Source organism: Saccostrea echinata, unplaced genomic scaffold (assembly GCF_033153115.1).
Source record: "Saccostrea echinata isolate AGI-Se365-2 ecotype Australia unplaced genomic scaffold, CSIRO_AGI_Sech_v1 ptg000054l, whole genome shotgun sequence".
NCBI lineage: Eukaryota > Metazoa > Mollusca > Bivalvia > Ostreida > Ostreidae > Saccostrea > Saccostrea echinata.
The window spans coordinates 56,324,892-56,395,589 of NW_026889803.1; the positions used below are offsets into that span (position 1 = coordinate 56,324,892).

The 70,698-nt window shown below is 34.6% G+C and overlaps 5 protein-coding genes across 10 annotated transcripts; 3 read left to right on the forward strand and 2 right to left on the reverse strand.

The window, feature by feature from the left end:
• The first annotated feature begins 8,199 nt into the window (after nt 1-8,199).
• On the forward strand, nt 8,200-22,760 carry LOC133172122 (uncharacterized). Of its 5 annotated transcripts, XM_061306939.1 has the most exons (7): nt 8,200-8,545; nt 12,916-13,009; nt 13,267-13,292; nt 13,899-13,979; nt 18,678-18,710; nt 19,461-19,630; nt 21,205-22,760. In XM_061306939.1, exons 1-7 carry the CDS (start codon nt 8,306-8,308, stop codon nt 22,535-22,537), a joined length of 1,977 nt encoding a protein of 658 aa, XP_061162923.1. In that variant the 5' UTR covers nt 8,200-8,305; the 3' UTR covers nt 22,538-22,760. The 5 variants fall into 5 exon arrangements, with proteins under 5 accessions (XP_061162923.1, XP_061162924.1, XP_061162925.1 ...); XM_061306940.1 differs by lacking the exon at nt 18,678-18,710 and having other exon boundaries at nt 8,202-8,545; XM_061306941.1 differs by lacking the exons at nt 8,200-8,545; nt 12,916-13,009; nt 13,267-13,292; nt 18,678-18,710 and having other exon boundaries at nt 13,697-13,979.
• Nucleotides 16,368-18,411, reverse strand: LOC133172126 (fatty acid-binding protein, liver-like). The gene is made up of 4 exons (XM_061306948.1): nt 18,307-18,411; nt 17,281-17,453; nt 16,816-16,929; nt 16,368-16,619 (listed from the first exon to the last, which is right to left on the reverse strand). Exons 1-4 carry the CDS (start codon nt 18,377-18,379, stop codon nt 16,557-16,559), a joined length of 423 nt encoding a protein of 140 aa, XP_061162932.1. The 5' UTR covers nt 18,380-18,411; the 3' UTR covers nt 16,368-16,556.
• A 10,339-nt stretch (nt 22,761-33,099) lies between the features above and the next one.
• On the forward strand, nt 33,100-37,145 carry LOC133172125 (inactive pancreatic lipase-related protein 1-like). Its single transcript, XM_061306947.1, has 6 exons — nt 33,100-33,178; nt 33,333-33,640; nt 35,840-36,071; nt 36,308-36,424; nt 36,510-36,632; nt 36,809-37,145. Exons 1-6 carry the CDS (start codon nt 33,133-33,135, stop codon nt 37,045-37,047), a joined length of 1,065 nt encoding a protein of 354 aa, XP_061162931.1. The 5' UTR covers nt 33,100-33,132; the 3' UTR covers nt 37,048-37,145.
• Nucleotides 37,146-54,720: 17,575 nt separating this feature from the next.
• On the forward strand, nt 54,721-61,481 carry LOC133172124 (inactive pancreatic lipase-related protein 1-like). 2 transcript variants are annotated; one of them, XM_061306944.1, is made up of 7 exons: nt 54,721-54,738; nt 59,232-59,313; nt 59,467-59,774; nt 59,961-60,192; nt 60,451-60,567; nt 60,643-60,765; nt 61,041-61,481. In XM_061306944.1, exons 2-7 carry the CDS (start codon nt 59,268-59,270, stop codon nt 61,277-61,279), a joined length of 1,065 nt encoding a protein of 354 aa, XP_061162928.1. In that variant the 5' UTR covers nt 54,721-54,738; nt 59,232-59,267; the 3' UTR covers nt 61,280-61,481. The 2 variants fall into 2 exon arrangements, with proteins under 2 accessions (XP_061162928.1, XP_061162929.1); XM_061306945.1 differs by lacking the exon at nt 54,721-54,738 and adding an exon at nt 57,670-57,685.
• A 1,875-nt stretch (nt 61,482-63,356) lies between these two features.
• LOC133172134 (toll-like receptor 5) lies at nt 63,357-64,212 on the reverse strand. The gene has a single exon (XM_061306954.1). It carries the CDS (start codon nt 64,045-64,047, stop codon nt 63,418-63,420), a length of 630 nt encoding a protein of 209 aa, XP_061162938.1. The 5' UTR covers nt 64,048-64,212; the 3' UTR covers nt 63,357-63,417.
• Between the last annotated feature and the right edge of the window lie 6,486 nt (nt 64,213-70,698).

Here is a 70,698-nt window from a genome sequence, read left to right on the forward strand (position 1 = left end):
TGATATAAAAATCAAACTTAGATTAAGAGTAATTCGATAAAGATAAAATTAGAATACAGCTTTGTAAAAGTATAACTCTAACAGTAACATTGACACATGCCCCAGCGGTATGTAGTCTGATCGAGATGGTGTTTGTTTACCATTGATTGGAGCAGTTTTTTTGGGTAAGTCCCATATATGCTTTATTCCTTGAACTCACTCTTCTTTTTTAAGAATTAGAAAGGATTCTTCATGGAAATAATAGAATGAAATACATGTATATAGAAAAAAAAGGATAAACCAGCTTGTACGTCTTTTTTTCCTAAAATTTAATTTGATTTTAATAAGATTTTAAAAGTAAGCAGAAGCCGTGTAGCTGTTGGATTTTTGGAATAACTCAGTATATACCGGTATGTAGCAAAGTCAAATTTGATACAAGGATACATACAAGAAGATAAAAAAAACATTGAAGAGTTAAAGTTATAGTCTGTTTCTTCAAGATGTGTTACATTTTGGAGAGTTTCGCGGACTATGCTCAACGTGCTTATTCTGGCCCTAGTCTGCATCCCCGGGTGACCTCTCTCAGTGTGTACTTTGTAATAAATGATTTTACACAACAGGAAAACACCAGCATAGATAAATTTAATGACAGAGATAGGAAGAAGAATCAATGAACAGTTCTTAGACCTAATAACACGGGAGGAATTAAAAACTCCCTCTCGTCGGTGAAACCATGCAAGGTGTGACGTCATTCCCTCTGAATGTGCCTTCCCGATGTCTTATTGGGTGATTAATTGGATAAATCTTCTTTCCAGTTTTCGCTATCTGAAACCAATAAATCACTCGCGTTAATTATAAGACAGCAATTTGTCAGAAGCATATGTTTAAAAACATATCCCCGTTGCTTGTCACATAGACCATGGCAATTATGTCAATACTCAAACCGTAAACTAGTTAAAATAGGGAATGTAATGCATATACTTGTATATACTTCAATTCAAATAACTTCCAATCAGCCTTTAATCCTGTTTTTAAAGAATTTTTTAAACTGTATAGAATTCAAACTATACAATTTATAAAGCACTCTTTGCATCTGATATGAATATGCAGTTTTTGAATCTGTCCTGTTCTTAATCCGAGAGCAAATCGTGAATGGCTTTTGAAAGACTACTTTTGTTATGGCGCTTCCTGTGGTATAATACAGCGGGTATTGTTCAGGGTTAATACTACTGGGCACTTTAAACCCTTTTGTTTTTATTTCTTTGTGTATTGGGAATTTGTGCACGAGGGGAAATGCACCTTCAAAATGGTAAGTAATGATTCTCAAAAGAATTCGAGATTTTTGAGAAGAATGTTTTCTTTAGCGTATTAGCCAAATATTTATGTCAATTTGAAAGATTAAATTAAGGTCATCATATTGTCGATGTTTTAGAAGAAAGTGAGATAGAACTATATATTTTCCTTGTTTGGAAGTATATAAAAATTGTAGGAAAAGCGAGAAAAATTTCTTATTATAACTCGGAAAATTTTGACACAGTATCTTTGGGATCTTTCGGTGATGTGGAAACTGATATGATGGAAGAAATATTTGATTATTGAAAGATTCTGTTTTGATCAAATAAGCGAATGTATTTTTTTTTTTACGATGCATTTTCTTTCAACAATTTTGCTTCTAATTCAAATGTTAAGATCGATGACGTTGATTAGTTGAAGTTGAAACGTGTCGTCAACTGATACAACTACATTGTACATACAAGTTATAGGTTGACTGATGCCTAAAGATATAAATCAGTTTTATTTTTAACCAGTTGCATATGTCTGTAAAACAACGGAATATTTTTGGCAGCGTGTACATGTAAATATAACATAATTCATTTGGATAACCTCAGTGTGTTTAAATGTTTAACAATGATTCGAAAATTATTTATAAAATGATAAAATTGTTTTAAATCTGTTTAAGTATCCAAGTCATTCTTCGTTTACAAAAATACTTCAATTTATATTATAGGCCATATAAAGTGTGCGGAATAACCCACATTATATTAAGAAATAATGAATAGATATGAAACTTGAAGCCACTGTGTAACACATCAAAGGAAATTTAAAACAATTCATTGAATGGCAAGTACAGCGTATTAATATAATAGAAAATGCACTTATATACCTGCCAGAAAAGTTCAAAATACAAAGTGCAAGCGAAGTATATATTTACCTCGATTAGATATCCTTATGATTAGAAATTATTTAAAAGACGAAAGAATTTTCTACAAGACATTGGAATATTGTATACATGTAGGAACAGCACATAATTAGAAAAGAACAAATTATCATGTGAAGAATGTGTTTGGGGTTTAACAAATGACTTTTTTTCGGGGGACTTGACGTGTTCCTTTTCTTGAAGTAGAAAAACTAAATAGACACACCAGATCTGAAGTCTTTTTGGGGATCTATCTTGATCTACATATATCATGCTTACTTATATCAGGATGCACTCAAGCCATCGTTAAAATAAAATAATCATAATAAAAACATGCACAAAATGAGGACAGCTATGTCGATGTAGGTATAGAAGGTATAGTTCAATTGGTCCATTCCATTCTGCACATGACGTTTTTGAATTCGAACGAAGAGCACCCCCTTCCCTCCCCCTTCAACTATTTTAGTTCTGAGTGTCGATTCTTAATTGTCATAATAGGATTTTTTTTCTTATCTAAGACTCTTTTTTCATAATTCTTAACTTTAACAAAACCTCTCATTATAAATGCCAGTAAATCGATGAAAAACCATATTTAGACTGACTTGTTTTCTTGTTTGATATAGGTTCTAACATTTTGACGACTTTTTTGTTGTTTGAAGAGTATTTCATTTAACCTGATAATTGCACTTTTTAAAAGTTGCCTTGGACATCAAAGAACTCAGTTTTGGCAATCTTTGTCGCAACCATCGCTTAAGTTTAAGTTATCCTGCGATTCTAACGGGATTTTCTAAATTTAATGTTGACATTACTCTAAAACTTGGAACCCATTTAGCAGAAATCATTTTGATGTTTTAAGTGTAAACAGATTTAAGGTATTAAGGAAATGGTTTAGTTCTAACCCAAGACACGGGTATGCCGGGTGTAAATAGATAAATCTACCTCTTAAAAAAAGAATGTGAGACCGTTTATGACTAGTAAAATGCATTATTTTCATTACGTACTTGAGGGAAAAATAAAATGAGGGCAAATTTATCGACGGACCATTAAAAAGCAGGTAATTGCGTTAAGCAGTGCAACAAAATCCGATCTAATTAAGGAAAGCCTGAAGTCAGTGGTTTTTTAGTGAATGGGAACATATTTAATCGGATCAAATCCCAAGAATGTTATTTAAAACTATTTCGTTTCTTGATAATTCTTTTTAGTAATTATGGAGCACGTTCATTCACCCAAGACAAGTGATAAATTTAGGAATCCCTATCCATTTTTATCCGACTACTCGAGACACAACATGGATACTGGAAATAACAGCCTCTGTGGATCCTTATTAGGGACTGCGTATTTTCTTTAACTGTTTTATTGGGCGTTTTATGGTGATTAATTCTTGAGCTCTATCTTTCAAGTGATCTGTTAAAATTCAGGAAAGATATAGTTACCAAGACAACGCAATCTTGGAGTACATGTCTTAGGTTGAAAATTTATGTCAAAGTATCTCCATAAAATGTCCTAACCTTAACCAAAGTATTAGTGTCTGCCATAGAGGATTTGTTGTCTCAAAAACGGAAGTATTGATTGGAGATAACAAATCAAAGATAGCCAATGGAAAGTTTCCCTACTTACCAGTAATTCCAACGAATGGATGGTGCATTGGTCAAAATGCACGATTAAAAGAAGTAGAGGGGTACAACTTAATGTTGTGATATGAGTCTCCTGAATTATGATATATGTGTAATTTCGTTTTGAGGCGCTTCTATCATGGATACTGTTTTCTCAGCAAATTAGGCCTTGGACTAATACGAGTATAACCATCAAAGAAGAATCAAGTAAATGGAATTGACTGCGGTCTTTATATAAATATAGTTTTGAGAGACTTGATTTAAATATTGTCCGTCTCGTGAAATGTTCATCAATGAAAATTTGAGTTGAGAAGTATAATATTATTTCTAAATCTTCAAAAATGACTAATACCCCTTGATCCGCGGAGATTAAATTTTAAAGAAGAATCAGACTGACAAACATGGAAGTACTTGAATTACGTTTTTAATTGTTGTTATGATAAAAGAACTAATGACTTTTTAAGGAGTTATGTGCATTAAACTTTTTTTTTGAAATGGACTTATTTCTATGATGATTTGAGACTGGCTCCAGCTTGTTGAACTTTTTTTGTAAATTCTTGATGACCCTTTCCCCACTCTTTGTTAAGAAATGATTTTGGCTGGATAATTATGGGGTCTATGTACATGTGCAGTGAGTTACTGGCAGACACTCTAACGACGACTGCCTACCGGAACTTCTGGACATTTGACGACCAGAAACTCGACAGAAAGGACAAATTATCGCGGTAGGTACATTTGTACATCTATCTTAAATCATCATCATTCCTTTTTAAATGTTCCTCGTTCAGTATGCACCACTGAGTATTGTAGGTTTGTTACTTTGAACGAGGCATATGAACACCAGGAAAAAGTCGATGGCTTATTAAGTTCTGGTGTCTTTAAAATATTGACAATCAGATAATATTTCCTAAATTGGTCGTAATCTTGATTCACCTGTTCTCATTTTAGAAGAATCTTGTATAAAGTTGTCCTCTACAAGAATTTAGAATTTTTCAAATTACAATTGTCATAAACAAATTTAAATTGAAAAAATCTAAATTTTGTAGAGTACAACGTTATTAAAAAAGGTGCATTGAAACCAACATCCCCAATTTTTTCTCATTATACTTCATGCATAAGTATTCTTCTATCTCTCTAAATGCGAATTCTTTTTTTTTTATCATCGACGTTTCGAACATCATCAAATGGGCATATCTTCTTGGAAACCCCAATCACTGCCCTGACCTCGAGACCTGCGAAAGATAATCGACAAGCTATTCTTCAGAGTTTCATTTTTAGCTCTACTGGTCAGAGAGCAGAAGAGCTTATGCGAAAGTAAGGTGTCCGTCGTCCGTCCGTCTGTCTGTCTGTCTGTCTGTCTGTCTGTCCGTCTGTCTGTAAACAATTTTTCAAAACGCTACTCCTCCTACAGTTTTGGTCCGATTTCAATATAACTTGGCACACAAGTAGACTACACTAAGATACATAATTTAGTGCATCGGTTTTTGATTTCGATGGACGGTGTTGCCATGGTTACTAAAAATAGAAATTTCTGTGAAATTCCTTTAAAACGCTACTCCTCCTACAGTTTTGGTCCGATTTCAATATAACTTGGCACACAAGTAGACTACACTAAGATACATAATTTAGTGCATCGGTTTTTGATTTCGATGGACGGTGTTGCCATGGTTACTAAAAATAGAAATTTCTGTGAAATTCCTTTAAAACGCTACTCCTCCTACATTTTTGGTCCGATTTCAATATAACTTGGCACACAAGTAGACTACACTAAGATACATAATTTAGTGCATCGGTTTTTGATTTCGATGGACGGTGTTGCCATGGTTACTAAAAATAGAATTTTCTGTGAAATTCCTTTAAAACGCTACTCCTACAGTTTTGGTCCGATTTCAATATAACTTGGCACACAAGTAGACTACACTAAGATACATAATTTAGTGCATTGGTTTTTGATTTCGATGGACGGTGTTGTCATGGTTACTAAAAATAGAAATTTCTGTGAAATTCCTTTAAAACGCTACTCCTCCTACAGTTTTGGTCCAATTTCAGTATAACTTGGCACACAAGTAGACTACACTAAGATACATAATTTAGTGCATCGGTTTTTGATTTCGATGGACGGTGTTGCCATGGTTACTAAAAATAGAAATTTCTGTGAAATTCCTTTAAAACACTACTCCTGCTACAGTTTTAGTCTGCTTCTAATATAATTAGGCATACAAGAAGACTATACTAAGATACATAATTTATTGCATTGGATTTTGAATTCGATGAACAGTGTTGCCATGGTTACTTAAAATAGAAATTTCTGTGAAATTCCTTTAAAACGTTACTCCTCCTACAATTTTGGTCTGATTTCAATCTAATTTGGCACACAGTTAGAATACACTACGATACATAATATGTATTTCTGTTTTTTTTTATTTGGGTGAGTGGTGTTGTCATGGTTACCGGTACTAAAAATAGAAATTTCCGTGAAATACTTTCAAAATGCTACTACTCCTAGTTTTCATTTGATTTCAATATAACTTGTCACAAAAGTAGACTACATTAAGATACATAATTCTATTTATTGTTGCATGTTGCAATGTTTCAAATCCAAGTGCTACTTTTCTTTTGTTATAAAAACAGACCAGTAGAGCTACAGTCTCATCAGAGACTTCTGGTTTTAAAAGGAATACTAAAGAAGGATTATTCAATTTCTCAAAGTAGAGATTGATTATTTGATACTGATATCTAAGAGAGAAATCTTAATGGCATTCTTCCTGGAGCGTATCGATCTCTGGTCCGATTTTCCAATATCGTGAGGTGTCTCCTTTACAATGTATGGTTGGTTCGGTTTAAGCATCTTCGGTTATGTTTTGATGTCATTTCCGGCGACAGAACAAATGTGCGTCTGCCGGAGAGATAAATGTTCGGAACCATGAGCAGCGTTGCTATATTGCTAACGTCATTTGAAACAATTTATCGTTCAGAATGCTAGGCTTTACCTATGACAGAAGGCTTTACCTATGACAGAAGGCTTTACCTATGACAGAGTGCTAGGCTTTACCTATGACAGAATGCCGGGCTTTACCTATGACAGAAGGCTTTACCTATGACAGAATGCTATAGGCTTTACCTATGACAGAATGCTATAGGCTTTGCTTTACCTATGACAGAATGCTATAGGCTTTGCTTTACCTATGACAGAAGGCTTTACCTATGACAGAATGCTAGGCTTTACCTATGACAGAAGGCTTTACCTATGACAGAATGCTCTGCTTTACCTATGACAGAATGCTAGGTTTTACCTATGACATTGCTTTAAAACTGACTTTAAACGTTCTAATTAGAAAATGTATGATTAACAGTGCCACACAAGTAGAACTTTGTCAAATATCATCTTAACCATACAATTAATCTACAGTAATTGATATATTTCGTTTTCTGGGTCGTCTTTGAAGTATTGATACTAATGTCTTGAGTTCCAAAGTTTAATTTTCTACTCGGTTTTCATCTGACAAATTCACGTATCTGCACTGAGCATGTACGCATTTAAGAAATGTATTTGGTGAGAACGTGTTTAAAGTTTTAATTTACCTTTTCATCGGGTTTGGCTACATTTCTTTGTCTACCAAAACCATTAGTTTGATCAGGGAGTTCTGTTTTTGCACAGCGTTTACTCAACTATAATAACATCGATATGGGATTTTATTGTTTACCTTGCTTGCTCATTGTTAACCATCTCTATTCAAGAATTTCAGCTCTGTCTTTTAAAAAAATCCAAATATTCATTTAAAAAAAAGAAAATCTTTAAGAGTTACTTTGACCAAAATATTGCAATAATTCTAGAATAAGTTCCTGTTCGACCCCTTATTCCCGTAACCTAATTCTGATCGTTATTACAGTATATACTGCTCCTAAATGAGAAAAGCAAACGTGGAGCGTTATAATCTTACCTATTCATAATCTTCGATCTGTGTTCTAAGTGTTTGTCTTTTTTCACCTTCGGGGAAATAACAAAGCTCTTAAAATTCTAACGATTGTTTTCACTTTGGTTCTAAGTTGTATAACAGAAATATTGGCTTCTTCATAGATACACTCAAAGTCGTTATCGAACTTTAATGATTAAAAAAAATCGCCTTATATTTCGAAAAAAAAATTGATACGAGAGATTGATTAGATAAATTTATTCATCTTTGAAATGGACTTTATAATGAAGAACATATTGATTTACTTGAAGTTGTGAAACTTTTCTGTTTCTTGCTGAGGATTGTAGATGTTGTTTCTTGCTGACGAGTGTACATGTAGATGTTTTGGAAGAGAGGCCTGAGGACTATCCTCAGAGGGGATTTCTGCATGCCGCAACATCACTTTTCTTTCATATGAAAACACAAAGAAAGAGGATTTTTACATTCATATTTTTGTTTGTTACAATGGGATAAAAACTATGGCTCACAATTTAAGAAAGATTTATCTTGGCGTGGGTAGATCTGTAATCATTTAGTTGTCTGATCCTCCTATTCACTGAGGGATGATGATCAGAAAGGAGGGCTATAATCATCGAAATCCCAGACTGATACTTTACCGCCTTTCTAAATGCAGGGAAAGCAGAGATGGTGTGACGTCACTACGCAGAGAAAAGGTGCTGCAGGATAGTGTCATCGTCTGCTGCTCTACGGAAAACTCTGGACCGGAAGCAGGCTACTACACGGAGACTCCGGACTCTGATGACAGCATGGTCGGTCGGACAGCTTTCTCACGCCTCGATCCGGTAGGAATCTCAGAATCATTTTGCAATTTGCGAAATTATTATTATTATTATTTTGTAAATTCACTTTTTGTATCTTTTTTGTTAAAAAAGGCATATTCTTTAAAAAGTGTGTCCGATGACATCCATTTTCTTTAAAGTTACGTTTCAAATTTAAAAATGCATGTAGATTCTGTTAAAGTGCTGACTAACTTTAAATTTAGAATGTAGTGATCGTCAAAAAAAAAGAGAAAAAAAAAGAATTGTGGTCCCCCGCTTTCGGTGTCTTAGTGGATGGGATGCCATTATATATGGCGTATTGTAACTGTCTTGTTTGTGTGTCCTGTCTTGTCTGTGCATTATACAAAAATGACATAAATTATTGAATTAATAACAGTTATGACAAAAAAATATAGCTTTTCAAAACTACATCAAAGGTCTTAAAACAGGTAATGAACATTTCAAATGTAAATACCATACCTTCTCTCAATCAAAAATTATCAGCAATGTAAACATTTTTTGAAAATTAAGTCAAACTTCAAGGTCATGGGTTTAAAAATGTCACAGGTAATGCACGTGTCAAATATGAAAGCTCTATTTCTTCTCAATCAAAAGTTAAAAGCAAAGATAAAATATCTGAAAAGTAGGTCAAACTTCAAGGTCACGAGGTCAAAAATCGTAGTATGTATTCGGAAAAGTCTTGTCACAGGTAATATGCATATTTAATATGAAAACCCTTAGCCTATCTTTTCTCATTCAAAAGTTATGACCAATTCAAAGTAATGTTAAAATTTTTGAAAAGTAGGTCAAACTTCACGGTCAAGGTCACGGGGTCAAAAATCATAGTATATTTGGAAAGGTCCTGTCACAGATAATGTGCATGTGAAATATGAAAGCCCTATATCTCTTCTCTTTCAAAGGTTTGAGTAAAAGATTTTGTGACAGACGGACAGACTGACAGACGAATGAGATTTAATGTCCCCTCGCTTTCGTGAAAGCGGGGGACAAAAAAAAAAAAAAAAAAAAAAAAAAAAGAAATAATCATTAGGTGAATTTCAAACTTTTAATGCAAATTGAAATGCTGATTGAAGTTATCATAAATTGTCCTCATGTAAACTACTTTAGAACAACTATTCGATCCCGCTCAAAATGAGTAATTATTTTTGCAATAAAAACTGTTTGATATTGTTATATTCTCAGTTACATGTATGCACAATTTTCGGGGTTTGTATTTAGCTTTTGAACAAGTATATAATTATTTGAGTTTATCTTGTTTTGATATTTTATCCAGATCAACTAAAAATATAACATTAAAGGCTATGTTGAATGCTTCGCTGAAAAAGGGCTTTATTTTACCTAAGTTTTAAAGCTTAAAATAGTTCATTTTATATTCCTGCATTTTGCTAGCAATGTCTGTAGATTTTTTTCTTTATGGACAGAGTAAAATTTAAAGGAATATTTTTGATTCGGTTTGGGTTTTTTTATTAACCATTTTTTAAAATGCTTAAATTGTTTCCTCTTTAAAAACCTACCAAATTACTATTTTCAAATAAAGTATGTAGTTCTATTTCAATTTTTTAAAGTCAACTAAACGATATTGTAAAATTAGATTTTTTACATGAAAACCTTCTTAACCCCGACCACACGTAATGTCGGGAGATTGCCTTGCCGCGAAAATAAAGAACCGGTGAATGCGACTGAATAACTGTTATTCCATATCAATTAACTCAAAAAAAAAAATGTCTGGAATATGTAATATTATTGATGAGCAAAATACTTGCATAAATAGGTAACCTAGTTTTTGTTCAAAATAAATTACTTAGCGTTTACTTCAATATACAGATTTTTTTTATGTTTTACTGAATCTGTATTGATTTGACTGATACCGGTAATACTAGTAAGCAACACATAACAGTGTCTCAGTTAAAAATGAGAACAGGCTCTTGTAATAAAAAAAAAATAGTGTAAAAATAAAAATTATTAGTCTCCGAAGGCACAACATCTGTGTAGGTACTTTCTCCGACGATATCCTATACATGTATTCTTTGTTTGAATTTTTACAACATCTGATATTTTAAAGTACACAATGAATTAAAGCTTGAATAACGTGATCCGGATTAAGCTTAAATTATCGATATTTTCATGCAGTTTCTTTCAGTAAAGCATTTCAATCCCATTAACTTTCATGTCTCGGGATTTGTAATGGATTGTTCAATAACACCAACTTGTATTCAAAAAACGTGTTGTAAAATTGACTAAAAGATATAACGATAAAGACTGAAAACGAAGGTGCGATTTGTCACTTTCTGACTAACATAAACGGCTACACAAACAAAAGATCATAGATACGAATAATTCAATATGTTTATAGAAAGAATAATGTGACATTAGAATAATAATAGACCAACTTATATCCGTTCTCATCCGAAAATGAAAGTTTTAATAAATTGGAAAATTAATCTCGAGATCGCCTTTGTTAAGTTGACATTACAATGTAGTTACTTGTTTCATTCTGTCGCTTGGAGTCGTTTGAGGTTGCCAAGAAATTACCTACATCAAACATGTAACATACGATATACATGTATATCAAATCTGACATATTGAATTGGTGGTGGTGGAGGGGGTGGGTTCTGAATTCAGGAAAACATATTTTGAAAAAAAAAATGACCCAAAGTATCAATATTTTGTAATTGTTGTAAATTGCTTGCCTAGCTATCTAACAGTGGTGATTTGTTGATATAAGTGTGTGTTCCTGTCATAGTTTAAATCTCAACCCCGAGTTTAACAAGGTATGCTGACTTTGAAGTGACAGATCGCTGATCGTACAGGGATTATTAAAGAAAGTCCAAGACAGGAATTTCGCTTTTAACTTAATCAATAAAACAAAACAGAAAAGGCAGAAAGTTGTGTTTAAACAGAATTTCCTTTTTAGCGGTTTTTTTTTCATTCTATCCTTATCTCAAGTGAAGACTGATACGTGTACTATGTAGACGCCACCAGAAAAAAAAAATACCGTAGTTCTGTTTTTTTTAAATGCCCTAATGATCATCATCTAATCCATTTTATAAAATCTGTTCACTTTATAAAATTGGATCAACATTTTCTGGAAACCACTAAAGAAGGTGTTAGTTTTTTATATGACTGCATGTGATTTTCAATCGATAATATCAGAATATTAAATGATAAATTTATAAAATTACAAATTCCTCCAACCCCATCGTCGGCACGGTGCGGAAACCCGCGTGCCTAGATACAAACATTTTTTTTAAACACTATACTCCTCCTACATTTTTGGTTCATTTCAATAAAAATTGATAAAATACATAATAGTATTTAAAAAAAATAACACCCGTAATTGTACCTGAGTAATTATACTCTTTAGATATTTGAATGTTGGTTTGTCTCCGTCTGCTTAAACATCTTGTGCTTTAGAGTAATTTATTACCCTTTCTGAGACTTAAAGGCAATATGGGCATGGACACAAATCCTTCTTTGATTTTGATAGAAACGTTTGCACTTTCTAGTTTTCATTTGTCGGAAAACGACAAAATCATGAAAAGTATCATATTGGTATTTTACTGTATACATCACATATCTATCATACACATGTAGACTGTGTTACGTTTATAATATGTAAAATTTTCTCTTTAGAAGTGGCTAGTGTAAAGAAATAATGATCCTGTAGAATTATGACCGGGATCACTTTTTGACGTAGAAAAAATGACCCCTCAGCCGTAAAAAATGTTTTTGTAGAAGTAAAATTAACAGGGGTCAGTATTATTTGTCTTAACACGGCACTAACCCTGCAATCCACCAGCCAATTTATGATTTAAAGTTGTCAACACTGGGCCAGGCATTTACAAGCTAACACTAAATCATTTATGCTCTTGCCAATTATAAATGATATGTAAATTCACGTGCACTTGGCCAGGGGTTCACGACAGGTGCCCGTTTAAGTTTATTGAACATTAATATTTTAAGGCTGCTGAATCATGCAGTGTATGGGAGCGTCCTATCTCCAACTGTCGTCAAATCATAGAGACTTTGATGTTCCGTCTGATCAATATTCATGTCTGTTGTCATTATGTATTGAATGCCATAGAAAGCCTAATGGGTAACTCCTGTTGTTTCATTGGACCTTGATCAAAATTTTTAAAACATTTCAATCCATGCGTTGTTAGCATTTGAAATAAAAGGCTATAGGTTCTTTGACAAGGTAAGTGACCAGCTAAAAATTATCATCTGATGAAATAAATGAGGACACAAACGATGACACAACTGAGTTGGAAGGAATGAATGTAACTATAAAGTTTATATTTGGAGGGGGAGTGTTTCATATTAGAATTGGAATTTTAATTTGTGAAAAATTAGGATATTATTTACTTTTTTTGCAGGCTACCCTGAAGTATATTGGATGGGCGCCCAGTGATGTAGAATTACGAGAAGAAACGATAGATTTACCAGAATTTATCAAGAGCGACAAAGATAGTAAGTATCCAATATTTTGTCCTGACAAAAGAATTCTTTCTGGTATTCATTGGTAGGAAAGTTTTTTAGTTGTTTATTTGCATATGAAAATCCGATCTGCAGTTTTTAAAATAAAGTACATGTAAGAAATCTCTCTGAGATATGTGAACTTAGTATCGGTTAAATCAAGCATTTATATAAGTTGATGAGAAGAGTACTCAAAGCATATAAATCCGCTGGAAAATAAACATCATCATAAATTCTGCTATGTTTTTCAGATGAAAATTTGTGCCGGTTATCCAAGGTAAATATTTCATATTTCATACATTATAATAGTCACTCAGATATTTAAAGATCCCTTGAAAGACCCTGAATTCGTATTGATTCTGTGAAATAATAAGGGAAGCATTTAAAAATTATACCAATCCAAAGCAACTTAGAAAATTATCTCGGTACGTAAAGAAGAATGAATGTCCTTCAAATCTGTCACAAAGACTCAAAAAGTATTAATGCATTTAAACTTTAATTACATTTCCATAATAATACTGAAGTTAGAGAAACATATCTCCAAGTCTAAGAAGGTGTAAACTTGTGTCGACATTTTCCGCTGGTATTTAAAACGTCCCGACAACTTTGCTCAAGGTAAAAGTGGATGTGAATACCCGCCATTGTTTTATGCGTGGTGACGGGTTTTATTGATATCATGTGGAGGTGGATCTGTTGCATATTACATTTAGAATATCAAAAACTGGAACTGGGACATGTATATTGATTTGATATATGTCCGATTCGCCTCTCTGATCTTTTTATATATCAATAATTGTGCTGATTTGTTAACTGATAGTCTATTGTAATGGATTACGATTTTAAAGAAACTTTGGATTCATTAATTTGGTCAACCAATGATCAGGTGGAGTTTAAGAAGCTCACAGAACAGGTGCGAGATGTCAGCATGAACCTTCGGAATAAATTCAGGACTTCTGCTTATCAGGTAGGAACTTTCACTGATCCTTAGAACAGAGCTATCTTTCTTATTAACGTGTTCAGTGTGTTGGTCAATAAAATCACGCTTTTTGTAATGGATTTGTTGTAAAATACACAATGCTTGTTAAATGTAAAAAGTAAACAATGACACGTGTGATGGGCTGTGCAGTTAATTAATGTCATGCTTTCGTTGCTACGTAAACAAATTTCAACATGGCGTATATTGTCACTTTATGCACGAACAGCACCGATACACCGTATATAAGAACTGTGGCATTTAAATTTTATATCAAGGGTTACTTTTGGTGGATTTTTGTAGCGTGAGTTGTGAGAGATCAATTGCTTAAACAGCGCTTTAACTAATCGATCGTTAGTCACTTTGGAATACATGACAATGATAAAACACTCACATAATCAGGAAGCTATATTAATAAAATTTACACGGTCTTTGCATTAAAATAAAATAGTTTTAAAATGATGCAAATCTGGAAATTTTATAACTACTCCCAACAGGGCAGATTTGTCAATCTTACAATGGACAAATTCCATACTGCATTTTGGTAATTCTTGTGTTTTGCTCTTTCTTTACCGGGTAAGAAATTAAGAAACAATCCTGCAATATATGAAAGAGACACTGCAGAAAGAATAACTCCTACAAGTAAGAGCCTCGGTTAACGTCCCTACGCTCCTTATATACCTCGGCGCCAAGTCGCCGTGAACCTCTAGCATGCTGGAGTACAGAAAGAATCAGAGTATAGCTTGATTGTTTTACCTTGAATGTCCTCTCACTGAGATTTAGAGCCAGAAATTGTTGTACCTGGTATATGCACCTAGAACCCACTCTGTGGATTATAAATATCTTAGTTCATAAAACTGTACTGTTGATGAGATATGGCATATTAAATACTTATAATTCTCCGGACACAACGGAGACATGTGTTGCTGTGTGATTAATGTAGAAGGTTTTCCTCTGAGTTTGAGAGACGATAAAGCACAAATTGACCTAGCGAAAAATCGGCAGGTATGTCATCATAGGATATTTAATCCAAAGCAGAACAAAGGGTAGAGCAATGCCAATCTTCCATCAGATCAGTTAAAAAAACTGTGTCATCTGTCCAGGAAACAATAGAGGGATTATTTACCATGTTAATTATATCAGTGGATGAATTAAACATGGCTACCAAGCGACTAAAAAAGAAAAGGAAGAGACGCCGAAATTACAAGGTAACAGCAGCGTTAAATCCGGAAACGTCAACGTCTTCAGTTTAACTTTTTGCTTCTTTTTTAGTACCTTCTGTTTTGTCATGTAATGAAAGCTACTGCTTAACAACCATTGTGTCATTTGTGTGTGTGTTTGTGCGTGTGTGTTCAAAGCGATTCAACTTCAACATTCAAGTCTACACTGTATACAACTCTACGGATAGGGAAGTCCCTTGATGTGTTTTGGGATGTTGTTCAGCATTTGTCAATCAGAATTGCCGGACTGGTAACATGGATGTTGTGTCACTGACTTCTGTTTTTCATGTCTGATAATTGTAATCATCGATACAATTGCATACCAAGATGAGAGCTTCCTTTTCTCAAAGTATATCTGAAATTCAAAGCAAACTGCAGCCTCCTGCGTCGTTAGAGGTATTTCCTTATTGATTTTGTTTCCTGTCGACAGGGCCATTAAGATAATGACAATATTTATCATAAAAGGGTCTCTGTCGTGTGCATCACTTTGTGCTGGTTATCAGTAGCGTGATCTGTAGTACTGGTTGGTAACAATTTTGGAATTCTTAGTGACGGGGCGTTTCCAGACCTAATTTCATTACCCGAAAACTCCTACTCGTACGCGCTCTTACAGGTATGAGAATTGTCAAGTGGCTACATTTTAGATTTCATGGCTATTTCATGTATGTTGCTGTTTAAGTAGACTGTTTGATATTCATTTGAATTGCAAATGACCAAAGTTGGAGACTTTACCTTTAAATAATATCAAGATGAGAAAGATTTCAGTCCAGCCAAATCAGCTTATTTTGTGATGTGAAGACTTAGACTAACAATGGTTATTTTAATTCATTATGAATATCATCATTTCGTATTCATACTGTAAACTTAAGGACCTTTCAGCTTTTGTCAAGAATTCATGAATTTCACAACCGTCTCTTAGTTCTGGAAAATAAAAATATTCTTAAGGATGTGGAAATGATACACCTCATTAGCTCATTCTCTTTTAGGTTTCTCCTGACAAATCAGTAAAACATCCAGTTTTTAAGAATAAAAGTTCTATCTTCCATGGTTAATTAAAAGCAGTACGCGATTTCGTGCTCCCGTGGGTATGCGAGTCATTTTGCCACGATTTTCTGCTAACATGTTGCTTGCTTATGGCTGAAATATAATGAAAAAAGTATCCCAATTGTAAATCGATTTATTTCTAATCCTGTCATGACTTCAATATCCAGCTTTTATGGATTAAAAGTACAGAGCGTATCGTATTCCCACGAGCATGAAAAACCAGAATATGCAATGACGTCACGTTTAAACACCGCCCAAGGAAAAATATTATGCAAATTATGGGAAATATGGTCATTCCAATGTCCTATGGTGTGTAGCGTTTAAAAGTACGCACAGTAGTAACATTCTTGCCAATAGCTTCAAGAGTCTGTAAAATAACAGAGAAGAAAATCTTTAGTTTGTTCAAATACACTACTAGTAAATCACGCTTAAAATTGTAATTAATTGTGTGAACGGAGAAAGTAAATTATATGTGTCAGCCATCTTAAATGTACATGTATATTAGTTATTGTCCATAATACCCAAGACCACAGAGATATTTGAAGTCAGATAGAATCACTTACAATCGTCATCGTCTCCTCATCCACTCGTGTTCGGACGATTTTAGAGGCTACATCGTCTTCCTTTAAACCTTTCTGATAGTGAACTAAGTCATCACCTTCTATTACGAAGGATGACTGAAATAACAAAGTCCTTCTGAACAAGTTATTTGTACATTAAATTAAATACTATATAACTATAGTAATTTCTTCTTTTGTTCTTGTTGATAATAGTTTGGCGTTTCATTCACTGGCATTTTTAAAAAAATGCATATAAGAATGTTTTATGGTTTATAAATAATTGTGATATATACAATTTGACCATTTGGACTGCTGAATATCAGTAAAGAGGTCAAAGCACCGTCAGAACTCTTAAGCATTAACATGACTGAACTCTGGGTCTATGGATTTGTCTTGGATGGTCTAGACTAAAGCACTATCAAGTTTGAGTTACATTTACCTTAATTGGCGAATGAAACATCACCTTACCTTACATTTTCTGCCATCTAGCGTCGTTTCGTCAAATTCCTCTCCCAGTTTAAATTTGAGATGAGCGTTTTTGAAGGTGGATGTGATAAGCAGTTCCCACGTGTCTCCATCTTGTTTGAGCTCTTCATAGCTCGTGATGGAATTCCCCACTTTACGTAAAACAAACCCGATCCCTAAAGACATATATCAAAGTCTTACAAATAGGATGATTAAATTTAGTTTCTGATATCCTGAAAAAATTTGTTTTGAAATAAAATAACACAACAGAACAAAATTTCAGTTGGAATATTGGTGGACTGTTGTGACGGATTTGGGGGGTACAGTGTAGACTGTTATAATGGTAATTTGGGTAGACTGTTACAAGGATTTTTTTGGCTAGAATTTAAGAATGTTAATGGTGTTTTTGGTTGTCTGTTACGATTGGTATTTTTGGCTAGACTGTTACAATGCTACTTTTAAGTAGACTGTTCAGGTATCATTTTTGAGAAGACGGTTACAATGGTATTTTGGGGTCAGTAGAATGTTTACATGCTATGCATGTACTATAGTATTCGATGAAAGTTATATTGAAAGGAAATACGATTTGATAGTTTCTGTGATGTCATTCTTGTTAACCTAAGGTCGAAGAAAATTTCGTATTCTCAGTAGCATAATAAACTTCACACACTTTGATCAAGAGCTGTCGTTTTTGACCATGAAATTCAACTCGGTTAAGTGGAGTAAAGTCAAAGGAGACCAAGAAGTCCACTTATCACTGATAACCAGTATTAACCTAGAGTTCTGAGCAAGTTCAAGGGCTGAATTAAGAGTCTTTCTTTAGAGTTTTTATCAAATTCTCTAGACACTTTACAAAAGCCGTACGATGTTATGGAAAATCATGTACATGTACTTGAAATATATATTTATAAATTGCAATAGTTTAATTGTCCTTTTTTATAAAGCCTATAAGACTGTACGCATCTTACAGTATACATACTGTATGTGAATCGTGAATATACGAGATAATTTCTATAGTAAGTAACATACCTAATGTTCTCATGTACTCATCCCAACGGTCATCACTACTGAAAAGTTTCCAGTGACCAAGAACCTTTGTCATTCTGCCTAAGAAAGAATGCTACGGAAGTAGAATCAATACAATCCACACTCTAGCGTGTACTTCATCAAATCACAGTTTAATTAAGAATAAAGAAAGCAGCCTAGAAGCTCGGACTTTTCCACATGGAAATCTTTCGTCGATCATACTTGAAATGACTTTTGTTTGGAGACTTGTGTCGAGTTAACATTATCTTTGTAAAACTGATCAGCTACTGGTTAAGTTGACATTTCGTAACTTACACACACACGAAATTAAAATATTTCAGTCTTTTTTTTTTTTTAATTTTTCTCCTGCACAGATATTTGAACTGCCTTACACAGTGACAAAAGTGGTAAGCTAATGGTGGTGGTTTTATTTTAGATCCGTTCCTTCTCCACTTGGCGCGCATGAACTACATGTACTTACCACAAAAAATCTACATTTTTATCATTCCTACTAACAAGTATTTTTTCTTTCAATTAAAGCAGTCCGCCATCTTTTATTAACATAGCTAGAGTAGATTTGACATTACTATACTCTAAATAGAAATCGTGTTATTTTCTCGTGTACACCTGAAGAGACTTGCATGTGCGAGAATGTCTCAAGTTTGTAATGGGTTACAGGGATAAATCGTTAGATGTACAAAAATCAATTTAAATAATTAAATATGCCCCATTTAAAATATTAGTAGCTCTATAAATGCTTATTAGAATCAAATAAAACAGAATATGTCGTGCCTTACCTGTGGCTGGGTGTTAGGGGCAGCTTGCTATCACCAAGTAGACTTTAACTGTTGACTTTTGATACAAACCAACCTGTGTATGTATTTTAAGTATCTATAAATTCATTGAAGATACAAACGGACAGAAAACCTGCTCTCTATAACCGTTATTATACCTCTTAAACAGATCAAATATATCTGGTGTTTGTAACCATGGTAACCATTCTCTCCTAGTTTTTGCATGACTATGGAGACAGATTTATTCAATAGTGGCATTAGGTGATAGAGTGGTCTTCAATGTGAGAGTCTTAACACGTCAGCAGTTTGATTTAATGGCTGGGATATGTAACTCAATGAAATAATCGCTGCCTTTGTTTACAGAAGTTGTATCAGCAGCCTTCTCCCGTGGAGACAGGAGCCCAGATCTATCGGTCTCAGCTGGCTGCTAGTCTGAAGGCGTTCAAACCCAAAGACTGGCCACCCCTGGACTATCACGAGAAGGAAACTTCTTTCCTAAGGTGTCGCCCAATACAACAACCCCAGCCCGACAGGTAACTATAGAAACTTTATCTCGTCTTTGTTTATATCAGGTTTCTCTTAACACTTGTTATATCATTGTCAACTCTCTTTATCAAATACATCTAGACTATACCGTGCTAGATTCATAAATTAGAGAGAGAAAAATAATAAGTACCTATTGTATATTATTTTACGTTATTTTTTTTTCCTGGTTTCAACAGGAGAGCTTTCATTTAAGGTCTGACGACACGTTGCTCGATAATCTGTTTTGTATATACAACAAATTTATCATAATCATCATTATCTTATGATTTTTAAACCGTTTTCAAAATGTCTAAGTAAATAAAGACACCAAAACATTGTGATATTGGGAATGGTAGTGATTTCCAATAGGATTATATGGTAAATAGCATCCTCTGGTATCTTGCACAAATGCCTGGTAAGGTACCTTAATTTTTTGTTAGGAAACTTGTGAAAGTAGCAATACTTCAATGACATATTCTTGGAAAAAAATTATATACTATAAAGGAACGTGTCGTTTGATCTTAATACACTTTAAGTTAATAATACTTGTCGAGAAAATTCATTGTGTAAATAATAAAAACAGCAATGGTTCCTTGATCATCAGATTGAAAACTTTGCTTTATTTCACGTGTTTTCCTGTGTTAGGATAAGAAACAGATCAGGGTTAAGAGTTCCTCGTTCTCGATCCTTCCTTCCTTCGATCAGGTAAAACTCACTCATGCAATATTACAGCACCATCTGGTGTTGGCGGAAGTCCATCGCAATCAGGCAGGCGCTTAAAGACACTTGGGCATAATAGTTGCACAACGCAACAGAAATACATGTACATGTATAGAATTAATAAATTGATATTAAATATTCTAATGCACTTTGCTTGTCACCGGGTACTTGGTGAAGGGTAAATTAATTTATTGTATTTCATCACAAAAAATTAATTGCAAACCAATAATGAAAGACCTACAGCTGTACATGTAGTATATATGTAGGTCTCTACTATTATCTACTGGTTTCAGTCATCAAGAGGTTGAAAAGCAAATCGTTTCTGTCCTTTGGATTTTTTCAAATTGAACAGAAAGGCTCACAGTGATAGCATCTTATTTTCATGCATATTTTTTGAACTATCAGCTGTAAACATTTTTTTCACTTAACGGCAGTAATTAAATTTCTCGAAATCTACCGGTGGATTGTGATGAATACTGTAGACTGCAAAAGGAAAACGAAAATTTCTTAATGTGCTTCAGTTTTACAATAAACAGATTACTAAGTGCGCTTGCATTATTAATATTTTGCCAAGGACAATTATTTTCTAAATATCAACCACCTTAAATGCTGCTAATTCATAATCAAATGAAAGACCGTAATCGACATATTGCAAAATAGTGTGTTAACATGCATACTGGAATTTCGTTTAACAATAATTTGACCATTATGTTACAGAGATTAAAGACCAATTTGCAGAAAAACCTTCTAAATTATTCAGAAGCAACATTGAATTCTTTAATATTGAGATAAATTTATCTCCATTTGATATGGCAGATAACTCCAAGGTCATTTAACAACATGTGCTCTTTTTTTCTTTTAGAGCCCCCACCCCTCCACCTTCAAGATGTTATGCACAGCGCATGCGCAGGCCTCGGTCAGTGCCCGCTAACGCCCGACGCTGTGAGACACCGAGTGATGTTAGACCAGGTCCATTTGATTCCTTAAACCCTCGAGTGTTATCGTCCCTAATTGGTGACTCTTACAAACAGCAGACATTCGGAGATCGAATTCCCGGAAGTGACAACGAAAAAGATGATGAAGATGACAGTGAGAAATTAAAAGCTGAAAAAAGCAAAAGGAGCAAGGAGAAAGATGAAGACAATAGCACAAGCGGAATTGAAAGCAGTCAGACTGACGACGACAGTAGCGGAAGTAGCTCTGATGACGAAGATAGTGATTTTGAACCGGAAATCGATAAAAATCGAGAAGTTCCGGATCTAATACTCAGACCCGAAAAACTGGATTCGTTCGTCGTTCCAGATTCCTCTAAAGGATGGCGGAAGTACGACTTTGATGCAGATCATGTTGACATCCCTCCATATGAATTCGCTGACCCCATTCCCGAACCATTTAGTGACTTGGATTTACGGCAAATGGCAAGGTTAAAATGGAACTGGAGGGATCATACACGAGCTAAAGCGAAAGACAATTTAGACTTAATGCTAGACCGTCTGGTTGAGTTAGAACGTCTTCAAATAGATACAGAGGAGTGGGAATGTAAACGATCTCAGGTAAACCGGAAATCAAAGCGTGTTACGAGTGCCAAGCCTATAATACGTGATCGCAGATGCTGTAACAGGTGTTTACAGCCTGCTTGTACCGGGGACTGTCCCGAGAAAAATGTGCAATTTAATGTATGTGAATATTGTAGACAAGTATTCTGTATTAGTTCTCAATGTAAAGAGACAAAATATGATCAACGCATGCGTCAGCCTCGTATCGACGAGGAAAAGCAAACGCAAAGTAAACCTCTACCACGTGCTTGTAAATCTTGTCAGTTAAAAAATAATGCAAAGATGATAAACGCAAACAACTTACTTTTAGGACGACCGAAGTCGGGGAATACAACATACAGCCGTGGACAAGCGTCTTTCAAACCCAAAGATCTCAGACCTCGGCCGGACACGCCCGTCAGTCCCGATATTGTAAGGGACTTTGAAAAATTAGGACTACAGGCCCACCAACCTCCAAAACCAGCTACACCTACACAAAGGGTGCCCCGACCGCGCAGTCGCAACGCAATAATCCCTGGAAAGACATTTTACTCCCAAAGACGAGATTCTATATCAGAAAATGAAAAAGAGACCTTGACTAACCTAAAGCGAAAGAAAATGAGAAGCATACGAGTTCGGAGACCTAAAACAGCTGTGTAACATTTTTTATAGAGCGGAAATGAAATTTAAACAATTAAAACATATTTATTATATTTTTAAATTTTAAAGACATGATTTAAACAATACGAAGGAATAGTTTATCAATAGCTTTTCTCTTGGGAAATAAATTGTTTATCTTCTTATTAATGTAAGGTTTTAGAATGGAAGATTGAATATTATTATAGATTTTGCTTGATACGCAATATACATGAAAAAGAAACAATTACTGTTTTAGTTGTAATTCAGTCTTTTCACTTGATATTCCTTGAAGTCACGATATTCCCATGAATTGCATCTACATACATTGCATTATTATAATACAAGTATGTTTCTAAGCTAGGCAAAAACTCTCAAGTAATGCGCTGTAGCACACGTCTTAGGGTTTGGGTAGCTACAGAACTGTTACGTTAGCTCTCTGGTTGAGAATTCGGACAGACAAACCAGAGAGCTACATATCCAAGCATTGTAAAAATCCTTCGATTAAGGATATCCGATCCTCGGCCAGGAAGGATAACTCTTTATTATTTAATTCAAAAAGTCTCACAATGAAGCCTAAATATGAAATCTTTTTATGTAACAATTTTCATTTTATGCAACTCGATGTGATTCAAGCAAGGTTCTTCGAAGTTTTAGAAACTGCCTTTTCAAACGTTGATATTTTTACCCTACAAAGGTATGTTAAAATACAAATTTAAAGAAACAGACTTTTGATCACTTTTCCTTTAATTTAGCCTTAGATACCAATGCTAATTAGCATGATATGAAATTAGAAATGATTTATGGTGTTTTGCAATGATAGGAAACACTTTATAATTAAACTATGCATTATAAAATAATTGAAGTATACAGAAGAAACTAAAGTACTGTGTAAGTATAAAAATCATGTAATTTTCTTCAAATGTCTGGATACCTATAGTTTTTTTTTTTATCCTACAATGTATTTGTTGATCAATTTCTAATTAGAAAATGCATAGTAGGTGTCTTTATTCGCATTTCCTGAAAATTTATTTGAGATTTACTAATTTTTCCTATATAATATGATTTACTTTAAAGATGAAGTTTGAACAATTACCGTGGGTAAATTCACATTACTTTGAGAATCCAGAGACATTTTTGTGAGCATTTCCAATTATTCAATGCCTGATTTTCAAAACCTTAGGATCGGACTACCTTAATTAAAGACTCCGCTTTTTGTCGCATCGGGTATTATGTATTATATGCGTGTGCCCGCTCAAAGCATGATATCCATGAATTAACTATGATATATTTTAATTTATTTTAAACGGTTTAAAACAGCCCTATGGGGCCTTGGATGTCTGTTATAGAAAATCCTAAGTATTGTAATAAATCGCGTCCAGAATACAGCGGTGTAACCATTGCATGGAATGTCAGTTATAAAAAATTCTCTGTCCGACATCCAAGTTGGGGTCATGGTAAAATCTAAGTGAAAATTTAGAGGGTGGGGATGGGTTTATGTGTCATCTTTATATATCGTCTATAAAAGAAGACAATATATATATGAAAGGAAATATGTAACACGGGCGCGGAATGCGATTTTATATATATATATATCTGAAGACTTTTTCACCGGGAATGTGTTTACAAAGTATTCAAAGGACGGGTAAGTCAACCAGATATTCTGTGATTGGCTGCTTCTTTATTCACAGAGCCATGGTCAATTTTACATCTCTCTCTCTCTCTCTCTCTCTTTGGAAGTTCTCCAAATGAATCTCAGTTGGGTTTCTAGATGTTTGTTAAAGGATGACAAAGTTCGATGAATACAATAAATTACAATTGAACCACGTGACCTTGAGTATGAATCTTTGGTGCTCAGGTTAAACAGAAACTTCCGTATTGACAATGTTCGACCTGTAGGTAGTCAGTTAATGTACATGTACATCAAGGCTACATATCGCAAGAAGTTTGCTTTGAACACGCCCATTTTGTCGAATGCTTGTTGATTACGAGGTTCGAATTTTTTTAAAAGTGCTATGCCAGTCTGCATAGCTACTGAACATACACCGCAAGTGGCGGCTTTGTCACAAATCTGATCATGTTAAAAGTCTCCAAGTGTTGACTAACCATTCAGTAAACTTGCAAGGATGGTGCGTTTTGGTATGCAAACTACCAGCCAATACACAATCTTCAAATACTGCACCTCACCTTTATATATTTTTTCGAATAAGTGCAATATAAAAACTTCAGGAACAAGTCCATATCTATGTCTGCTACTCCTTAAACCAAACTTACGTGGATGATGCATCTTGAGCAAGCTCAAGAAGCTCACTGTAAGTTACACTACGACTAAATTATTCGTAGGGAAAATAGTCCTGGAGAATCGACATTGTTTGAATTTGGGGACGCTTTAAATGAAATATATGGAGATAACGAACAGCATCCAAGCTCAAAAGTCCATTAAACATTACAAAATAGGTGCAGAGCAAACAAGGACCTCCAAAACATCAGAGGTGGGATCAGGTGCCATGGAGGAGTGAACATCTCCTGCCGACCGGTCACACTCGCCGTGTGCTCCTTGTCATGATCGGGAAATAACGGAAAAATCCGTCGACAATTCAGTGTGTAAATAATGGCCTAACAATTAGTATGAAAAACGTCAGCATTTGACTCAATGATAAATTATATTTGCTGACAAGGTCATTGTATCGACCATAGAACTTTCGAAATGATGACTTTAAACGAGACTGCTGATATTCTTGTTTCATCAACTTGTTTGTCAATAATTTACCTCGTTTTAGAAATTGTACATACGTAGAGCATGCTCTTGCGTATCGAATCAACTGAGAGATATAAACCTGTATGCTGGTGATGAAGGTATATTGCTGCATAAGTAAGGGAAGTTGACGATTGAAAAGTTAAAGCCATCACGTTTATCATAAAGCTTGGTTGTTAGATTACCATTAACGTCTTTTTTAAGTAAAAAATATCCAAATATGAAACAGATGTGTCAGACTCTGTAGATATACATATACATCCTTCGGACCTTGCAACACTGACAACATAAGAAAAATTGGGATTAATTGTTACTTTGCAGTGTATCCATGGAAACAACATACCAGTTGTTTAAAGTGATATTTTTTTGCTGCTTTAGTAATTTACTTACCTTTTAATCAAGAAACATATTATTTGACTCACCTTGAATAGTACTTATCTGGTAGAACTAAAGTTGAATATCATATATTGATAAAGTTTGTAGAAAAATACAACACTGTTGCTATGGTTACCAAGAAGGAAAAATGTTCGATTTTGTTAATTTTATATCAATATTAAGTCCCATGTGCCAGCTTTTTGCATCCAGTTAGAGATTGGGTGGTAGTAAAAATTGAAAGTCAGGTTAGTTGTCCATATTTATCCATCATAAAAGTTTTGGGAATCTACATACAAGGGTACGTATCCAAGGAAACAGAATATTTTTCAGATTTTTATGCAAATTTTTCGGCTTATTTCCATAGCAACGCTCTATTTAAAGAGTTGAATTTGAATTTTTTGAAATGTGAAAATTAGAATCACAACAACGCCTTTAAAAATTGATCCTCAGTTATATAGAAATATGCTTTTTAAAAAGATAGGATAAGATTAAAACACTAAGAGAGTAAATTTAAAATCCCTTTGTGGTATTAAAACCATGGCAAGCCAACCATTGCCAACCTATAAGAAATATCATATTTCGTCCTTGGTATATGTTACAAGGATCTCTTGTCTATTATTTGCTTGCATTTCAACCTATAATTGTTTTTAATCTTAAGTGTATGACTTTATAAAATTAAATGAACAAAATTTTTACTTTTGAATACTTTGTTTTTTTCATAGTAACGTATATAATAGTTGAATTACCAAACATGTTTATCATGCTTTTAAGACATCAGGCCCTCAACTTTTAGAAACAGTCATTGGCACTTGTTTGCTTTGCTGCAAACGTTAACTGTGGGACTCTGAACATGTTGAAAAATGCCATTTTTCAAATTTTAGGACATGTTGCTATGGTAACCATGACACGTAGCAACCAATATTTGCCTGATTTGAGTTTACGGTATCAAAGACTTTTATCATAGAGAGTTTGGAGAAATTCTGAGACTATGCATGGCACAGCTCCTATATAAAAGTTAAAGTCATTACAGAGAATGGCTCTTAAATCTTGGACAAAATCTCGACCATTGATGAAAAAAAAAAACCACACACACAATTTCTAATTTGCGTCATTTTTTCAACTCAGAAAAAGTTGTGTCTTGAATTTTTTATAACTATTGTCATACAGTTATGCTGATACACTCCATTTTGAAGATTTCGTGTTCTCTTTGAGTTCATTCAGTATCTGTGGTTTAGGATTGTAGACCCTGTTCTTAAGGAACACCTACAGAAAAAGGCCCAAAGACTGAGATCTGGCAAATGTAGGGGTTAATCTCTTTCCTTGGGGTTGTATTATAAGGAAATTGTACATTCACTTAATAATTTCACATTATATTTCAAATATATCTCAATATACCCTGGAGATTTTTATATTGTCAGCATCAGTTTCTGAAAACATCTACCTGACACTTTTATGAGGAGTTTGCTAAAGTATCAGGAGTCTCCACCTCAATTAAATCTTCGGTTTTTGAAGTTCTTAGTGTTTCTGGATTATTTTTCAGTTATAGCATACTGCCCCTCCTTGTCCTTTCAAACTTTGTTACTAGTCTTGCGATAAGCATCCTACAAAGCTTATTTTCTTTTGGAATACATTATATATTTTCCTTCATCATCTTGATTATTTGTATTGATGAAACATCTTTACAATTCAGCAATATGTTGATAAGTTAGGTATGTTCAATATTAAAATATGACATCGACATTTATGTCACAATTAAACATTGTGTCATGGTGCGGTACTTTTTCTTTTGATGTTAGCCATACTTTAAATCAGATAGAAAACCTTTGGCTGAATTCCAGCGTACTATAACTTCTAGGGGGCGGAGCTTAGCCGTACAATAACTTCCAATGTACTGTACAATAACTTCCAAAGGAACTCAATACTTTTGAAATTTTTTTTCTTCAATTTCTGTAAGCATATACAACATATCCAGAGGAAAAATGAGAAACCTCACAATATTCACCCCCCCCCCCTTTCGATCTGAAAATGCATACGTGAAAACCATTTTCATGAGGATTACATGTAAACTCATTAGTTAACTAATTTAAACAAATATTTTAAAAATACACAGACTTTCTTGAAATACATGTATTCAAATTAAAACAGATAACTGAAATCTAACAATATTGAAAACGCGCAGTTCGATGATTCCCTTAATGGCAACTGTTTTCTGAGTTCTTTGAGTTACATGCAAACTGATACATGTTCATATATAATTGTATCTGGACTATTTCACACTACATTCCATAATTTTGATACCTGTGGCTACAGTATTTGACTCGGATTTCCTCGGGACATGCAAGCGTATCCCTAGTAACAGTAATGTGGCGGGTCAAAGTGCGGGCGGATCCAGGTTTCCAGTATTGTGCCTGTATTTGTTATGCTTTTTGAAATACTCATACTGCTTAAATTAATCCATCAAATACAATTTCACACTCGTTTAACATTGCTTGATTTTTCAATGCAACCATCTCCTTCGTACTTTCTGCTTTGTTTGAACACCGGGCCTGTTCACTTACGATGGACCTAGGCCTATGACGTAATGTCGCGTGCAGTTTGGTGCTGAAGGAGTGACTATGCAAATGACCATGACACAAGACATTTACAGACACTTTCTTTCGTTTGTAAGGGATTTATTGTACAGAGAGGCGTGACAGTCTCGTCGCTGCGCGACTCGACTGCCACGCCTCTCTGTACAATAAATCCCTTACAAACGAAAGAAAGTACTGTAAATATAACTTATAATACCGTGATTCAATTCCCTGACTTTTTTTCACATGGAATAAAAATGCAGGATTTGATGTTTAAAATGATGTATTGCTTGTATTTGCAGTAAGATATGGATAAGAAAAATATTTAGATTTAAAAATGTAAATTTAAAAAAATGCATATATATTCATGAAATGTTTAAATTGTCAAATTCACGATGATTTCCTCTAGTAGTTGGTACAATACGAGTATCAAGTTAAAACAGAAAAGAGACATTCATCCCCTCCCCCCCCCCAAAAAAAAGTCCAGCTTCAACAGGCCGTATCAAAACATTAGGCCGACTCAACAATACATGTAGCCTGTAAGGGAACAACAAAAGACACGTGATATCGGATATCCCTTTAAAGACTAGGAAAGCATGACACTCGTTCATTTAATTTGCATGTGACAAGGCGAGAAGGAAAAAGACGCGTAAGTCTTGAAAGGTCCTTTTTTCCTTAAAATTTTATAAGCTTCAATTCATGTATGGACTTATCTTACTAAGTTTACGCTTAAATCAACAGGCACTAAGAATTTGTAATTTTGATAATCACCACATACATGTAATGGCGGAATACATGTACCTGTGTGGTCAAAATCAACGGCTACTTGTATATAAAATTCTAATTTCTCATATTGTCTACCTTAATATTAATTGATGGGCATTCTGAAGCGTCTATATATATATCGAAATTCTTGATAAACAGAATGTCAGTTTTGATGTTAAATACTCAAAGTTTTGGAAATGTTCGATTAATGAATCCTGTCGCGCGTTGCTCAGTGGTTAGAGCCTGATAGTTCTAAAGTCGTAAAGTATAGAGTTGACTCATACTTCGAGGGTTTGAGTCCAACTGCAGGATGTGGAGACTTGTCTTTTTGGATGAAACCTACAGACCGTAGGTGCTGGCAAGAAAAAGATACATCACTGCTCAAAAGCCATAAGTGCCGATCCAGTGAAAATCTCTCTCTCATTCTCTCTCTCTCTCTATTTATCTCTCTATAGGTTTTTACTTATAAATTATGTAACTTGATTTAGGTATTTAAACGCATTAATATAAATATGCAGTTTATGAAACGGAAAAAAAACTCTTTTACAGTTAAGTTTATAAAACATTAAACAGTTAAAATCAACATTGCCTTATTTAAATATTTTTCAGCAGACTCAAGTGAGTTTGACCACATTCTGTCTGTCCATCTGTCCGTAAACATTTCACAATTTCAACTTCTTCTCAAGGACCATTCGACCAATTTCAACCAAACTTGCCACAACGTATCCTTGGGTAAATTGGGTAAAGGGGACTCAATTTTTGGAAATGAATTTTGGTCACGCTTTCTTCCAAGCGGAGATAATTACTGCGAAAAATCAATGGCATCTTTTAAACTTCTTCTTCACAAGAACCACTACATCAGAAAAAGTGAAACATTCTCAGGTATTGTTGATTCAAATTTGCTCAAATCTTGACAAAATTTTGTATATATTAAATTTTCCATTGTAAAAGTACACAGATTTGAAGTAAATCTTTTCTCAACATTTCTGTAATTATGAATGTGCATGTATTTTAAACTCGTCATAAATATGTATGTTGCTGGTAAAGTTAGAGTAAAACACATCACTTAAATTGCTCAGTCTGTCGCTCAAAAAAAAAAATGCATCTTTGATTTATTTTTATCAACATGAGAAGCAGAGTTGAGATACGAAGTAACTGGTTTACTTTCTTTGTCTATTATAAATGAAAACAGGCTGCGTATTCCTTAAATTCTTCTTACTTAACAATACACTGGTAAAATACAGGTAATTCCAGCTAAATTCCATATCGAAAGCATACTTTATGTAATTGTTATCAAAACACTTTTCACGCCTATTGTTCTCTACCTAATTATCAATTGGGTGCAAAACGGGAACACGCCTCATTGATCGCGTCCAGTTTATCTTAATTTGATCATTTTGGCCTGTCTCAGTTTGACAGCCCCAGAACCTTAAAAGGAAGATCAAACTACATGATATTGTATATAGCTAGATTCGGTGATTTTTATGGACCCATTTATCCAATGAATTTATATTCATTAAACTGACATAAATTACAGTTTAAAGAGAAGTATAGTTAAATATATGCCTGCGTGAAAAAGTTACTTTACACCAAACACTTATCATTCTTACCTCTATATAAATTGAAATAGGGTATCTACCCAATTTACTGTATACCATAAAATTTTATGTAGATGATATTTGATGTAAAATTTGTTTACAAAATATGACTTATTCCCCTATGTATTGTTTTTCAGGATACTTACACATTTTGTAATTTCTTCATGTGTAATTGCTTGATATATACTGTTACCGAGTTCTATACTCGAGAATATTTTTAATTCTTCTTCAGACAAAACATGGCCACTTTTTATATACTTTCATGTTACAATAATCTTTATTAAATATATATATATATATATATATATATATATATATATATATATATATATATATATATATATATATATATATATATATATATATATATATATATATATATAAATCGGACAATTCTACACTACAACATTTTTTAATGTAGTCAGAATTTGATATTTTCTAGTATTATTTTGGATTGTAAAATCTCCTTTTCAGTGCTTTTCTATGATAATTCTGAACAGATTTTAATTTTTGTTTGTACAGACTAGTCTTCTTTGAAAATGTTAATACCAAATCGTTTAATCATTTTGCTTTTCTAAAATCCTTTCGAGCAAATTTACAGTCTTTTGTGATCCATGGCTTTCTTTTTCTTTGGTGGATTTTTTTTTTTACAAACACCGAAACTTCTTTAGTACTTTCAAATATAACTTTACCAGCTTTTTCATTTTTTTCAACAATATTATTATATATTATTACATACTGAAAGCAGCATGAATTTCAGATGAATTTTTAAAAATTTGGAAAGTTAGTCTTTTCGGGGTTTTAATGCATAGACCTTCATTGAGAGGAATACGAAGAGTGAAAACAATTTTGAAAACGAGTAACTTAATTTAGAAGACTTCTTGAAATTAACTAGCTTGTGAAAATGAGACTTGATCCGGTACCAAGTTCAATTGAGGTCAAATTCACAAATTTTGAAAAAAGTATTTAATTTATATATATAAAAAAAAATTAACCCCTACCTAATGAAATCTTTAGAGTTGCATGTTTTTAAAATTATTTTAGCCATAATACTTGAGCACATGCCCTCAAAGGAATTGGGCAAGGTCAAAGTCACAGATTTCAGACACGGGCACTTGACGTTATATATATTTCTTATCACAAAATATGTAACTCTCTTGTTACTGATGATTTCATTTGGTACGGGTTATATATTTTTTTTTGGTAAGAAGTATATGTAACGTCAAGTCGCTGTGAACTGAAAGCATATTTTCAAAGCCTTTCCTTAGTTATAAAATCTTATAATTTTGGAATAGAATAACTTTAGATCTTACTTGGTCTGAGAATAGAATAAGATGTAGGACAAAACACTGAACCAAGGTTATTTGGACAAGGTCAAGGCCACAAGTTTAAGAATTGTCACCTTACACCTAAAACTTTTACTGGAGTACTGGAGTTGCATCAGTTGGTCCCAAAGTACATGCCACAAAGAATCCCCGTGACAAAGAAGTCATTGTTCTCCTAAGCAATAGGCAATGTCACATAGCTAAGAATTCAAATGTTCTTTGGGCCGTGTATGACCTTTGAAAGCCTTTACTGAAAGACCAATTTTCATACTCGACACAAAGCTTTCTCATGACAAAAGAATACGTTATTATTTGTATCTTACGACTTTCTAAAGTCATATGTAAAGTCGTATTTGACAGTTTTGGAAGTAGAGCATGTTCCTCTTCTGTACAACAAATCATGTACGACTTTTTCGATCCCACCAATGAACAGCCTAGGTTTTTAATTTATTCTTATCTGACTGGTTAACGATAAAGATGTTAGAGCTAGTATCTGCAACAAATATAGAATCATACATGTTTGATGTAACATTTAACAATGTCATATACATGTACGTTGATTTATAATCATATATATATATATATATATATATATATATATATATATATATATATATATATATATATATATATATATATATATATATATATATATATATATATATATATATATAAGTTAAGTATGATTATTGCTTTGGAATTTATTTCAGATTTTATGTTTCTGCATGCTATTTTTATTCGTGATTACAAGGACTTTTATGGATATTACTGGTATATGTTCTCATTAAGTACAGGTCCGTGTAAAAACCATGCAAAGGGGTATAAAAATGGGATAAAAAGGTGTGTCGACCTCAGATTTTAAAAAGAATTGAAAGGGGGTGGGTGGGGGGTCCTGCCCCCCAAGTGCCTGTGTTTATTGCAAGATGGTAACGTTTTTCTTAAAGTACACAATTCTTAAGTTGCCTTACGGGGTCATTACTCCATTAGAACAACTCTTGTTGAATATAAATATAAGATTGATTTTCGGACAGACTGCGGATTCGGAATAAATAAGTTTCTGTAATATATATATATATATATATATATATATATATATATATATATATATATATATATATATATATATATATGCAGCCTTGACATTTTCTCGTAGTATGCTATATGATGTTAAAAACTGCACTTATTTCTTTTTCAGCTGGTCATTGATAAACTTGTTCCAAATTCATCCACGATGTTGAAATGCATAACACTTCTGCTTCTGCTTTCATCCACCCAAGGTAAAAAACAACAACAATAACTGGTATCTAGAAGAATTCAATCTCAAACTATAATATTCTGTGCAAAAATGTGCCGAATTAGAACTAAACAAGCAAAAGATTTCGAGATAGCTACATTCTTGATATTAGTATTTGATAAAAAATATTTTTCTAGGGTGGTGGTTTTTCAAACCAAAGCCAAAGCAAGTTTGTTACACCCACATAGGATGTTTCAGCAACGCACAGCCGTTCAGTAATGCAAGGGGAACCTTGCCCCAGTCTCCGAGTAAGATTGAAACCACATTCAGTCTGTACACCAGACAGAACAAAGATACTGCCCAGACCCTGGATCCATATGATACAAACACCGTCTCCAAAACCAACTTTGATTCCAATCTACCGACTATTTTTATCACCCACGGAAACCAAGACACAGCAAAATCTGGGTGGCCACTGGAGATGAAGGACGCTCTTCTCGAAAATGTTGGTAATTCTCTGCAAAATTTCATATAAATGCCATATATCATTAAACAACTAAGTTTACCAGGAAATACACATGTAACATTTGTTAATAATGTGTTCTCAAATCCAATTGGACAAAATAAAACTTACTGTAGCGTGTATAAGTCATGAATCATTCACGAACTGAAAAAATGAATTCAATCATTTTTAAGCTAGATGATCTCATTGGACACGGGACGGGAAAGTGTAGATATTGATTAAAATCAAGTGTGAACCGAGACACCCAAGACCTTCAATCTTTTTACATGTATATACTGTAATATGATATTTTTAAACGTGCTAATTTCAGCGATTTTGTTACGCCCCCGGATCGAAAGATCCCGGGGATATATTGTTTTTGTCCTATTTGTCTGTTGTCAACTTTAACCTTGCCCATAACTTTTGATTGGTTGGAGCCATGACTTTCATATTTTACATGTGTATTCCTTGTGTCAAGATCTTTCTTTGGGTACCATTATATTTGACCTTTTGACCTTGGAGATTGACCCACTTTTGCAAAATTTTATGAGACTTTAACCTTGGCCATAACTTTTGAACAGTTGGTGCTTGGGGTTTCAAACCTCACATGTGTATTCCTTGTGACAAGACCCTCCTCTGGATATCATCTTTGACCCTTTGACCTAGGCGTTTGACCTACTTTTGAAAAACTTTAACCTTGGCCATAGCTTTTGAACGGTTGGAGCTAAGGCTTTCATACTTCACATATGTAATCCTTGTGACAAGACCTACCTTTGGATACCAACCACTTTGACCTTTTGACCTTGACCTAGGAGTTTGACCTACTTTTGAAAAACTTTAACCTTGGCCATAACTTTTGAATGGTTGGTGCTAGGGCTTTCACACTTCGCATATGCAATCCTTGTGACAAGACCTTCCTTTGGAAACCAACCACTTTGACCCTTTGACCTTGACATAGGAGTTTGACCTACTTTCAAAAAACTTTAACCTTTGCCATGACTTTTGAATGGTTGGTGCTAGGGCTTTCACACTTCACATATGTAATCCTTGTGACAAGACCTTTCTTTGGATACAAACAACTTTGACTTTGACCTTGATGTTTTACTTACAAAAAACTTTAACCTTGGCCATAACTTTTGAATGGTTGGTGCTAGGGCTTTCACTCTTCACATATGTAATCCTTGTGACAAGACCTTTCTTTGGATACCAACAACTTTGACCTTGACCTTGATGTTTTACTTACTTTTAAAAAACTTTAACCTTCGCCATAACTTTTGAACAGTTGCAGTAGGGCTTTCAAATTTCACAGGTATATTCCTCGAGACAAGACCTTTCTTTGGGTACCAACATTTTGTATCTTTTGGCCTGGATTTTGACTTGCATTTGAGAAACTTTAACCCTCGCCATAAGCTGCCATACGGGGGCATCAGTGTTTCACAAACACATCTTGTTTATTTATTTTAATGAGTGTATTCAGACACACATAGATAAACACATAATAAACAAAATACACCATCCTGAAACCAAGCGCCTATGCCATGAATTCGTGCATTATCTATTTTCATCTTCCAATATGTAGTATCAGTTTTGAATTAAAGTATGACTCCCAACTATAATAAGAACATAAAACGTTTGTTGAACATTTATTTCCTATTACATGCATTATTATTTGCTGAATTTCTGTTTTGAAATTGTTCACATAATCATTATCATTATGCAGAAAATATATTGTAGCTTTATATATTCGAGCTTTCCTCAAATTATAGAGATCTATTCAAGAACTGGTACTTTCCATGAAGGAGTCCAAAGCAAATTAATTTTGTGTTCATATCACGATGAGTAGTATTTTTATACTCCCCCCCTACTCCCGCCGCTTGAAAAGTGGGAGGGTATATAGTGATCGGGATGTCCGTCCGTCCGTCTGTCTGTACGTCCGTCTGTTACGCTTTGGGGTACCAAACTCTTATCCGCAACTCCTCTTATACCACTGGATGAAATTTAATGAGACTTTCACATAATCTTTGTTACATTATGCCATTGTGACTTCCTATCTTACTTTTTGATCTGACGTTTATTTCGGGTCTCCCAGAGCAAAACATTGACCTTGTCATTATAATCATATGGGAGGCGGGCGGGGGTATCATTTAGTGAGCTCAGTGCTCACAGTACCTCTAGTTTTAAAATGTATACATTCTCTTTTAGGGAGACATGAATGTGATAGCTGTTGACTGGTCAAAGGGCACCCAGGGCAGAATTTACCGTCAGTCCGCCGCCAATACTCGCGTGGTTGGCGCCACCATTGGGAACATGATAAAGGCTTTACGAGATAGCGCCAGCTTACCTCTGGGACAGGTCCATCTTATTGGTCACAGTCTCGGTGCCCACACTATGGGGTATGCTGGGGACTGGGTGCGGGGTATTGGCAGAATCACGGGTATGTAATAATTCCCCCACTGCTACAGATCAGCCTTTGGTTTCCAACATCAGTTTGCAATGGAAATGTAAATGAAGTTTTTCTTAGAACCACCCTTCGTCATTTCTCTCATATGTAAAATACTAGTATGTCTATAAAAATTATAAAATTAAAATACACATGTATAGTAGTAATGAAATCTCTCTCTCTCTCTCTCTCTCTCTAATCACAATACAATTGTCACTTCTGAATTTCAGGATTGGACCCAGCTGGTTTATATTTTGAAAAATTTGACACCAAAGTGAGACTGGATACTTCTGACGCAAATTTTGTTGACGTCATTCATACCGATGGAGCCTCTCTGACAGAAATGGGTTAGTAAAAATTGTAGTAATAATTCATCCAGAGGGAAAAAAATCTGAAATTGTTGGCTAAAATCATATTTTTTGCATTCCATAGCTTTTGGAATCAGGACACCGAATGGACATGTTGACTTCTATCCAAACGGGGGCACAAGACAACCCGGATGCAAGCGTTATCTGTGGAGCAACATTATGAATTTCTTTCAAGGAAAAATGGGAAGTATGTAGGCCTACAAGTATTTCCTGCTGTTTCTTCATTTTCCTCCTCTATTCTTTATGATATTTTCCACTGTTTCTACTGAGTGTCCCGATTCTCGCAATAAACCCCATATCATACACATCTGATCTCAAATAAAATGTACTTTAATGAAAACTAACATATTCTTCTTTCCACAGAGATTTCAGCAAGTGTAGCATGCAGTCATATGCGGGCTATCTACTTCTTTATTGAGTCCATCAATTCCTCTTGTGAATTTAAGGCGTACCCCTGTACAGCGTATTTGGACTTCTACCGTGGGAGTTGCATGTCGTGTACAAATGGCTGCAACAGAATGGGTTACCATGTCGATCAGAATGTTCACGGCAAATTTTACCTACAAACAAACGCTGCGCCTCCCTATTGCAAAAGGGTCTGAGTCTGGAGTTTGACTCGATCGTCCGTTTTATATTTTTTCTAGTGTTTTATGATTTATGGAAGGCTATACTTGTAAACAGAATAAATGTAAAAACATTTTATTGGGGTTTTTTTTTGGTCGTATATTCTGCAAATGAAAGGAAGACTATTCAAGCATGCGAATTTTTCTAACTGAAGATTTTCCTTTGCCTGCTTAACCTTTTTAAATCGACCACGCATTAAAATTAAAAAAAAATAATCTTAATTTGATCAAAAGCATTCTTCATTGAGGAGAAAAAAGGGTTCAAACTTTTCCATTTGAAGTTGAGATAAGATAGAAAGGGTTTGGTACGGGGGGGGGGGGGGGGGGTGTCTCTCTTGGAACTACTAAGTCCTGCAATCGCTAAAGTGTTGTGAAGGTTTCCTTGAATATACATGAAGTATGCCTGCAACAACATTTCGTATTTGAATTAGGAGAATATTCACGGGCCACTATTAAGAGAGATAACTTGATGTCAATGAATCCTTTATAAAATTATGAAGTTCTGTTTTTTCCCAGCAGTGTATGACAAAATCGTGTGCATTTTAATGTTGTATTAGATTTTTTGAAAAATCATTAGCGTTAAAGGAAAATTAAAAATGAGTGAACAGAGGCACAGTGAACTTTAAGACATTGAAGCAGCCTCTTGTGCGAATTCAGTTATAATCTACAAATACTTGTGGCATATAATGGAGGACACAAACAAGGAAAGGTCGTCAGATAATTACGGCAAAAAATGCACTATGGGCAACTATGTGTCAGTACAAACTCTGTGTATTGAAAACGAAGAGCAATTTTAACTGTCGATCCCTTGGAAACTCAATTTCGATCCATTTTCGATAGTAATGAAATATTGTAAATGATCTATTATCTTTCATTTCTATATTCACATTTACAGAATTTGGCTTATTTGATGGTTGAGGCTATCTGGTACCACCTGCAGGGTGGAAGACAAGAATTATCTCTCCATTAGTGCGCACGAGTTAACTCGCATACATAAATTGGTTCTCGTATTAAAAAGTTCCATCTAAATCGTTCTCTAAAACGCTTAATGTTTATCTAATTTGTAAAACGTAATAATTAAGATAGAGAATTAATGTTCTCTTATTTCTTATCTTGCATATAGTGCAGGCGAACTTGGGGTTAGTGGCCGGGTCGTCATAATAATTTTAACATTAATGATTATATAATATTCAATAGAAAAGGTGTTTTACGGAACTGCCCCCCCCCCCCCCAATAAAATAAAATTTAAAAAAAAAATGTTTGATGAATTTTATTTATTTACTTTTTGATTTATTTATATTTTTAAAATTATATTTCATTCTATTTTATTTTATTTTTGGCTTCTAAAGGAATTTTTGTAAGGTTGTGCCCTAAACTTTTTTATATATTGCCTAGTGAGCACAGTCCTGGATTAATGGAGAACCGCGATTCCCAGACCAATAGATATCTACATGTACCCGCCACCCCCTCCCTTACACACACATAAACACACAGACACCCGCACAATGCAAGATGTCGAATTATAAACGAGATGTGTCTTTATATGTCGACTTGATATAAAAAGCATTGCATATTGATTTAAACTAGACATAATTAAAAATGTAAAAAGAATTACATAGTTTAAAGGTATATAATACTCCTATTAAATTAGAAATGGATTTTTGCTGATGCAACCAAACTTTTTTCAGTGAGTAATTCTTGGGCATTTGAAATCGTTTCATTTCTATTTTATGCCCCTGTAATCGAAGATTCGGGGATAAATAATCTTTGCCCTGCCGTCCGTCTGCCTGTTTGTCCACAAAAGCTTTTACCGTGCCCTTAACTTTTGATTGGTTGGAGCTGTGGTTTTCATATTTCACAAGTGTATTCCTTGTGATAAGACCTTTCTTTGAGTACTAACATATCTGACCTCTTGATCTTGGAGTTCGACCCGCTTTTGCAAAAAAAAATATCAAAATTTAACCTTGGCCATAACTTTTGAACAGTTAGAACTAGGGCCTTTATATTTTACAGGTGTATTCCTTGTAACAAGCACTTCCTTTTGATACCAACAATTTTGACCTTGAGGTTTGACCTTCTTTTGAACATTTTTTTTTACCTTGGCCATAACTTTTGAACAGTTGGTGCTAGGCTTTAATATTTCACATGTATTTTCTTATGACATGACCTTGGTCAAAGTCCAAGGTCAAGATCAAAGGGTGAAAACCATTGATACCCAGGGGAAGGACTTGTCACAAGAAATACACATGTGAAATATAAAGCCCTAGCACCAACTGTTCAAACATTATGGCCAAGGTTAAAAAAGAGGATCAAACTCTATGGTCAAGGTAAAAAATATTTATACCAAAGGACAGGTCTTGTCACATTAAATACACATGTGAAGTACGAAATCACCAACACCAACTGTACAAAAGTTATGACCAAGGTTAAAGTTTGATCATTTTTTGCAAAAGTGGGTCAAACTCCAAGGTCAAGAGGTGAACTAAATTTGTATTTATATAAAGGTATTGTCACAAGAATACACAAGTGAAATATTAAAGCCATAGCTCCAACCAATCAAAAGTTATGGTCAAGGTTAAAGTTAATATGGACAAACATTCAAAATGAAAGACAGACAGGCAGACGGACACACAGTGCAAAAACTGTATACCCCCGAATCTTCGAATACGGGGGGCATAACTAGAGACAAAAATATCGATTTATTTCATATCATCCGATAAGAATGCTTGTGAATGAAGATTTGTTTGTTTGTTTATTGTTTAACGTCCCTCTCGAGAATTTTTCACACTGGAGAGCTGCAAAGAAGATGGGCGAACAAGGCGAGAACAATGCCTATAGTGCAACAAACATGAACGTGAAAAATTAAATCTCAATTATAACAAAATATTCTTTGATATTTCATCTAAAATTAAAGTATGCTTTATGTAAAATATCCACAGTTTGCAAAAATCTCACTAAGATTGAAATTCTTTGCCTATGAAATAGCATACACACACTAGAGAGGGCAAAAAGGATAATTTTCTCATACTAAAAAACAATTTTTCGATATGAGTGGGTCTTCGAGAACTTTACTCTAAATACTAAATTCACAAATTGATTATGATTTTTATATATCTGAAGCTATAGGCATTCTGTGCGCCTTGTTCGCCCATCTCCTTTTGACCTATACTCGGCACTCAAGGCCATTGAGCAGTGAGGGATCTTTTTCGTGCCAGCACCTAATGCGACATGGGACCTCGGTTTATACGGTCTCATCCGAAGGACCGTCTCCACGTCACACAGTGGAATTCGAACCCGCGACGTGAGGATCAACTCCTTACTCCGCGACTCTAGATCGAACGCTCTAACCACTGTCCCACGCAGGCGACTTGTGAATGCAGAGAATGATTCAATGATCAGAGAGCGATAACTATTGATTTCATTCCCTCAGCAAATAAAATTTTTGCGCGCAGTAAGTGGACCTATATTCAAATAATTTAAATACTTCGTTACTATACTATTAAAAAGATTATCTAAATTTGGCACTCTGAAAAAAGTGGCCAACCATGAGAAGATTGTTTTAAGGCACAACTGAGCAATCAACTCCTCTTGCATTCAACTGAAATGAAAAAAGACATCAAGATTAAAAAGAAACAAGATGTGTTTGTGAAACACTGATGTCCCCGTATCGCAGCTTATGGCGAAGGTTAATGTTTCTCAAATATAAGTCAACCTCTAAGGTCAAGGGATCAAAAATGTTGTTACTCAAACAAAGGACTTGTCTCCAAATATACCTGTGAAATATGGAAGCCCTAGCACCAACCATTCAAAAGTTATAACCAACGTTAATGTTTTTCAAAAGTAGGTCAAATTCCAATGTCAAGATAAAAAGGTCAAAATTGTTGGTATCCGACGGAAGGTCTTGTCCCAGAAATACACCATTGAAATGTGAAAGCCCTAGTACTAAATATTCAAAAGTTATGACCTAGGTTGAAGTTTTTTTTAAAGTGGGTCAATCCCTAAGGTCAAGGACAAAAGGTAAAATATGTTGAAATTCAAAGAAAGGTCTTGTCACAAGGAAACACATGTGAAACATGAAAGCCATAGCTCCAACCAATCAAAAGTTATGGCAAATTTTAAAGTTAGGTAAATTTTTGCAAAAGTTGGTCAAACTCCAAGGTCAAGAGGTCTAATATGTTGGTACCCAAAGAAAGGTCTTGTCATAAGGAATACACCTGTGAAATATGAAAGCCATAGTTCCAACCAATTAAAAGTTATGGTCAATGTTAAAGTTTTACGGACAAACAGACAAACATTCAGAAGACGGACGGACGGGCAGGGCAAAATCTTTACCCCCGAATCTTCGATTACGGGGGCATAAAAAAGGTATCAGGAACTGAATTATATTTAGGGATGTGATTCTCAACATGCAGAAAACAAACCCAGTTGTGTCATACAATAAAGAAGCACCCTATAAGTAACAGGTACCAGATAATGACTCTGTCTTCCTCTAGGTTTTAGAACATGACGATACCTACCTCTAGCAGGTACCAAAATGCACTACCTACAGATCTCAGATTCTGATGCTACTTATCTTTAAGCGACATATCGTTAAAAAGGAGCAACGAGGATCTGATTTTAATCACATTGTTATATCGGCGACAAATCATGAAATCATCTGAATCTATAGCTAGTACAGTAAGCAAAAATATGGTTTTGACAGTAATAACCAGTTCCTTTACTTGTAAATGTTAATTAAACCTTAATTAAAGTCTGTAGTAAAACACAATTTTGGAATTGATTTTTATAACAAATCATACGTAACAAAGCAAACTAATTGGATGATTTTTTTTTTTTATTAGAATTTAGTTCCTGTACACCTGAACAATGTGGTTTTGCTGTGCGTGAACCTAAATTGTACATTTAGAGTTTGTGACAACCTGTGAAGTTTCATTAAAATTATCCAAGCCATTTGTTAAAATATTCACGTACAAAAGTTTGGGTCTAGCAATAACAATTTTGCTCAACTTTGTTTGGGTTGTTTGGGTTGGCATAATGACAAAGTTTTATCTCAAATCAGCATGAGACATAACCAACTTTTTCTGATTAAAGAGTGTTCAGCGTCTATATCTGCCTGTCTGTCTGTATGGTTTATGTCATCTGTTATCCATTCACATTTTCAATTTTCTCAAAGTCACCTTGCGGAATTCAAATAAACTTGCCATAAACCATTCTTTGGTGATTGCAATTTTTTTTGGTAAACTGAAAGGCTACACCCTCTTTCAGGGAAAACAATTCAGAAATAGTGAAAACATGGTTAAGTCTTCACAAAAGCCATTGTGTCAGAAAAGTTAAAACTTATGTGTAGATCAGTATTGATTCAAGGTTGTTCAAAGTTGGTCATCAGGGACAGGTTAGGAAACCGATACAGGATCAAATTTATACTAGTACTAGGAATTTTTATGATTTTTTAAAAACAAATCTTGCTTTAAAGAGCAGCAGGGCCATGATTAGTCATATAATATGCAATCATCCTCTGATAGTGCATATTCTACTTCGTTCATAACATTGCTCTCAGGAGTAGGTATGGGGCCGCAATAAGATCCAAAATTTTACAGGAGAACAAAATGGAAATTTTTTTTTTAATAATCTTAAGATCGGCAGTATTGGGTATTTATCATAACCCCTTTGTGTAGGATAGGGGCATCTTATTCATTCATTACTGTTATTTATATCTTATTTATCCATTATTGTGTGGATTCAAGTTTTTATTAGGTCACCTGAGTTATCATTTGTTTTATGTCCGTCATCGTCCGTCGAGCGTCGGTCGAAAGATTTAAACATTTTCATGCTGCTTTGTCTCTTGAATGGCTGAATGAATTTCAATTTAAGTTTAGAGCATCTGTGGGCAAAGGAAAATAATACTTTGATAATTTATGGTTTCTGCTCTCTGGGGACAGAGAGGTGTGGTCAAATAAAAATAATACAATCTTCAAAAATCTGACCTATGAACATCAAGCAGTCCAACTGTTGGTATGATTTTAACATGTATAACAAGCATTAAGATCTCTAGTAAAACTGTGAAAATCACGCCCCGAAGATCAGAGGTTCCGGTGTTTAGAGGAGGTCTCTATTGATCATATAGTGAATGCTTTGATTCTTTAAAAAAATTATCTTCTCTACTCCTGGGTATTTAGCATACAAACTAAGTGCACAGTTATGGTGAGCAAGGGTGCATCTGCCAAAATTGTGAAATACACGGCCTCTGGATCAGGGGTTCCGGTGTTAAGGGAGTCGGGCTCTATTGATTATACATGTAATTATATAGGCTCTAATTATTATATACGTATAGTGAAAATAAACTGTGTTCATTCCTTGAAAATCTCTTTCTCTGTTCCTGTGTATCTAGGGGCCAAACAAAGTACAACGTTGTAATGAGTAAGGATGTTTTTCCAGATTTGTGAAATTCTTAGCCACTGGGTCAAGTGCTCTATTGCTAGATAGGGCTCTATTGATAAGATAGGTAAATCATTTCTCTATTTTGTGAGAAGTTATTCTCCTCTGCTATTCATGTACATTGTATGATAATGAATCACTGTAAATAGTTTATTTGATATGTCAATCAAATAAAAGAATTACGCATGAATTTTAATGTAACATAAAAACAGAGGTTTCAAAAAATGTTTCAAAAGCTAGTACCTGTTGGAGGTATTAGTTTAATAATCTTATACCTGATAGAGGTCGTTACTAATAATGTGGAACCTGGTAGAAAAAGGCTCCCATTAGTCGAACAGATTCATTACACAAAATTTTCGTACTAAAATTAAAAACTGCTATCTTAACGAATATTTTCTTACCCAGGGCAATTGCCTGAAATTTGGATAGAGTTTTCTTTAACCATTTCAATAATACTAGAATTTCATCTTTGAAAGAATTTAGCCAAGTGTCAAAAATTTTAACTCAAAATCTTTATGCCAATAAGTCAAAGAATTATCATCTGTGTAATTAAATAAGGCCCATCTTTATGAAATAAAAAAAAAATGTTTATGGAAAAAAGTAAGTGGTCCTAGAATAGAGCCTTATGACACATTCATTTTTATACCAACCCAACAACTCCTTGATGGTACACTTGCTGAAAACGTGAAGTAAGTACTGAGAAGGTACAACCCTATATGCAGCCCTCCACTGGCAATTAGTGGCGTCTAAATATGATCGAATTAAAAAAAATTCTCGAAGGGAGTCCGACCTGAAACAAACAAACCAACAAACAAATTTCAACTTTTCGTAGAAAGGCGACATTGAAAATGTATCGAACAACAACACTGGCAAAGCCTGTGTCGCGAAAAAAGTCGGCCTAAGTAGATTCAAATGAAAAATTAGTTTGAAGTATGAAGCTTACTCACTTCTTCAGAGATACATTTTATGTATAATCATGATATTAAGAAAAACTGAGACAGTGAATAGAAAGGTCAATTATGAATAATTTATTATTTCAACATAAACTTAAAAATATGAGGCATATATGAAAATAATACAGTCAAACACCGTTATTTCGAACACGATGGGACCTAGAAAAAAACTTCGAGATATCCAAGGAATCGATATGTCTGGGTTGAAATACATAAAGGAAAAGTGGTTGGGACTTCCAAATCACTTCGACATATCCATGGCATTCGAGATACCTAAGTTCAACTGTATTTAGTGTTACACATATTTTTTCATATAAGAAAACATATTGACGCGTTTTCCCATCTACAAGAATTGTCTTTCCATCTACAAGATTTATCTTTCATCGAAATATTTTTAAGAGAAAAAAATATGAATAATGAAAATTCTGCATCCGGTACATGATAAATTTCTGTAGGATTTTAAATATTATTTATTGAGAGATAGAAATATCATTATTTTTATAGTTTTAGTGAATTAAGTGCTAACTTCGGTTAAAGATTCTAAGTAACTATAAAAAATAACCCCCCCCCAAAAAAAAAAAATTAATATTTGTAACGTAAATTAAATTTGATTGAGTTGACTATGTGGTCATCATTATTATTAAACTCTGGAAAGACAATCTACCGGACAGCTTGGAATACTGTGGAATCATTTTAATTGGTGTATTTTACACAGTAATTCTCGTGTATTACACATTAATTCTCATGTTCATTGATCATAGAACGTACAATGAGTAGCATATATATCGTAGTAAACAATGACAATACGTGAGTACACCTCAGAGTCGATTGTTTTGGGTCAGGGAATAGTCACGTGAAATTCATATTCACTGATAGTACAGCACGGGAAAAGCGGCCAGGCAATTGTCAACAAACGGACTTGTACAATGGAGAATAAAAAACCCAAATTTTACTGTTGTAAAACATTTGTTTGTAAATATGAGTATGGAATTCGTAGATAATGATGCACATATTGTATTAAGTATGTAAAATGCTTCCATGGATAAATCAGGGACCTATACCGTAAATCTGGAAATTTTTGCTGCAGATAAATTTTTAGCAAATTTGCGCATGCATTGCATTCGCAAATATATTTTTCTTAAAAATAAATCAACAACAAAAATGTTTTTATCTAAAGATTACTTAAAGATTACATTGTTATATATATTTTAAGTACATGCGTGATTTATGAAAATGTTATGAAAACTTTCAACACTTTGGATGATTTATCTTTTCATATATTTTTATCTGATTATCAAACATTGGCGTAGTTTAATATCGTATTGTATTGTATAAAAATATATGTTTATTCGTAATTTATTGTATGAACATGCGTAACTTACAAATGTTTAAGAAAATTTTAAGAGCTTTTTATATTTTAGTTCAAATGATGATTCGCAAAAATTATAAACGTAAAAATTAATCAACAGACTTTTGACCCAGATTCGCAAAAATAAATCGACGTAAAAATTTCCAGATTTACGGTATACTAAGTATATAGTATATAGGTCCCTGGATAAATGCGTCATGTCTTTCCGAGAGCGATTTGAAAAACTGGACTTTTCGAAACGTACCTGTAGTATTTTTTGTAGTGACCCATAATGCAACTCATTTAGCCGATTGGTCGGTTTGTCAGTCACGTCGGTGTCTCATTTAGCATGTAAATTTATTCTGACGTCACAGAAAATAGTTTCCTCGACCTGTTAAATTACACGAGGCCTCACATGTCAATTTCAATAGTCCCCGCCCACTGACCTCAAACACAAAGACAGCCGCACGAGATTTACATGCAGCGTCAGACACAAATACAGCCGCATAAAAATTACATGCATATAAGGCCTTCTTAGCGCCTGACCTTTCGCTTGGCGAAATTTAAATTCCGGTAGAATGATCAAGAAATCAACTCAACTAACTTTCAAAGAGTTATCACAGAGAAAACAAATAGAAATGGAAATATATGTTGACAAAATAATTGTTCGTTGTAAATTCGTGAGTAAGGGTGACCCACGAAATCCACCGTCGATCATTGGTCCCCCACGAAAAATGATGATTCGACAGGAATTTCCTTGGAAAGTTATCACTCTTATCAGAGGGATATTTCACCTTTATTAATTATTCGTTTGAGGGTTGGAGAACCATATTTTCCTTGATTGTCAGATACGCAGGCTTATACTATCCATTTATTTTTAGCTCACCTGAGCCAAAGGCTCAAGTGAGCTTTTCTGATCAAAATTTGTCCGTTGTCTGTCGTTGTTGTTGTCGTAGTCGTTGTTGTTGTAAACTTTTCACATTTTCATCTTCTTCTCAAGAACCACTGGGCCAAATTCAACCAAACCTGCCACAAAGTATCCTTGGGTGAAGGGGATTCAAGTTTGTTCAAATGAAGGGCCACGCCCTCTTTCAAGGGGAGATAATTAGAAATTAGTGAAAAAATAATGGCATCATTTAAAAATCTTCTTCTCAAGAACCACTGGGCCAGGAAAGATGAAACTTATGTGGAAACATCCTCAGGTAGTGTAAATTCAAGCTTGTTCAAATCATGACCCCCGGGGGTAGGGTGGGGCCACAGTGGGGGATCAAAGTTTTACATAGAAATATATAGGAAAATATCTTTAAAAATCTTCTTCTTAAGAACAGCAAAGCCATGATTGGTCATATTTATATGGAAGCATCCTCAGGTAGTGTAGATTCAAGTTTGTTCAAATAATGACCCCCCGGGGGTAGGGTGGGGCCACAATGGGGGGATCAAAGTTTTACATAGAAATATATAGGAAAATATCTTTAAAAATCTTCTTCTTAAGAACAGCAAAGCCATGATTGGTCATATTTATATGGAAGCATCCTCAGGTAGTGTAGATTCAAGTTTGTTCAAATCATGACCCCCAGGGGTAGGGTGGGGCCACAATGGGGATCAAAGTTTTACATAGAAATATATAGGAAAATATCTTTAAAAATCTTCTTCTTAAGAACAGCAAAGCCATGATTGGTCATATTTATATGGAAGCATCCTCAGGTAGTGTAGATTCAAGTTTGTTCAAATCATGACCCCCGGGGGTAGGGTGGGGCCACAATGGGGGATCAAAGTTTTACATAGAAATATATAGGAAAATATCTTTAAAAATCTTCTTCTTAAGAACAGCAAAGCCATGATTGGTCATATTTATATGGAAGCATCCTCAGGTAGTGTAGATTCAAGTTTGTTCAAATCATGACCCCCAGGGGTAGGGTGGGGCCACAATGGGGATCAAAGTTTTACATAGAAATATATAGGAAAATATCTTTAAAAATTTTCTTCTTAAGAACAGCAAAGCCATGATTGGTCATATTTATATGGAAGCATCCTCAGGTAGTGTAGATTCAAGTTTGTTCAAATCATGACCCCCAGGGGTAGGGTGGGGCCACAGTGGGGGATCAAAGTTTTACATAGAAATATATAGGAAAATATCTTTAAAAATCTTCTTCTTAAGAACAGCAAAGCCATGATTGGTCATATTTATATGGAAGCATCCTCAGGTAGTGTAGATTCAAGTTTGTTCAAATAATGACCCCCCGGGGGTAGGGTGGGGCCACAATGGGGGGATCAAAGTTTTACATAGAAATATATAGGAAAATATCTTTAAAAATCTTCTTCTTAAGAACAGCAAAGCCATGATTGGTCATATTTATATGGAAGCATCCTCAGGTAGTGTAGATTCAAGTTTGTTCAAATCATGACCCCCGGGGGTAGGGTGAGACCACAATGGGGGGATCAAAGTTTTACATAGAAATATATAGGAAAATATCTTTAAAAATCTTCTTCTCAAGATAAGCAAAGACATGATTGGTCATATTTATATGAAAGCATCCTCAGGTAGTGTAGATTCAAGTTTGTTCAAATCATGACCCCCGGAGCTAGGGTGGGGCCACACTGGGTGATCAAAGTTTACAGAGGAATATATAGGAAAAAATCTTTCTCTCAAGAACAGAAAAGCCATGATTAGTCAAATTGATATGGAAGCATCGTTGGGTAGTATAAAATGAAATTTGTTCAAATGAGCGCCCCGGGGGTAGGGTGGGGCCACAATGGGGGATCAAATTTTGACAAATGAATATATGGGAAAAAATCTTCTGCTCAAGAACAGCAAAGTTATTTGTTATATTGATATGAAAGCATTGTCAGGTAGTTTGGTAGTTTAAAATCCCCCATCCCCCTCCCCCCCCCCTCTCTCCCCTGTTAACTTTTCAATACTTCAGAACTGATTTTTGCTTTTTTTCCTAGCCAGTGTGCTCAGGTGAGCGATATGGCCCATGGGCCTCTTGTTTTTCTTTGCAGGCAAATGCATGAACTATCATGCTAGTTATAAATAATTTAATTTTGTTTGTATTCTAGCCTCTGATTGGTTAATATCCAAAAAGGAACACAAATTATTTTAGGAATGACTCTAATTCTTGGCCAAATTATTCGAGTATAACCTGGTTTGGGTCAGTTTACGCTTTATAATCCGCGAAGCGGATTATAAAACAGCGTAAACTGACCCAAACCAGGTTATACACGAATAATTTGGCCAAGAATTAGAGTCATTCCTTATAATTTAATTCTAAAATCATTAAACAACTGTGGGTGTAAAATTTCGTTGCTTTTTATTAGTTCAAATTTGCCGCTCAATAATACAACCCTAGTAACGGAAGTGATGGGAAGCGAGGGGAGGTAAAAACTGATACATAGTCCTAGCAGCCATGTTGTTTGTTTACATGTGGTAAGATCCAAGTTACTGTTTGAAGTTAAAGGTACATCTATTAAATCTGGAATTTTCCATGAATCCCGAGGACTGGAAATGAGAGGATTGCATGGATACAGACGATTCAGCTGGTTGTCAGGGGGGTGTGTCCCCATACCAAACCAGGTTATGCAGAAATAATTTGTGTTCCTTTTTGGATATTAACCAATCAGAGGCTAGAATACAAACAAAATTAAATTATTTCTGTATAATCTGGTTTGGCATGGGACCCCCCCCCCCCCCGACAACCAGCTGAATCATCTGTATCCATACAATCCTCTCATTTCCAGTCCTCGGGATTCATTGAAAATTCCAGATTTAATAAATGTAGCTTTAACTTCAAACAATAATTCGATCTTACCACATGTAAACAAACAACAAGGCTGCTAAGCCTTAGCTGCAATAATGTAGCCCTCTCCGATTTTTTTTAATCTGATATTTTCAGGAGAGGGCTACAAGTCCACTGCATCTCCGTAATGGTGCAAATATATTTTTTAGATACGGGCGACTGCAGGCAAAATAAATTGTTTTTGCATTCAACTTACTTCCAATGAGGCGGAATTTTTATTCGCTATCAACATCATAGCCCTTTACACGCGAAAACCAAGTAAAATAAATCTGCGTGTTTAACAGTCCTTCTCCTCAGCAGCCATGACAGTTTCTCGCGTGATGTACTGAGACTTGCGCTTGAAATTTATAATCACTTGATAAAGTAAATGTCGGTGTTGATAAATGTTTGTGTTGTATGATATCACTAAACATCGATAAATAAAAGCATTCCATGTGATTTTTTTACTTAAACATTGATATTTATGCTTAAATAAGGGAAATTATAAACGATCTGCTCCCCTAGATCCCGAATTCTCATTGGTTGTCCCAAAATAAAATCGATCAAGGTCAGTAAACATGGCGGATAAATTCAAGTTATGATGTTGACATACACGAAAAATAACCGATATACGGATTGTTCTGAATAATTTTGGATCAATTCATGTCTTGCATAACTACTTTTTATGAGTTCAGGTAAGATATGTTAATAAAATACCCACTTACTGATAATTTGAGCCGAAATCTGTGCGGTAGTGAATCACTCCCGCACTTGCACCATTACGGAGATCCTAAGGAGTTGTAGCCCTCTCCCCCCCCCCCCCCCAAAAAAAAAAAAATTGGAGAGGGCTACATTATTGCAGCTAGCTAAGCCTATGTATAAGTTTTTACCTCCCCTTGCTTCCCATCACTTCCGTTACTTCTGTTACTACGGTTGTATTTTTGAGCGGCAAATTTGAACTAATAAAGAGCAACGAAGCGGATTATAAAACAGCGTAAACTGACCCAAAACAGGTCATACTCGAATAATTTGGCCAAGAATTAGAGTCATTCCTAAAATAAACAACTGACCACTCTAATATTTATTTACATCTCTAATTAAGCTACAGAGTAGGTGACCGATGCGTTCTTTAGAACACTCTAGTTACATTTTATAAGCATAATTTTGCAGAAATGTTTTCTTGAAATTTTCTTGTTAATTTAGTTCTTTGAACAAAGAATAGTATTTGAGGGCTATTAAATATCAGCAACTCCAAATTATGCAAAAACACACAGTTTAGTTTTACTGTACCATCAGATATGCCTAATGAAATATGAAGATAACGAACAGTAAACATGCTCAAACAGGCCCGTAGGAAGCAAATTCAGTTTCGGGGGGGGGGGGGGCACAGCCATACATTTTCAGTTGACAGCTGTGGGGGCACTACCAAAAATTTCCTGACAAGCAAAAAAAAATATTTAAAAAAAGGTCATCAAGCATTTTTATTGAGCGGGCACAAGCATATAGTATCTATGTTTACTATAGTAATCTATATATCGGCAAAATTATTGGGGGGGGGGCACGCCCCCCCCGTGCCCCCCCCCGGTTCCTACGGTCATGTCAAAAGTTCATTGAAACAATCAAAATCAGGAGTAGAGCAATCAGGGAGCTCTAAAAACATCAAAGGTGGGATCAGTTGCCATGGAGGAGTAAGCATTCCTTGTCGACCGGTCGCACCTGCCGTGTGCTTCTTGTCATGATCGGGTAAAGGAAAAAATCCGTAGACAATTCAGAATGAAAATATTGGACTAACAATGTGTATGAAAAACGTCAGTCAACATTTGACTTAATGATAGATTGTATTTGCTGACAAGGTCATTATATCGACCGTAGAATTTGAGAAATGCCTTTAAACGAGACTGTTGATATCCTTGTTTGATCAACTTATTTGTCGATAGCTTTCCTCGTTTCAGAAATTGTTCGTACATAGAGCATACTCTTGCTATCAAATCAACTGGGAGACATAAACTACATATGCAAGTGAAAATGGCATATTGCTTCATAAATAAGGGAAGTTGATAATGAAAAAGCTGCTTTGAAGTTTTATATTCAGTTTAAAGCAGTTCATGTAAGAGATTGTATAAATGAGATATATAGCAGATTCAATTTCTCGATTACAGTGGAACAGATTCAGGCAGTTGGCACCATGGGCAGATTGCCATCCTTATCAAGTACCTATTCAATTTTGGAACCTTTTGAAGGGCATCTGATCACCTTTATCATTAGGTTTTGCAGTTAGATTACAGGCCCGTAGGAAGCAATTTCACTTTGAGGGGGAATAACCATACATTTTTGTTGGGGGGGGGGGGCACTATCAAGTACCAAAATTCCTTGACAAGCAAAAAAAAAATAAATAAATAAATAAATAAATAGATAAAAAATAAAGGTCATCAGACATTATTATTGAGGGGGCACACGCATATAGTTGCTACATTATGTATGTTTTCTTTTGTATTTTATATATCGGCAAAAGCATTGGGGGGCACGCCCCCCCCCCCCCGTGCCCCCGGTTCCTTCGGCCATGGGTTATCATAAACTTCTTTTTTCTAGTAAAATATCCAAACATGAAACAGAAACCTAAGTAAAACGAAGCGAAAAGTGCGGTATGCTTAAGTTCGCGAAAGCGAGGGGACATTAACTTGTGGGTTTTCATATTTAACGAGTACATAACCTGTGACAAGACCTTTCTAATTATACTATGTCTATGATTTTTGATCCCATGACCTTGACTTTTGACCTACTTTTCAATTTTTTTTCAAACATTTCCTTTACTTTTATCATAACTATTGAATGAAAAAAGATAGGACTTTGATATTTCACATGTACATTACCTGTAACAGGAACTTTCCTAATAATTCATATTTGACCCCGTGACCTAGACTTAAAGTTTGACCTACTTTCCAAAATTTTAACGTTGGTTAAAATTTTTGAATGAAAAAAACATATAGATAGTGAGGACAGACGATAAAAGCAGATGTAATTTTTGATGAATAATATCTTAAAATACATATAAAAGATTCTGGTTCATGTTATTTAAATATCGGAATCCCAAGTGTGTTGCTAGGAGGAGGGTGAGCAAGGTTGCGTACATCCTTGTCAACAAACCCTCCCATGCTTTGCTCCTCTTTCCATGACTATCTATCTTGTTTTCTAGAAACTCTATTAACCCCCCCTTTTAAATAACTTTTTAGATTCACTGCTAATGCCTATCAATTGTCTCCAGTGTAGTTTGACATTTAGTTTAAAAGAAAAATAATTCGAAAGCAATAAGTCGGATTCCATTACAGCAATCAGCTGAAATGACAGACAGTCCATACATTTTAACGAATGTTCAATTAAAGCTTAACACGCTTTGTAAATAGGCATACACCATATCTGCTATATCAGCATTGTGGCGTATAAACCCTTCGCAGTCGTTACAACTGATTGCTTTTACCTGGCCTCAGAACCATAAACTCAGAACAAACGTAAATCAAATTTTACGTTTTAAATAATTGAATATAATTTTGAAATAATTTTGACGATCAAGCAAAATTTTAAGATGGAACTCAAGCTTTTCGGAATAAAAATTTTTATTTAAGGTAGTCCGATCCTCAGGTTCTGACAATCAGCTTATTAAGTAATGGAAAATGCTCGCAAAAATTGTCTCTGATTTCACAGAGTAACGTGAATTTACCCATGGTATTTCCTCAAAGGTCATCATTATTAATCATTTTATAAAGGGAATATTATTAAATCTCAAATATATTTTCAGGAAATGCGAATAAAAACACCAGGTGTGCATTTTCTTAGTGAAAATTGATCAACAAATATATTTTAGGATAAAAAATTATAGGTATCCAGGCATTTGGAGAAAGTTGCATCTTTTTTATGCTAATATACAGTATTTTAATTCTTCTATTTTCTTCAATTGTTACATAATACATAGTGTAAAATGCTTGTGCTATCATTGCTAGACATCACAGATCAGGTCTAATTTCATATCATGCTAATTAACATTGGTACATGTATCTAATGCTAGATTAAAGAAAATTTGCTCAAGAGATTTATTTAATCAGGCAATCTTTTATTGATAACTATTAATATTGTTAATTTTTTTCAAATTTAGAAGGCAAAATTAAGTTTAAATGAAAGTATGAAACTCCCTGAGTGGGAGGTTAAATGTATGTATGGACTGTGGTACTCAGGTGACCGTCAAGACTTGTGGATCTCTTGTTTGTTGAATTACACCCCAGTACAACTTGCATTTATTTTAGGAACGAACAATACATGTACAATTCGAACATTCTCGTTTGAAACGACGCATACAGTGATTACAATGACAGAGGTATTTTCAGTTGTGTTAATTTCAAACCTTAACATTTAAATATAAAATTCCGAAACATACATGACATTGATCTGTATCTTAATTTTCAATATTTACCATTTTTGGGAAAAAATCTCTTATGGATTATAGACAACGTACAAACGTTACATGCATAAATATGTGAGCAAACGATTGCGGGTTTTTTTCTTCAAATTTCTACTTACAAATTCATACAACTTTAATACAAACAATTGAAACTTATTCAGTGGGATATGCTGAATGATAATTACGTAAATTCGTCATCTTTATGTGTCGAAAATCATCCCTACCTTGCAATTTAACAGGTACTTGTTCTTCTCTAGGTTTGTTTACACGCTTCTTCCGCTAATTTTAGTATGTGGGTTAGATACTGTGGAGTATATTTTATCTTACAGCGATGCAAACGATGATAAATGGTATATTTTTATCGGAAAAGTCATAGATGTCCTTTTTTTCTTCAGAGAAGCTAAATATAACTTTGAAACATTTGTAAAAGTTCTTCACAAAGAAGCCACGATGATTACTCCAATGGTTGGTACATTACAAATATCAACATAAAACAGACAGGAGATATTCACTTGCAAAAAAAACGTTCATCTTCAACAGACCGTATCAAAAAACATAATGCCGTCTTCACCCGCCGTACAGGTTTAAAGCCTGTAAAAAAAAACAAACAGGAGACACGTGATATCATGCATCCCTTTAAAGACCTAGAAAGCATGACATTCGTTCATTTTGGTTTGCATGTGACAAGGCGAGAAGGGAAAAAGACAGGTAAGTTTTGAAAGTTGTCTCTTTTTTGCCTTAAAATTTTAAATGCTTCAATTTTGGGCTTATCTGACAAAGTTTATGCTAAAATAATCAGGTAGCAAGAACTTTCATCGCTACATAATGGAGGGTTAACTGTGTCCAAAATCAACATCTACTTGCATATAGAACTGTACTAAACTTTCATACTGTCTACTTTCTATTACTTGGCCATAAAGCGGTTATATATATCAAATTTTTGATAAACAGAATATCAGTTTTGATGTTAAATATTCCATCTAAAGTTTCGGAAGTGTTCGATAAATAAACTTGGATCCTGTCGCGTGCGTTGCTCAGTGGTTAGAGCCTAAACGTTCTGCAATCGCTAATTATGAAGTTGACTCCTATGTCCAACTGCGGGATTTTAAGATGAAACCTACAAATCAAGGGCGTAGTCACGGGGGAGGGGGCAGCGGTGGCACTAGCCCCCCTTTCAGATATTGGGGGGGGGGGCAAGAGTGTGCCTGTGCCCCCCCCCCCCCCACTTAATGTAGAACAAAATCACAGCTACCGGTATGTTGAAATTATAGTAAACCTCATTTCCTCATTTTATGGCAAATTTATTTTATTTTCAGCAACAACTGAGTAAGCATTTCTCTTGAAGTAATAGTAATGTAATATACTTTTTTTTTTTTGCTTGTCAAGGAAATTTGGTAGTTGATAGTGCCCCCCAACTGAAAATATATGGTTGTGCCCACTCAAAGTGAAATTATTGCTTCCTTCGGGCCTGTTAATTTCTTTAATATTACACGTTTTACATTTTTCTTGGATTTGAGCCCCCCTCCAAGTTTTAAGTTTGTGACTACGCCTCTGCAAATCGTGGGTGCTGGCACAAAAAAGATACCTCACTACTCAAAGACTTCATACTGCCGAAGTGCCATGTACAGATCTAAAACTGCAGTCCTTCAACAGCGAGCATCTCAAGATAAGTAGAAAAAATAGAGAAGGGAAGTAATAGCACATTTCTGAAACTTTGTTTAGATATGTAATTAGTTAACCTCTTAGGTCCAAGAGTCTCTTTCTCTCCCTAAGTTTTTAGGTCACCTGAGTCACTCAGGTGACCTACTGCTATCCGTTTTTGTCCGTCGTCGTTCGTCGTGCGTTAACATTTGAACATTTTTAGCTTCTTCTCTGAAACCGCTCAACCAATTTCAACCAATTTTGGCATATAGCACCTATGGGTAAAGGGGAACAAAAATTGTGAATTTCATGGTCCCTGCCCCCCTTGGGCCTGAGGGGTGGGGCTAAAACCACCAAAATTAATGCAATCTTTAAAAATCTTCTTTACTCCTGGACATCAAGCAGTCAAACTGTTGGCATGATTGTAATAAGGATTGAGGCCTCAACCAAAATTGTGAAATTCATGGCCCCAGGGTCAGGGGTTGTGGTGCTAGGGTGGGGCTATATACATCATATAGTGAAAATGCATTATTTCTTTGAAAATCTTCTTCACTGCTCCCGGGTATTAAATAAACTAACTAAGTACATAGTTATGTTGAGCAAGGCTTTATTGATTATGTAGTGAAAATGCATTAAATCTTTGAAAATCTTCTTCTCTGCTCCTGGGTATGAAATAAACTTACTAAGTACATAGTTTTGATGGCCTCTACCAAAATTGTGAATTTCATGGCCCCTGGGTCAGGGTTCTGGTGGTGGTGGTGGTGGTGGTGGGGGGGGGGGGCTCTATTAATTATATAGTGAAAGTGCATTAAATCTTTGAAAATCTTCTCTGCTCCTGGGCATGAAATAAACTAACTAAGTACATAGTTATGATGAGCAAGAGTGCCTCTACCAAAATTGTGAATTTCATGGCCCCAGGGTCAGGGGTTCTGGTGTTAGGTTGGGGGGGGGGGCTATTGATAATATAGTGAAAATGCATTAAATCTTTGAAAATCTTCTTCTCTGCTCCTGGGCATGAAATAAACTAACTAAGTACATAGTTATGATGAGCAAGAGTGCCTCTACCAAAATTGTGAATTTCATGGCCCCAGAGTCAGGGGTTCTGGTGTTGGGGGGGGGGGGGGGCTCTATTGATTATATAGTGAAAATGCATTATTTCTTTGAAAATCTTCTTCTCTGCTCCTGGGTATTAAATAGAAAATCTCCTCTGCTCCTGGGCATATTGGAAGCAATCAGAGTAATAGTTTTAATAAGCAAGGTATTTTTACCAGAATTTTTAACATCTGGACCATTTAGACAAGTGTTCTGATAATGGCCAGGGCTCTATTAATTTGTATTCTACTGAGTGAAGTTATTCCCCTTTGCCATTCACCTTTGATAATTAATCACTGTAGATAATGTATTTGAAAGGTTAATAAAATAAGAGAATTATGCAATAACATTTAATGTATAATACATAAAGTACTTTCATAGTTTTAATAATCAGGTAGATTTGGAAATAATAGATGAATAAAAATGAAACAAAAATTACTTATCTTTTTAAATGTTCAAAAGCCAAGTGAGGCCAATGTGAGAGGTAATAGTATAGACATTTTGTTAAAAGTCTGCATGGTAATAGTGATAAATGGGGGACAGATAGAAAGATACTAGAACAGTTATTTTGTTGATCTTCATCATACTGTTTTCCTTGCTATTGGGCAACAAAGCTTCATTTATCAGTTTATGGATCCTCTAAATTGTTGTGCTCAGATGACCGTTAAGGCCCTTGGGCCTCTTGCTCTTATATATTATGTATCTTGATTTAGGAATTTAAGCGCATTTATATTATTATGCAATTAATGATACTTAACAAAAAGTTGCATTTGTTAACTGATTGCTCTTTCACAATTATATATATAAAGCAATAAACATTGCCTTCTGAAAAATACATTTACCGGTAGCACTGGGTAATTTTTTGTTTTTGTCAAATAATAGGTACCACTGAAGCCCATCCCATGTGCATTGAAGTCTTCAGGTATAGATACTATTGTGACTCGCGTCCAGTTTATCTTGATTTGATCATATTTTGGCTTTAATGATTAGACAAACAACTTAATTGCGGTAAACAGTTAATAGTAAATACCAAATAGTTCCAGAATCTTATAGGAAGAATAACCCACATGATCATGTATATATATAGATTCGGGGGTATTTCAAAAAGATGTGACTTTTATAAAGCTGATTGTTGAAAATGGCGGTTTTAAAGACATTTGTATTAATTTTGACTTGTTTTTTTTCGAGATGTATACAATACAAACGAAGTGGAGCGGGGGTACACACTGGAAGCACCATCTAAATTTCAAATGGATTTGTTAAAATTTTGAAAAGTTACGGACTTTTCAGTGTTTTATATTATTTGTGATAAGAAACTTTTTTTGTTTAACATCTCTTCGAGAGTCTTTTACTCATATAAATACGCAATCATTTGATGATGGAGGGCTGCAATTTTACACCTGAAGTAGGCAGTTACGGTCTTTGAGCAGGATATTTTTTTCGTACCAGTACATACTGCGACACGGGACCTCGGTTTGCAAGGTCCGGTCTCCACGACCGGCAGTCGGAATCGATCCATCGACATAAGGGTCAACCCCTTACTAAGTGATTCTAGAGCAATAGTTTCTAAACCTGCGCCTCGCAATGACATCAATTTCTTGTGAATTCAAAGCATAAAAGCCTTGCCTTAGTTTTAAATCTTATAATGTTGTAATGGGATAACTTTACAATTGAATAAGTCACTGAACCAAGGTTATTTGGACAAGGTCAATGCCACAGGGCTAAGCAGTGTCAATTTCTTTACATGTATAACTTTGTACTGGAATTGAATCAGGAGGGTTTACAGAACATTCCACAGAGATTGCTATTGACAAAGAAGTCTCTTCTTCTGGGGCCCGTTTTACAAAAGAACTTACGACTAAGACCAAAATTAAATTCTGCTTGTAACTTTCTAATTTACATTAAATTGAAAACGGTTTTAATCTTTTTATGAGGGATGTAGAAAGATATTTTACGCTAGTAAATTTAAACAAAATCATTCATTTTACAAAATTTTACAATGAAATAAAGTTTTTGGTCTTAGTCGTATTAAGTTCTTTTGTAAAATGGGCTCCTGGGCAATCGCCAATGTCACATAGCAAAAAATTTTAAATGTTATTGATCGTTAATCTGTTAATTGCCTGTACTTGAAAGTTCAATTTTCATAATCGACACCAAGGTTTCTGATGAAAAGAGACGTTACAACTTTAAACCAGGAACATTTCAACAAATACACACCCCATAAATTTGAAATATATTTTACTGCAAGACGGTAAATTTTTTCTTAAATTTATTTAAAAGTACGCCCTTTCTTTAGTTGCCATGCAGGGGTGGGAGGAATTAGTTCCATAAGAACAACTCTTATTGAATATAACTATACGATTGTTATCCGGATATAAGACGGATCAGAATAAATAAGTATCTGTAATACATATTTCTTGTAGTATGCTATATGGTGTTAGAAACTGTACTTATTGTTTCTTTTTCAGTTGCTCATTGATAAACTTGTTCCAAATTCATCCACAATGTTGAAAAGCTTAACATTTCTGCTTCTGCTTACATCCACCCAAGGTAACAAAAATATCTGATATCTAGAAGAATTCAATCCCAAACTAAAATATTCTGTGCAAAATGTGTCGAATTGGAACTAAACAAGCAAAAGATTTCGAGATAGCTACTTTTGTACATTCTTGATATAATTTATAAGACAATCTTTTCTTGTAGGATTGTGGTTTCTCAAATCAAAGCCAAAGCAAGTTTGTTACCCACACGTAGGGTGTTTCAGCAATGCAAAGCCATTCAACAATGCAAGGGGAACCTTGCCCCAGTCTCCGAGCAAGATTGAAACCACATTCAGCCTGTACACCAGACAGAACAGAGATACTGCCCAAATCCTGGATCCATATAATACAAACACCGTCTCCAATTCCAACTTTGATTCCAATCTACCGACTATTTTTATCACCCACGGATTCCAAGACACAGCAAAATCTGGATGGCCACTGGAGATGAAAGACGCCCTTCTCGAAAATGTTGGCATTTTTCTGCTAAATTTCTTATTAATGTCAGTTAATAATATTATACAAGTCTGTTAAACCGGATGTACCCCTGTAACATCTGTTAGTAATGTGTTCTCAAATCCAAATGGGCAAAATAAAACGTATATTAGATAAAGATGACAACGAATAATATATATTTTTTATTATGCTTTTTTTCAGGGAGACATGAATGTGATAGCTGTTGACTGGTCAAAGGGCACTCAAGGTACAATTTACCGTCAGTCCGCCGCCAATACTCGTGTGGTTGGGGCCACCATTGGGAACATGATAAAAGCTTTACGAGACAGCGTCAGCTTACCTCTGGGACAGGTCCACCTCATTGGTCACAGTCTCGGTGCCCAAATCATGGGGTATGCCGGAGACTGGGTACGGGGAATTGGCAGAATAACGGGTATTTAACGTATATTTTCGTTTGCTGCTTCCGTATATCATATTGCAATGAAGATATTTTAAATTTATTTTAAAACCATCTCTTGATTTCTTTTCAAGTGTAAAGTGCACCGTACCAATCTCTTTTCATGTTATAAGTAGATTTGAAGTTGATCGATTCTTCACGATACAAGAGCTCTATTTCTTTTCCTTTTTCACAAATAAGTTAGTAACAGTGTCTATTTCAAGGATAAAATGAGACATTGCTCTTAAATTTTAGGACTTGACCCGGCTGGCTTATATTTTGAAAAATTTGACACCAAAGTTAAACTGGATCCCTCTGACGCGAGTTTCGTTGACGTCATTCACACCGATGGGGCCTCGCTGCTGGAAATGGGTAGGTAACAAATCTGACGAAATTCATGGAGAGCATCTGAAATTGTTGGCTAAGGTCTTACTTTTTTCCTCATAGCTTTTGGAATCAGGACACCGAATGGACATGTTGACTTCTATCCAAACGGGGGTACAAGACAACCCGGATGTAAGCGTAATCTGTGGAGCAACATTCAGAATTTTTTCCAAGGAAAAATGGGAAGTACGTACTAGTTTTCTTAATGCTGTTTCTTCATTTTACCGCTGTGCTCTATGAATTTCTACTGTAGCACTTTGAATGTTTAGAGTCCCATTTCTCGCAATAACAACCGTAATATGATCTCAATTAAAGGGTTTTATTCACTTTACTAAATTTCTTTAAAAAAAAAAAAGAAACATTTTATTCTTCAAAAATGTACTTATCGTTTTAATTAATTTTTTCAGACCAGCGAGATGCAGATCTGCAGCTAGAACACTAATATATTCTTCTTTTTACAGAGATTTCAGCAAGCGTAGCATGCAGTCATATGCGGGCTATCTACTTCTTTATCGAGTCTATTAATTCCTCTTGTGGATTTAAGGCCTACCTCTGTACAACTTATTGGGACTTCTACCGTGGCAAGTGCATGTCGTGTGCAAATGGCTGCAACAGAATGGGTTACCATGTCGATAAGAATGTTCACGGCAAATTCTACCTGCAAACAAATGCTGCTCCTCCCTTCTGCAAAAGAGACTGAGTCTGGAGTTTGAAAATTCCGTTTTAAGATTTGTTTTCGGTGTTTTACAAGTTATAGCACGCTTCACTTGTAAACAGAATAAAACGATGAACATTTTTTTTCTGTTTTTTGTTAAGTCTTGTTTTGTTCTGTTTTTTGTCATATATTTTGCAAATAAAAGCAAGATTGTTCACTGAGTGTTCAGTCTTGCAAACTTTTCTAACTTTTTAGATTGTCCTTCGTAAATCAACCACTTAATTAAAGTAAAAAAAAATAATTAAAGGCATTCTTCATTGAGAGAAACTGAACTCTGAACAAGGCTGAGACTTGTATAACGGCTTGAGATGACGGTCAAATCTAAAATATGGCGGACAAAGATAACTCTCTCCCTTTTACGAATCATGTTCAGCTTTAATGCCAGTTTAAAATGGTGCTTATTAGTGACTAAAATGATTTTGTTTTTGATTTTCATAAGAGTTTTAGGCGAGAAGTAAAAATAATAGGAATGCTATTTGTTGAATAGAACATGCAAAGTATATTCTCTGTTTTTGAGTGCATTTTTGCATCTATTCAATTACTATACAGTATTTCGAAACAAAAAATCTTGTTATGTCTTCTTTTTTTTCATATTCTAGACATTAGTAGACTAGTGTGATATTTTTGTTCAATTCTTCATCAAAGTATTAATTACAGAATACGTCAAAACTTTTAGAAAAGCTTTACAATCGATTTAAATCAAGTGGCGTTCTCTTTCTTCTGGGCGAAAAAAATAGCATCAACATTTTTCTTCAAAGGGGAAGGGGGGGGGGGATATGCAATTGATAAACTTAGTCTACCAGTAGCAAATTATAACTACTGTGTTAACCTCAGTTGTGTGGGCTAATAGTCAGCTGAGAAAACAACTTCAGGGAGAGGTATTTAATCCTTATTTTAACAAGAAGCCCAAGAACCACAACTCTCACCTGAGTCACTTTGGCCCTGCTGTTTTTCATAAGATTTTTCCCTTTGTAATACTTTGATTCCCTATTGTGGCCCCATCCTACTCCGGGACCATCATTTGAACAATTGAAAATCTAGAAGCTTCCACATAAGTTTTAGGTTTACTGGCCCAGTGTTTCTTGAGAAGATTTTTAAAGATTTTTCCTATATATTTCAATGTAAAAAAAAAATTGCATCCCTATTGTGGTCCCAGCCTAACCGCGGGGGCCATGATTAGAATCTACACTACCTCAGAAAGCTTCTACATAAATCAATTTAGAATCAACACTACCTCAGGAAGCTTTCACATAAGTTTCAGCTTTACTGGCCCAGTGGTTCTTGAGAAAAAGATTTTTACAGATTTTCCCTATATGTTTCAGTGTAAAAGTTTGATTCCCTATTGTGGCCCCAACCTAACTCTTGGGGCCACGATTTGAACAATGTAGAATCTACACTACCTAAGAAAGCTTCCACATAAGTTTCAGCTTTACTGGCCCAGTGGTTCTTGAGAAAATGTTTTAACGACCCCATCCTATTTTTGTCTTTCTTGATTATCTCTTGAAAGGGGGCTTGGCCCTTTATTTTAAACTTCCCTTCTCCCAAGGGTGCTTTAATCCAACTTTGATTAAAATTGGCCCAGTTGTTCTCGAGAAGAAGATGAAAATGTGGAAAGTTTTCAGACGGACGGATGGACGGACGGACGATGGACAACTTACAATTACATACATGTAAGCTCTTCTGGTCTCTGACCGGTAGAGCTAATGAACGGTCTTTCTAAACAAAAATATTTTTTTTAGAAATACAACAACTACAAAACAAAACTAAATAAAAAACAACAAAAATAAAACAAAGATTTAAAAAGAACATCGATGAACGAATTGAGGTCAGGTTGATTTTATAAACTTCTGATTTTTATAGAAGTAGAACTTTAATTCTGTTATGACGAACTATTGCACAAAATAAAATAAAAACGGTGACCTGTATATGATTATCGACTTTGAAAAAAACTTTTTTTAATATGATTTATGTTTCAATTTGAATAATATTCAAATTCAATCATCAAATCAAAATGCTCTGACATTTAAAAAGACATTTTATAATGGTTTGAATGTAACACGGTTCGCTGCTTTGTGTGTGTTTTTATAAAAATAAAAAAAACCCTCGTAACACTGACTTTTGCATTAATTACGCCGGAGAGCCCATACTAAGTCACTCTGAAATTGTCTTTCCTTAGTTTGACCATGTTCCCATCGAAGGACCTCCTCCTTCTTTATTTTGCGATGCAAGGCAACTGGGATTTGTTCAAATTTTAGTTCCTCTATCATTACAAGTATAATTTTCTGAATGATTGAATCTTCCTTGCACAATAACATGTGGTCTAATTCAACAGAATGTAAAGGCTTCTGTGTGTAGTTTCGGGATAAAATAATAAGACAATTTTTACTCATTTCAATATTTTGACACATATTACCAATCTCTGTTAGTCCTTGATGAGCATCTCTATCACTAAAATATGTTTTAAAATTTCCGCCAAAAGCATGATTTTCATCCATTTCTTCGTTGTCGATGTACGGAAGCAAATGATTTAATACCCATGGATAGTCGCTTTCTGCATACGACAAATATACATCATAGCGTTTATCTTCTAGCAAGATATGATTTTTATTGCGGCGCTGGTTTCGTTGTTTTAAATGTTGTCGTATTCTGTAAAGTCTATAGTCCAATCTCTTTCGAAATACTATACAAACAAAACCAGAGCTAGAACAGTTATGACTAACAAACATCCCGACAGGACTACCTTGATGTTCCATAAGTCTTCCTTGGTAGAACCGGAACTCAACAATATGTTTTCGTTGTTAGGCTGTAAATCTGGAACTTTTTCCTGCTGTAAATCTCGATCTCTATCGAAATTCATAAATATTCCACGTTTTACTCGTCTTGGGAATATCGAAGGTTTAGTGGAGAATGTGCTGTTTAAAAATTCACTAAGATTTTTCATGATTATCTTGAAAGCTGCTTCATCCTTATACTTGACACGGAAAATGAATTTAACAAGTATGTTCCAGATTTATTTTGGCTTCCAGCCAAGAGAATAAAACTAAGATTTTCGATTAAGCTGGGCATTCAATAAAGATCAATAGTCTGATAGAATTTTAAACGGTAGATTAAATGTCGGGTATATATAACTATATTTTACTTATTTGTTCCGTCAAATTTCGTGTACATATAGTGAAAATTACTTCAATCAAGCATCTCGTAAACGTACCTCATTAAAAAAGAATGGATAACTTGACAGAGCAGGGGAAATCTCAAAAAATTTACAGAGGTGTATAATGGAAAATCAATTCATGCATATAGACAAGGAAAAAATTGGAATCTAGGCCGAAAATAAATGAATGGACTAGTACATGAGCGGCTTAGAGCAAAACTTCACGAAAATATTTCACTTGTGGAGACAAGCATGAAATTTGGCACAATTATCTGTCAGATAACTGTTTCTAAAATCATCGTTGGCCATCGCAAATTCCACCATTTTCAAGATGGCTGCGCTGAAACAAAGTGGCGACATTTCTATATTATTTAGACTTACAAACGATCGATTTACTGTAATATTTATCACACTTTGGCGGATTTGTGATATATTTTGGTTATAATTAAGCTTTGTTAAAGACATCTTAAACACCACATTGTAAAATAAAAACTGAATGACGTTTCAAAACGCAATTCAATTCGGCATTTCATGTAAATTATTTCTATATTGTAATTCAGTCAAGAGTTGCATGCACTAAGATGGTGAGAAGAAATTCCAAAACGACACACTTTAGTGTGACATAAATGCAAAGATTAACAAGAAAGTAAAAACAGAGAAAAGTCAAAGGGAAGGCATGGTGTATCTACATAATACATCTGGAGACGTGAAAGCAAAAGAACTTCTGGCTGAATTTCGTGAAATAGATGAAATTGTTATCGGAGACTCCATATTCCCTCATATGAATTTCTAAAAAGAAACATAGAGTCCTGAAGATGGATTTATTAAAATCCGGAAAGATCTTGCCATGATAAGTCAGACATGAAAAGTTCGGACCTCAGTTATGTAAGAATAAAATGTTGAAAAATAGAAAGCCACGAATCGAAGAAAAATTTCCAATCCTACAACAAAATCGAATTCAAAGTCTAGATACCACAGAAGACCTGCGTAAATTAATGTGATGCAGGCAAAAACATTTTTTCCAAAAAAGTATTTGAAATCCTAACCCAAAACAAGATGTGTTTGTGAAACACTGATGCCCAGTATGGCAACTCATAAAAAAGATTAAACTTTCTCAAATGCAAATCAAATATGTTGGTACCCAAAGTAAGGTCTTGTCTCAAGAAATATACCAGTGAAATATGAAAACCCTAGCAGCAACTATTGAATAGATATGGGAAAATTAAAGTTTTTCAAAAGTAAGTCAAACATCAAGGTCAAGTTCAAATGGTCAAAATTAATGGTAACCAAGGAAAGGCCTTCTCACAAGAAATACACATGTGAAATATGAAGCCCTAGCACCAACCGTTCAAAAGTTATGACCAAGGTTAAAGTCTTTCAAAAGTAGGTCAAATTCCAAGGTCAAAGGGTCAAAGTTGTTGGTATCCTAAGGAAGGTGTTGTCACAAGGATAAATATGTGAAGTATGAAAGCCCTAGCACCAATTATTCAAAAGTAGTGACCAAGGTTAAAGTTTTCAAAGTAGGTCAAACTCCAAGGTCAAAGGGTCAAAGTTTTTGGTATCCAAAAGAAGGTCTTGTCAGGATTACATATGTGAAGTATGAAAGCCCTAGCACTAACCGTTCAAAAGTTATGGCCAAGGTTTAATATTTACAAAAGTAGGTCAAACTCCAAGGTCTAGGTCAAAAGGTCAAGGTTGTTGGTATCCAAAGGAAGGTCTTGTCACAAGGATTACATATGTGAATAATGAAAGCCCTAGCACCAACCGTTCAAAAGTTATGGCCAAGGTTAAAGTTTTGCAAAAGTAGGTCAAACTCCAGAATCAAGGTCAAAGGGTCAAAGTTGATGGTATCAATAGAAAGGCCTTGCCATAAGGATTACATATGTGAAGTATGAAATCCCTAGCTCTAATCTTTCAAAAGTTATGGCCAAGGTTAAAGTTTTGCAAAAGTAAGTAAAATTCCAAGGTCAAGGTCAAAGGGTCAAGGTTATTGGTATTCAAATGAAGGTCTTGTCACAAGGATTGAAATATGGAAGCCCTAGCACCAACAGTTCAAAAGTTAAGGTTTTTTTCAAAATTAGGTCAAACTCTAAGGTCAAGGTCAAAGGGTCAAAGTTGTTGATATCCGAAGGAAGGTCTTGTCACAAGGTATACACTTGTGAAGTTTGATAGCCCTAGCACCAACTAATCAAAAGTTATGGCCAGTGTTAAAATTTGAAAAAAAAAATTAGCAAAATTGGGTTAAACTCCAAGGTCAAAAGGTCAAATTTTATGGTACCCAAAGAAAGGTCCTGTCACAAGGAATACACATGTGAACTATGAAGGCCATAGCTCCAACCAACCAAAAGTTATGGGCAAGGTTAAAGTTTTTTAGGACAAACAGACAGACAGACAGACAGACTGACGCACAGGGCAAAAACTATATGCCCCCGAATCTTCGATTACGGGGGCATTTTTTATATATATATATATATATATATATATATATATATATATATATATATATATATATATATATATATATATATATATATATATATATATATATATATATACATGTATATATATATATATATATATATATATATATATATATATATATATATATATATATATATATATATATATATATATATATATATAATTAAATGAAAGAATTGATGTTACTAAAACAATTGGGAGGAAGCTAAGGAGGATGAAAAAACAAGATTGCAAAGACGTTAGCACCAAACTAAATATCAGGAGCTAGACGAAGAAGTCGATGACAACTGGAGACAAGAACAAGAGACTTTATAAATGAGCTTATTTAGAAAGCTGAGCTGGCAGCCTACAAAGGAGATTCGAGGGCATTTAACATCACATAACATCATAAAAACTCTGAAAAAGAGACGATCTGGTGTAGCAAATCTGGGCAAAATATGTAAAACTAGATCTAGATAAACAACTAAATAGATAGAACAAACACATCAATAAAGTACTAGACCAAACTCTAGTAGACCAATACGATTTACCTTGGAGAAGACCTGAATGCAAAAATAGCTGGAAGAAGAAAGAAGGAATTGAAAACAGCTACTAGTGTTAAATCTTTTCAAAATGAAAAAAAAAGCAGGAATTGACGAAATACTAACTGAGGCATTGAGGATTATTTGACAACAAAAAGAGGAATGTATTATTGACTGTTAACCAAACTATGAAAAGCAGAGAGAATCCCTAATCAGTGGAAGATAGGACTGATTGTCTAATTAAATAAACCAAAGAAGGGAGATCTTAATCTCTGCAAAAAGTGAAGAAGCTTCATTTTGCTTTTTGTACCAAGCAAAATCTGCCGTCTGCTTAAGATTCTAAACAGTGTTATTTGAAATAGATTGAAAGAGACAATAGACAAAGTATTAAGAGACGAAGGAAACAGATTTAGATTCATCGGAATTTGCACAGACTAAAAAGCTGCACCACGCATTCTTATAGAGAAATATGCAGAATGTACATATAGGAGGGCAAAAATCACTTTACATTAACTTCAACGATTTTTTAAAAAACCGTTTGATATCATCAAAACAGAGTTTTAGGGGAACTACTAAAACACTATGGAATCCCTTAAGATCGACAACATGATAAAGACACTGTACGAAGTCAAGAGTACAGATAATTCATAAAATAACTTTGATAGAATCATGTAATGAATCATTTATTGTAAAAACCGGAGTTAAACAAATTATCTATCCCCTTAATTACCAACACTATTCTTGGAAGTTGCCGGCTGAGTAACAAGATCCCTTCACAAAAGTGCAAGAGGAATTTATTCCCTTATATCATCTTCAGGAGAATATACGACCTAGACTTTGCAGAAGAACCTTCCACTTTTATCTCACACTCTAACAGACATAAGAGACAGAATACAACCTATGAAACATGGAAAAAGAAGCTCAAGATCTATACCAAGAAAAATGAGAGACCTGACTAAAAATAAAGGAATTGCAACATTCGAAGAAGATGATATAATTTAGGTACGTCAATCAATTTTCTTATCTTGGTAGTGTCATAAACAAAACAGGGGAAATAACATAAACTTTTAATATAAAGCAAAGGAATGCAGATTTTACAATGCTAAGACCAGCATTGAAGTCTACAGAAACATAAGAGATGCAAAATAAGAATATTCAGCACCAACATGAAATCCGTTTGATATCACCAATAGAAATTGTTTAAAAGAAACTACTGAGACATTATGAGACATCATGATAAAGACATTGTACGAAGTCAAATGTACAATTAATTCATAAAAAGAACTCTGAATCATTTATTGCAAAACTGAAAAAACTGGGGTTTTACAGGGTTGTCCCTTATTACTAACACTATTCCTGATAGTTGTTGACTGAGTATTAACCAAAGTGTAAAAGGAATTAAGTTAGATTATATACGACCTAGACTTTGCAGAAGACCGTTCACTTCTATCTCACACTCTAACAGAGAGACAAGATAAAACATCTGAGACGGAAAAAAAGAGGCTAAAGACATAAAGTTAATAAGAGTTATGACCAAGAAAGGACCAACATTTGAAGAAGATGACATGAGAGAAGTCAATCAATTTTCTTATCTTATACAATAGTAACAAAACAGGTGAACTGATATCTATCTATCTATCTATCTATCTATCTTTCTTGAACTATGTGTTACAAAATAGCCCTTGCAATTAGTTAGGGAGACTGAACTTATTTTAATAGGACTCATACATGTATAATTGTATAACCTAGATTTATAAACTTTAAATTTGAACATTCTATATATAATTATATCATTCTATATTTTGTTTAAATTCCAGGTTAACTTGACCATGACTTTAATTTACTCTTGTAATCATCAAATATCATTTCTTAAGCGGACAATCAGAGAGAGCGAATCGCTATCTTCGTTATGCTGAGGGAAAGTACTAAATCTTATTTTTGTTGTTTACTACGAAGTACAATTGATTCGCAGGTAATAAAACTTTCTTTAGACTTTCTGTCTTAATGTCCAGAGGAGAATGATTTGCTTCGTAAGTACGACTCCATTAATGCCATTTAAATAGTGGACATTCCCTAACTGCTGCTGGTATGAAGGTAGGATCTCCGATCAGAGACCAAGATTTTCCCAGACCTTCTGACTCCATGTGCGGGGAGAGAATGGTTTACTTTAAAATTAGTGCTTAAACAGAAACTGTTAATTCTAGAGTGGTCATCCCGTAATTAGCCTCCTTGCCGGTCATCTCCGGTCCTGAATCTGACTAATTGGGGCAGTCCTTTGGAGAATTGACGCCCACTTGTTCATCCGCCATCTTACAGCGTACGAGGCGAGATTTCCAACCCAAGCCAGAGATTCTCTGACTACCAATTAATTGTCTGACGTCATGGCGTCAGACAGTACTAGATTTAGCCAAGGCTTGTTGATCAAGTCGTTCAATAACTTCATACTATCTTAACTATCAACTGAAGAGCATGAGGAGTAAATGAAACATGCTAAACAAACAAACAAGCCCGAGCACTGGACCTGATATCATTATTTTCACATTATACATTACAAGTTACATAACATTTGGCCATTCTCGAATGCATCATTTATGTCCAGCAAAACAGAAGGAATGAAGCTGGTCAGGTCAACACTTGTCGATTATCTTTATCAGATTAACTAATGGATGTTTATTTCCAATGCATACTAAGTCTCTCTACCTTAAATCTACACATATTCATAACTTGCAGACGTTTAATTTATTCAAAAAATATCAAAGTGAAGGATACATGTTGAATATTCTTTTGCTTAAATGCAAAGATGTAAGCTCCTCGGTAACACGTTCATTTTTTTTAAATAAAACATTTCTTAATTATCAAAATTGTTCACCAATCGATGTTTAGATTTTTATGTTTTGTAACTTTTTCGTTTAAAAGCACTGGTTATATCATTGTATCCATGACCAGGCCCGTTGGAAGAAATTTTAGATTTTTTTTTTCAGTTTAGGGTGGACACTATCAAGGAAAATTTCCTTATAGAGCATAAAAAAGGTTATCAGAAGTTAATGATTACATGGTTTAGGGGCCACAAGCATAAAATAGCTATGTGTAAATCGGCAAAATTATTGGGGGCACGGTGCCTCCCCCCCCTCCCGGTTCCTACAACAATGAAAAAAAGGAAATTACAAGTAATATAGTGCACATGTAGGTCGAATAATTTAATGTCCAAGTTTTTGTTTTGAATTGAATTTTTCTTGTTTCTTAGCAAAATA

Coding starts and splice junctions, on each gene's coding strand:
- LOC133172124 (XM_061306944.1), top strand. CDS start 59,268: ATGTTGAAAAGCTTAACATTTCTGCTTCTGCTTACATCCACCCAAG. Junction 60,568..60,642: donor GGCCTCGCTGCTGGAAATGG/GTAGGTAACAAA, acceptor TTTTCCTCATAG/CTTTTGGAATCAGGACACCG. Junction 60,766..61,040: donor TTTCCAAGGAAAAATGGGAA/GTACGTACTAGT, acceptor TTCTTTTTACAG/AGATTTCAGCAAGCGTAGCA.
- LOC133172125 (XM_061306947.1), top strand. CDS start 33,133: ATGTTGAAATGCATAACACTTCTGCTTCTGCTTTCATCCACCCAAG. Junction 36,072..36,307: donor GGGTATTGGCAGAATCACGG/GTATGTAATAAT, acceptor TCTGAATTTCAG/GATTGGACCCAGCTGGTTTA. Junction 36,633..36,808: donor CTTTCAAGGAAAAATGGGAA/GTATGTAGGCCT, acceptor TTCTTTCCACAG/AGATTTCAGCAAGTGTAGCA.
- LOC133172126 (XM_061306948.1), bottom strand. CDS start 18,379: ATGACAAAGGTTCTTGGTCACTGGAAACTTTTCAGTAGTGATGACCGT. Junction 16,930..17,280: donor TAGATGGCAGAAAATGTAAG/GTAAGGTGATGT, acceptor TTGTTATTTCAG/TCATCCTTCGTAATAGAAGG. Junction 16,620..16,815: donor ATGAGGAGACGATGACGATT/GTAAGTGATTCT, acceptor GTTATTTTACAG/ACTCTTGAAGCTATTGGCAA.
- LOC133172122 (XM_061306939.1), top strand. CDS start 8,306: ATGATGATCAGAAAGGAGGGCTATAATCATCGAAATCCCAGACTGATA. Junction 8,546..12,915: donor CTTTCTCACGCCTCGATCCG/GTAGGAATCTCA, acceptor CTTTTTTTGCAG/GCTACCCTGAAGTATATTGG. Junction 13,980..18,677: donor TCAGGACTTCTGCTTATCAG/GTAGGAACTTTC, acceptor TCTCCTGCACAG/ATATTTGAACTGCCTTACAC.
- LOC133172134 (XM_061306954.1), bottom strand. CDS start 64,047: ATGGAACATCAAGGTAGTCCTGTCGGGATGTTTGTTAGTCATAACTGT.